We start from the raw sequence: 70,206 nt of genomic DNA on the forward strand, positions 1-70,206 counted from the left end.
AGTGAACATGAACTCTGTGTCAAATACTGAGCCTCAGTACAGATTCAAGTTGCAGTTATTTATGTCTTATCACCTTAAATCTTCACTCAAAGACAAGTATCTTTGACAGTGCATATATAGGTGTATCATATATAAGAGAGAAATGTTGTTCCTTCAGTATGTTGGCATTACTAAATTTGGCTCATTGCTTACATACGCGTGTAAAAAGAAATTATATGAGCTGTGATAACTGTTTCTGATAAAATGAAGAGTAGACTGATATATTGAATATTCCTTTATTGGGTGAGAAAATCAGACCATGTCATAACTGCTTTAAGTCATACAGAATAGATATCAGAGCCTTAAACAGGCTGACTTCTGCTAAATGGGTCAAACTGGGCAGAAAGTATACAAACACATAACATCATTATAGAATATGATGTAACACTATAGATCAACTTACCTCAGAATATATAAAGCATATAAACAATTACAGCAATATGATGCAACAAACACAGCAGTGCTACTAATCCAAAATACTCAAAGCTTCATAGAACTGAAACAAACATTTATTTTTAGGTCCATTCAGCTGCTGATACATACTTTAGGTTTCTGAATATTAAACTTGTTTCTTCCTTTCATAGTGTGTAACTTGAAGGCCCTGAGTACTTTCTCCCACACTGCAAACACTGGAATGATAAAATTATTTGAACATTACCTAATAAGACTGATTCAGGACAGACAATTAGTTATGTTAAACTTTCCTAGCAGTCCTTCACAAACAGGGAACAGTCTGTCTATTCTCTCCATCTGTCAGCTGCTGCTGGCTCTTCCTCCTCCTCTTCCTCACACACTGCTGAGTCCTGGTGGATCATCAGGGGTGCAAAGCCTCACAGATGATGTGCAGCAGTGAGTCCCTCAGTCTGTCCTCACTCTGGACACTTGCAGTTGTCACACATGGAAATCAAATGCGTGATAAGCTGCAGGATTCAAACACAAATGTAACTTATAAATACATGTTCATACTTTTATTACACAATCAGAGAGAAAGAAAAAGAGAGAGAGTGCAGGACAGACAGACAGGTGACAGTCTCAGGTGTATACACTGCTACAAAACAGCACAAAAGAAGGAGGACTGTGTTATTACAAAACAAGATGAGTTCCCAGATGGTACAGTGGACACATGTGTGACTCCTGTGATTAAAGCATCTTTCTTTCAGCTTAACGAGTGAACCGTCAGCTCGTTCAAACACACGTTAAAGTCCGTTTGGCTCTACACCACCGAACAGAGGCAGCAATATAACATAGCTAACATTAACAGTGCAGTGAATCCTGCTTGATATTCAGGACTGCAAACCGAGCAGCATCACTGACTTTCAGCCTGTTGTGTTTGTGGATATATGACTGACTTTAATTATCCATAAAATCATCACATTCTCTTTAAGATTAAAGTCAACTATTGAACGGCGTATATTTTGGAGTAAAGGCTTTAAAACCAAGTTAGTACAAACATCGCTAATGTCACATAACTTTCCCGACATGTGGCCAACAGTAATGTTTTAATGTTCTTCATTATAAAAAACATTTGCGCATAAATAAGTGACATAATATTCAGTACTTACTTCTGAAAGTTTACTCTTCGGCGGCTCCGCTTCAGCCGTTTTTTTCGGCAAAATTATCCACACCACAGGCGAGCTATGAAATCTGGGATATGTTGGGCCATGAAGGCTACAGCGACCCATTCTTAAAATTCAGGGAAATTAAGGACGCATTTGAGGGCCGCATTTTGAGCAGCCTTTGAATTGGGACAGCCTTCGTCATGTCGCTGTGACGTAATCGGCCTTAAAATGCGGTCTTTAAGGCTGCAGACCCCAAGTTCATTGGTACATCCTGGCTTGTGTAGTTACTAGGTAACAAAAGCTCAACACTGCCCCTAGCGTCCTGGAGCACTTCCGTTGTGTTTTGGAATTTGCATGTGCTTTGAGGTTTGCAAGTGTTTTGGAGTTTGCAAGTGTTTTGGAGTTTGCATGTGTTTTGGAGTTTGCAAGTGTTTTGGAGTTTGTACGTGCTTTGTCTCTAGGGGCCACCGTACACATCAACACAGCAACGTATACCTGGCAAAAACTGCCTAAATAATCAAATATAAGATAATAAAAATATATGTATACGTTTTAAGTATAAGACGTCATCTTGTTTGTGTGTCTTGATGACGTGTAAACGCCCATCTTCACAGAACTACACTACCCATGATTCCAATCTGCGGCGTTTCCGGGTAGGTAGTGAGACAGCCATATTTGATTCGATTATGCTGTTCTGGCTGCGACGGGCAGTTTAGCCACTCCATCAGAAAAAACTGTGTTTTTTCTTCACTACGAGGCCAGTTACAGATTAATCCACGACGACCTGCAGCTGAATCCACCGCAGTGACGGTTCTGAGCCTGTAGTCAACGATGAATCCCGAATAGTAAGTGTCAGTTTGATGTCGGCTGTGACCGTTCCGGCGGAGTTGGAAGATTAGCCGAGGAGCTATGCTAAGCTAAGCTAATGAAAGCGCAAGCTAGCCGGGCGGACTGAAGATGACCGTCCGCTGCTTTGTCTCTCAGTTCCGTTAACGGGCTGTGAACGCAGCGTAGACCGAGTGACAGCGCTCAGATATAACACCAAAGGGCCGCCTAACGGCACGGTTGTCCGGGCTCCGTGCGCCTGAACCGGTGAATTTTTCGATTTCGCTAACAGTTTGTCAGAGACGCTAGCCATTAGCATGCTAACGGCAGCTACGTAGCTTAACGGTCAGGGTGTGTTATTGACACACAGGCTCGGCTCACTCGGTTCGATTCCAGTGTCAGGCCCGGGGTTCGGGTTTCAGCTCCGTCAGTGAACCCGAACCGGGCTGGGTGTGACGTATGCGCCGCAAACAGGAAGTCTGCCCGTTATTGGGTAATATGTTGTTACTTCATTGCAGTTGACACCAACGAACAGCTGATCCCTCAGATAAACGATCAACCTATCGGGTGTTTAGCCCAGTCGACCCCACGGTGTACTTTAACCAGAATCCACAGTACTCTGATCGTTTAGTCAAAGGGCTGCTGAACATTATCACACATTAAGATACACAAAGCCTGTTTACTTCAGCGTTCCTGCTGTGTTCATGTGTGTGTGTGGTACAGGACACACACACACAGGCTTCGTTCATCCTGTGTTACTGCAGCTGAAACATCGTCATCATTGTCGCTTCTGTGTACGAGCTAATAACTTAATAACAGACTTCTGCTGTCAGCAAATCAAATGTTTGAGTAACAAATAAAGTCAAAACAGAACAATTAAATATTCTGTGTTATAGCAGGTAATGTAGTAATAATGGGAGATTATTAACAGAATAATATGAGTATTAGTGTTGATGACTGATTATGATTATGATGTCATTCCTTGTTTTTAACTCAACATCTGACTCGTTATCGTTAATTGAACAAAGTCTGTTCAGACACGTTCTTCCAAACTGTGTCACTAAAGCGTCTGCAGGTAAAAACACCTGTTAGTCCTGAGGAACACCTTATCCTGCCTCACCTGCGCTCCTGTGTGTGTGTGTGAAGCCCCGCCCACAGTAAAAGTCCAGCACGGAAGCAGCTGTGTGTTGTTGGACTTGTTTTCTTTAAAGGAGCACGCACACCAAACACACACTCATAAAGACGGGCAGCAGTGTGACGCGTGTGTGTGTGATGATGTTTTCTGTCTTCACAGTGACTATTTATTCAAACTGCTCCTGATCGGGGACTCTGGGGTCGGGAAGTCGTGTCTCCTGCTCCGGTTTGCAGTGAGTGTTTCTTACACAATGTTGTCATGGTAACTGCATCTTGTAGCACAGACTCACCTGTGTGTGTGTGTGTGTGTGTGTGTGTGTGTCCAGGATGACACGTACACAGAGAGCTACATCAGCACCATTGGCGTGGATTTCAAGATCAGGACTATCGAGCTGGACGGGAAGACCATAAAGCTGCAGATTGTAAGCACACGATTGGTCACACGCGGTGATGATGTCACTCTGCTCTGACTGGACTGACGCTCTGCTTTTCCTCCTCAGTGGGACACGGCGGGTCAGGAGCGCTTTCGCACCATCACGTCCAGTTACTACAGAGGAGCTCACGGCATCATTGTGGTTTACGATGTGACGGACCAGGTGAGTGCCGACGGCGCTCAAAGCGTGACGTGTGTGGTTCAGGGCGCAACGTGGCTGATGACCCGGGACGGCTGCTCACGGTGTCGGTACCTGACAGCAGCCCTAAAACTCAGCATTCACTCACTTTAAAGCTTGTTATGTTTCCTGATACACGGTTATAAGATCGACATATTAATCTGTGGCAGTCAGCACCGCCGCCGCACAACAGGAAGGCTCCAGCTGGAGCTTCCTGCGTGGATTCTGTGTTTGTTCTGCGGCTCCCTCCCGCAGTCCAAACACATGATAAAACAGTCTGAAGGCTCGGTGGTGATAACAGAAGCTCAACTCGCGGCGCTGATGAAGGAAATACAAACGGCAAACAGATTCTGACCCGTAACATCTGCTCAGATCCAGGAAGTGCTCATCAGCAGCATGTTTTCCATGAGCCGCTGATGGTTTCAGAGACGTCTGTGAGCACAAAGTTCTCCAACAGGTCCAGTCAGTCATTGATGAGCAGGGTGGGGGGGTGGGGGTGGGGGCACCCTGAAGGAGGGATGAGCTGCTTCTCACATGTCCAGCTTACCAAAATAAAAGCCTTGTTCAGAAGCTAACTGTGAGGGCCAGGATCTAGATGTTTTGTCGTTTGCTCACTTGTCTTAATATTGATTATTTTTGTTAATTTCATCTGTTCCATAGTGGAAAATGGCCAGTGCTCTTATTTTGAAAGTTCAGTCTTTAGACCCTTCCCGTCTCGTGTTCATTGGCCAGTAGATGTTCAGCTTCGCTCGCAGCTCAAACACAGCGACTGAAGAGCAGCGAGAAAACCGGCCCGACGAGTTCAGACACACAATACAGACACACAGGAACACGCCCTCCTCGCCGAGCGAGCAGCCGGCCTGACGTGTTTCTGTTCTGTTGGACGCTCCCATCATGCGGGACTGACCCAATGTTAAACTTGCTGTTTAATGTCAGACACACAGACTCACAAAGGTGTGCAGGGAGGAGCGGGATTGGTTTCTGCCTGCACCGTACATACAGGAGCACGCACGCACTCTGAACACACGCAGGAAGTGAGGTGGTGTCAGGGAGGGGCTGTCTGTTGGGTATTTGTCATAATTGTGTGTGAAACTGAAATGAGTGGATTAACACCGCCCCCTGCAGGCGGCTGTCGGCAGTGTGAAAAGCTCTGTGTTCACGTCTCTCTGTCCTCAGGAGTCCTTCAACAACGTCAAACAGTGGCTACAGGAGATCGACCGCTACGCCAGCGAGAACGTCAACAAGCTGCTAGTAGGCAACAAGTGTGACCTCACAACGAAGAAGGTCGTGGACTACACCACAGCTAAGGTGAGAGGTCACAGTCTTCCATCAGTGGGCGACAGAAGCACTCGGCATCCGTGGGTCAGTTAGGATAGAAGGGACTGTTCTGGGGTCGGCCATCAGCGCGCTGCCGCCACGTGTCAGGAAGTAGAAGGCATGAGTAAGTGGATGCAGACGCAGAGTCAGCACAAGAGGAGGAAGCTGCTGCGCTGACACTCGCTGTGCCATCAGGCCTGTGCTGAGTTCCTCCACCTTTGACCTCTGATGATGAAGCGCGCGTGACGGAGAAAAAACACGGGTCCTCCTCGCAGTTACACTCCACACACGTGACAAATGTCAGTCCCCCGGGTAAACTCGGCCGTTTGTCACTACTTTGACCTCTGTGACCTCCACATTTCACCTTTAAAAACGGTTTGTTGTCACTGTTTTCAGCACAAACTCATGTTTACTGTTTCCTTTGGACACACGGAGTCAGCTCGACTGATCTAAGGTCAGACTGAAAACATAAAAAGTTCTATTTTACTGTAACAACCACAAACATTAATGAATCATTTTCATAACTTGAAATACAAATAGAAACATTTTAAAACCCAAACACAAGTTTTGTAAACAACAGTTTGTTGCTGTTTACTTAAAACTGCAGCCGAGGCGTTTTTTCTATTTACAGAACAATCAGCTGTTCTGCATCAAAGTCACACAAATGATTTTAAATTTTTACTTTCTGTCCGTTATAAGATAAACGTGAACGTCACAGCCTGATACCTGCAGGCCTGAGGGTGACATTCAGCATTGTTCTGACACAACACAACTACACACGAACTATACACTAACTATACACTAACTACGCCAAATCTCTCACATCTTAAAACTCTTTCGCTCGCTCCTTCTCGCCGCTGTCACTCTAAAAACTTCCCGGTGTTCCTAAACAACCAAACGCCGTGTTGCCATATTATTGTTTTAAATTGGTTTTTATTCTTCCACCAATAGGAAAACGTGGAGTTGTTTGGTTTTTGCTTGAAAGCAGCGAGCGCTCTCGACCGCCGTCCTTAGAAGACGCTGTTTTTACCGTTTCTTCCCTCCGTAAACACGACGACGGCGTTGGAGATGCTGAGCTGGCAGCAGATCAGGAACCAGACGATTCATGTTGTTTGATTGGCAAAGAAACGTATCGAGTATAGCTTTGGTCCAAACACAAACAACAGCACGTCGCGCTTCAGACGGCGCCCGTAAACGGCTCTGCAGCAGGAGCGTGACCCACTTCAGCTCTCGTGTTCGTGGCTGCTGAGTTCTGCGACTCGTGAATCTGTCTGATGAATTGAACTGTTTGCGGGTTTTGCGACTTCCTTAGAAGGAGCGGTGAGAACGCGTCGGTTTAAAATGAACCCGCGTTCCAGCTGTGCGAAGGACAAATGGGGTCTGAGTCACAGCTGGAGCCTCTGCTGGTCGTCAGAGGAACTGCAGCTGTGAGGCTGAGCGTTGTTTCTGAGGTTTGATGTGTTTGACAGCGAATCCACTCACAGTGTGCCCCCCCCCCTCCCTCTGCAGGAGTTTGCAGATAACCTGGGGATCCCCTTCTTGGAGACGAGCGCCAAGAGCGCCACCAACGTGGAACAGGCCTTCATGACCATGGCGGCCGAGATCAAGAAGCGGATGGGCCCGGGCGCCACGGCCGGCGCCGCCGAGAAGTCCAACGTCAAGATCCAGAGCAAGCCAGTCAACACCTCGTCCGGGGGCTGCTGCTGAGGCCCGAAACCGCCACACGCCGAACCCGCCCCTCCCCCGAGTCTCAATGTAACCATGGCAACCACAGAGTGAGAGAGAGAGAGAGAATGAGACAGCACGAGTGAGAGAGAGACTGAGTGGTTTGTAATTGTGTGTGCAGGCCCCACCCCTTTGTCAAAGACCCCGCCCCCACTCACACCGGGCTTTCTTCTAATTTCCTAAAAGTAAAGCGACGTGTCCCATTTTTAACAGTGAAGCCCCGCCCCCATCTCCTCTCACAGCTCGAGTTATTCGGCCCGTCCAGTGAAGCACACGCTTAAACCAGCATCATGCATGCCCCGCCCCCGCCCCGCCCCCACTGATCCAACTTCACAGGGCCGCCCTGAAAACGCCGTGCCTTCAGGCCGCAGACCCTCGTCACATTCTTGCCTTCGGCGCTCTCGTGTTGTTGGCGGAGAACTCCACCCCCCCTAACATTCCTGTACGCGCCCATGAGCATGTGCTGCACCTGGACGGTTCCTTCGCCCATGTTTCTCCACCTACAGCACAACCACGCCCGGAGAAGAGCCCTGCTGAAGAAGCTCCAAACTGTACATATTTATACATACATGTATGATCTGCAGAGTAGAGCAGCGGCGGCGACGCGCTGCACGTAGAAATCTCAGCACGTGATTTGTGGCTGCGGACGTGACGTTTTTGTGGCACAAATTCAAATATTAAACCATGAAGGAGATCTTTGATAACTGCTCGTGCTCCTGCTGTCGTTCTTTACTTCCTGTCAGAGCTCACACCTGCACGGCTTCAGGCCGCTCAAACCAGAAACACATGAAGGTCAAACCACCTTAATGTCATTCAACATCGCCATGGTAACTGGTGCTGCACACGTGACCTGGAGCAGGTTGGAGGGCGCCGCCTGCTTCCTCTGCGAGCAGACGGAGGGTCTGAAGTTAGCTCAAGTGTCAGAAACCACACGTACGTATCGTACAGTGTTACACTACACAACATAAATGTCGCACAAACTGTTTTTATTAAAGGGTCATAAACAGGAAGTTCCTGTCAAAATAAAGTGTCACGTTATGCTTTAACAATGCTTCCTGTTCATGTCTGGCAAGACGAACCTCAGGCCCTGCACGAGGGCAGAGACGGGAGCAGGCGCCACAGGCTGAACCTGGTCCTGCTGGTACAGCCGTGCGGTGCAAACATCCTGCAAACCTCAGCGTGCCATCACTGAGCGAGGCGACAGCGCCACCAACAGGACGGGCGTGTACGAACGCTGGGGGACGAGAGGAGCACATCAAGGTGCTGCTGCAGGTTCCCTCCAATCCGTGCGTCCCCACAGCCAAACGGCTGCAAGACGGTGAAAACATTCAAGTTGCAGCAAAGTAAAAACTTTCTGCTTTTTAAGTTTTTCTTAAAGACGGAATAGAAAGAAATCTTCCTCCAGACCTTTAAACTCTGAGCTCTGAAGGCTTCTGTGGCTCTCACACCTCCGTACCTCAGCTCTGTCCTGGTCTTTTACACTCTTGTTGAAAGTTTTGTGTCACTTCCTGTCTCTGATTATTTCAAACACAAAAAATGCAAAATCCATAAAAAGATGAAGACAGGACGACCAGGTGATCCAGGTGATCCAGGTGATCCAGGTGAGCGCTCAGCCTCCAGTGATGATCCTGAGCTGATAACCAATCACTGATCAGTCCTCGTGTATCGTCCACTGGATGATTAGAAACGATCAGCTGTGATTTCAGAGATTTTAAAAAGTTCTGCCCACTCTGAGGGTCAGTCAGCTGGTGCAGGAGGGGAGGAGTCAGAGAGCAGGAGGGGAGGAGTCAGAGAGCAGGTGGGGTTACCATGGTAACTGAGTTCCCTCAGCTGAGGAACAAACTTTTACATAAACCTGGTTTCTGTAAAGAACAAAAGGATTTTTGGATAAACTACAAATATTCTTGAAGGATCTTCTGCAGCGTTACAGCACAGACATCCTGCACAGCAGCCTTTAAATCACCGTTTCTCTGCCTCCGTTTGTTTATCTGCAGCTTTATGAACAAACATCATGTGACACGTACAGATTTCACAACATGTGAGCTTTAAATGAGCGTCCTTCCTCTTCCTCTCTTATGTTTGTCCGTCTCTGAGTGAACTCTGGTCTCTCCCTGTGAAATAAGCAGCTGGACCTTTAGCTGCAACAAACACACAAACAGTTTGTGTGTTTGTTGAGCTCGTAGAAACGCCACATTTCAAATTACCTGCCAGGTGTTCCCTTCATGCTCGCTCCTCTTCTGCAGGGCTAGCTAGATGCTAAAGTACCCAACTTACCTGCAGAGTCAGCTGAATATTATGGAATCACTTCACAAAGTTGAGCCTTTCCAATGAAGCTCACATGGATTTGGTCCGTCCGAATATTTCAGGAACTTCAACCGCGTGTGTTCAGCTGAGCTCCTGAGGAACAGCTGTAGGAGCCCATTGATGTTTTTGTGTAAAACCGATGAGCGAGGGGAGCTGAAGCCTTTCAATATTCCTGCTAAAAGGAATTTTTACTGCACATCTCACATAAAGGAAAGACGTTTGCACACACGTGAACTGTTCCCAGAGAAACCGTACGAAAGGTTTTCGGGGACTTCTTGACTGTAAGCGCTCGTCTGCTCACAGCGTGCTCACGCACAGGCTCATGCTTTAGGCCACTCCCACAACCTGACCGACACAGACACACAGACCATCCGAGTGGTTTCTTTCATTTCCAGATGACGTTTGTGTTTATTCATCTCCTCACTCACAGAATAGAAACAATAAAAAAATAGAACTGAAAATGTACATCATACACCTGATACACAGATTTATATCTTTTTGTGTTTTTGTTTTTTACATCGGTACAAATGTGAATTATATATAAAAAGACGAACTCATGAATTCACCGTATATTCTTTACACATGACCGAGGGAAACGTACACCAGGACAGGATGAAGAGGAGGCTTCAGGCACTTTCCTTTAACAAACAAAGACACTGCTTTCAGGTCACCTTCCTCGCCACAGACAGGAAAACACACGAGGGACACGTCAGCAGAGACGCCGGTCGGACCGACAGGCGATCCTGCTGAGCGGCGGCGGCGGCGTGGGATCTTACAGGCTGATCGTATGTTTCACGTCACGGACGACAGCTACACGTCTTCTATAAAAATGAAGCTCAGAATGAAATCGTTTATATTACAGGTCATTTCAGTTTATAAAATAGACTTTTACTGTTTCACACCTGCTGTTCATGTTACTGGATCACGAGACTGTAATACTGCTCTCAGCCTACAGGTGGCACTGTGACGTCAGCCGTAAACATCACCGGGTCGTGATGTCAGCAGACAATAAGAGAGCGTGTGGGAGGGGCCAACGTGACCACAGAGCCAACAAAGCGTTTTGGGGGGCGGGAATTTAAAAACGTTTAAACAGGTCAAAATTTCGTCGTCTTTGTACCGACACGTGACGCCAGGATCATCTCCTCGCTGCGTTACAACATTATTCTGAGTTTTAATCGTCGAGAGCTTTTGGAGAAACCACATCGCTGCAGATGTTCTGCAGATGTTCTGCAGAGCGCCAGCGGATGATCTCCATCGTTATTTGTTCAGATTGAAATCTTTTCTTCTGGCATCGAGCGACACGTCCGCGTCACTAAACTTCAGACCAGCTGTTGTGTTCGGCGCAGTGTTCTCGTCTGCTGCTCGACACAGAGCTTCCTGTGACCTGTGACCTTCAAGGGTTCAACAGTTTTACTTCGATGCATCTGGAAGCTTTTCTAAGCGAGCATCACCTGCAGCATGAACACGCCCACTGACCGTGCCTGGGGTGTCCGTGGGGGCGTTCCCGCACCACAGACCGCACCCGAGCGCATCGGATCCTAAATTTGCGATTAAAGGAAACTTCAGGTGTGATCAGGACTCAGGAAGTGCGTCATCGTCACACTGGTCAGACCTGCTGGGTTACCTGCTCCAGTTAAACTGAAACCAGTTAAATACCCACTGTAAGGATCAGAAACCAGAGCTCCCAGCACAGAGAAACATGTTTCACCATCAGACTGATCAAAGTCAAACTCTGCTCTACTCTGTTGAAGCAGCTTCAGCAACAACCAATGAGAGTGAAGAACGGTGCTGATTGGCTGTGGACGAGGAGATACACTAGAGCAGGGTTGGGCAACCTCGGCGTCCGGGTCGTTTACGGCCGGCGAGACCAAAGAAATGTTTGTCTTTTACAAACGCACGAATCAATCAAACATACACGGCTGCGTATGTCCGAGTCAGAATCAGCTGACGTACGCCATCACAGGATCGCCACAGATGACGAAGAGTCGTGGCAGCCGTCAAGAAGACGAAGGTGGACGCTGCGTAGTCCAGGAAATGGACTAATGACGTTTTCTTCTTCAAATGCGCTCACGACTTCGTTGGAGTTTGAGAGCTCAACGAGCGGCTTTCACGCGACCACAGACGGACGGCGAGAATATGACGCGTGTGTCGTCACGAAGCTGAAGCCTCATCCTTAGTAACGCGGCAGCTGTAGACTTTTGTTGGTCTCTCTTTGGTTTGTGTTAACCGTACGACCCTCAGGGGCTCGACCTCTGACCCCTCAGCTTTGAGTTAGGGTTTGGTCAGCTCAGCATCAGGACGCCGTGTTCGCTGATTCGCTGATTCACGTGATTTTTCTGGTGGCGAACAGAAAAAGCTTTTTTGGGCTCACGGCAGCGAGTGAAGCCGCTGACTTTGTGACGGTGGTGCAGCGTGTGTGTGTACGCGCTAAAGCAACATTCAGACAGACACGCCCACACGTCGGCCGTTACGACACGTGAGCGTAAAAGTATAACGTTGGCGTGCTGATCATGTGAGACTCAGAAGCTTCTGGAGTTATGAAGACCGACAACGACGACAAAACGACAACAACGTAGAAATCACCTCCGACTCCCCGCTTCCTGCGAGTCCTAGCTGTCACTGTGGAAGGGGCGGGGCCTGCAACGCCTTAGCCCACCGCTTTGTGTTTCCCACCGCAGCAGCGGCAGGCCACGCCGCAGCGGTAGCACGCCCTGAGGGGGGCGTAGCAGCACATGCAGGGAGCCAGCAGCGACAGCCCCACCAGCGCCGTCCAGCGCAGGCAGAAACGCTCGTCGGCGGTGTCGCAGGAGCACGGGTCTGAGTAATCGCCCTCCGGGTCGGACATGCAGTGGTACAGAAGGCTGTCCGCGCACCACATGAAGGTCACGCGCCGGATGCACGTCTGAATGGGGTCGGGCGCCTCGTGGCAGCGGCCCCGCCCGTTGTCCTCTTGATTGAACATGTCCTGACAGTAGACGCAGCGCGAGCGCTCCGCGTCCTCCTTCCGCAGTTTGCCTTTGAGCTCCGGGGCTCGCGGCTGCACCGTCAGCACCGCCCTGTGGCCGCCGCCCATCTCCAGGCAGCTGGGTTTTCTGTCGCAGCTCAGAGGATACGGGTAGGCGTAGTCGCGTTTGGCCGGCTCGCTCTTGGTAAAGTGCACGCAAGTGTCCGGGTTGTGGAGCTGGGCGAGTTTGTCGCGTGAGGAGTTGGCGTGGCGGTAGTCCTCGTAGCCGGTGAGCCAGGTCCGCTCGCGGGGGTTGATGCGTACGACCTCCTCGTCCTCCAGCTGGAAGCTGACGTGGCGAGGAAACATGTGCACCGCCTGCAGGAGGAGGTGGAGCGTGTTTAACGGCGGCGTGTTTGTCTGTCACTTTATCACTCTGACCAATTAGAAACGAGACTCTCGCTCTGACCGTACTCACCTGGTCCAGGAAGTAGTGCTCAGTGGGCCGATGCTGCTCATACAAATGTCCCAGGATGCAGTGGTGCCGGCGGCGTTCACAGAAGGTGGGCGGGGTGAGCGCGTGCATCGCTGGCTCTCTCTTCTGGGACGAATTGGACGAGCTGTCGGTGGCAGTCTGCAGGAGAGAAGGAGAAAAGGTGTTTCCTGAATCACCATAGTAACTGTAGCATAGTAACAATCACCTGGACAGGAGCAGGTTCAAAGGAGCACAGCGTTTTCATTCTTATCATGTTTATATCTTCAGTTCACTTCAGGTTTATTTATATATCACAGCACGAGTTAATGACTCAGTGCAGAGAGGTCTGAAGAAGAAACACCCAGTGCATCATGGGAATCCCCGGCAGCCTACACCTGTTGCAGCATAACTAAGGGGGGATTCAGGGTCACCTGGTCCAGCCCTAACTATATGCTTTAGCAAAAAGGAAAGTTTGAAGCCTAATCTTGAAAGTAGAGATAGTGTCTGTCTCCTGAATCCAAACTGGAAGCTGGTTCCACAGAAGAGGGGCCTGAAAACTGAAGGCTCTGCCTCCCATTCTACTTTTAAATACTCTAGGAACAACAAGTAGGCCTGCAGAGCGGGAGCGAAGTGCTCTAATAGGGTGATATGGTACTACAAGGTCATTAAGATAAGATGGGGCCTGATTATTTAAGACCTTGTATGTGAGGAGCAGGATTTTGAATTCTGGATTTAACAGGAAGCCAAAACAGGAGAAATCTGCTCTCTTTCTAGTCCCTGTCAGGACTCTTGCTGCAGCATTTTGGATTAACTGAAGGCTTTTCAGGGAGTTTTTAGGACTTCCTGATAATAATGAATTACAGTCGTCCAGCCTGGAAGTAATAAATGCATGAACTAGTTTTTCACTGCAGCATATGAAAAACTACGTTCCATCCATCTGTAGGACAGGAAGCACTGACAGCTGGTGTTGGTCTACACGTCCGTTGTCCTGCGAGCTCTTTCCAAGAACTATTTTCCTTAAACACCCATCCTCCTGTTCTGAAACGATCTGCAGCCACGTTGTAAACCGGCTGCTCACTGACGGATTACTGAATCGTCTCCGGCGCTGGCATCCTGCAGAAACAATACGCCGCTTTCTTTAAAGACGGACAGACGGGACAGAAAGGTCAGGACCTGCAGAGAGTAACTGAAACCTCCGGGAATCAAAGCGTGCACACACCTGTGTGTTACTGACAGAGCTCCGAGACTGGAAGCCCTCTTCTGTTTTGTTTATGCATGAACTCGAGAGCTCGAGTCCACGGCGTCCACGCAGGTTTGCAGGCAGGAGGGGTTTATGGGTGTTTGGCTGCTCTGAGCCTGGTTCTGCCGGGAGTAAACGGGAGTTCTTCCTTCCCACCATCACCAGATTGCTTGTGCTGTATCTGTGACTAATCCAAACAGGATGGGGACGTGTTCCTGGCCATAAACAGGAAACCCACCCCCTCCCGTCCATCACACTTCCTGTCTGATGTAGCAAAACATTTTATATTTTCATCTTTGCGAGGACGTGCGTGTCCTCCCAGTCAGACAAAAACAAACCAGCTCCAGTGACTCCTCCACAAATCCTGCCACCATCACAGTGAAGGACTGGAGGGTCACGTGACTCACCGTGAAGACGTCGTCGTCGCCGAGCTCGGCCTCATTCTGCAGCGTGGACGAGGACGTGGTCGACCCTGAAGCGAGACAGCAGAGAAGCTGATGAGCTACAACGTGAACGCAGATGGAGGCAGAGCTCAAGCTGTCGCCACCTACCTTCGGTTAGGTCCTCCAAGGCCTTCCTCACGCCGCGATCAAAGGCGCGGGCATCGGCCGGGCTCTGGAAAGTCAGGCCGCACTTCTTGTTGTCCACCTTCCAGTGGTGGAAAGTGGGCGTGGCCTTCGTGTAGACTAGATCCTTCTTTAAGAAGCACTCAAGAATCACCTGATTGTTTCAAAGACATCAGACAAACAAGACGACAGCGTTATCGAGAAAGATGTCATGGCAACAACGAGAAACACCGACAGCGTGAAAAGAGTCCTCTGACCTCTGACCTCAACGACTGAATCTAATAATGGAACAAACTACTTTGGGTTCAAACGAAACAACCTCCACGTTCACAAATGTTTTCTTTCGCTCCCTTAAACTGAAGCCAAACTTATCATCAAACCTTTGAGATTTCTCCCATATTCCATAGTTCATCTCCCGAAAACCTTTCTGAAGATATGGTGCAGCTGAGACGTTGTCTGTTAGTCTGCTTGCATGTCAATCCCGCTTATTGGTTCTTGCACTTGTGCTACAATCAGCTGATGTCAGAGGAACATAGGGGCGGTCTGCGGCGTGGACATGGACACTACTTTGATTTTTATTGGACTAAAGGACGAGATAATGATGAAACAACCGCATTATGCTGCTAACACAAGCACCTGCACAGATAGCATGCTACGCTAAGCTAGCCAAGAGCCCAGAGTGATGTTAGCTGAACTTGAACAGGTCAGACTGATGAGCAGTCTACCTGTTCATGTTTCTACAGTAGAATCACCATGACGACCGTGCTGGTTTCCATCTTTGCTTTGTGTTCATACCTAAACACTAAGAGAACGATCACGCTGTCATTAGCAACTACCAACCTCTGTATATTTTATATATTTTATTTATTGTTTACTCTATTTAATATGTAAAATATGTATACACACACACACACACTAGGGCTGCCACAAACGATTATTTTGATAGTCGACTAGTCACCGATTATTTTTGCGATTAGTCGACTAATCAGATCATCATCCATTGGACGTAAAACTACAGCTTATTGCACCAGCAGCATCTGCTCTTATATAACTATCATTAGCTTACAGCTGTAAGTGTTTAAGGTATGTGCTAACTAAAAAGCCAAACCGATTTACTCAGGAACAAATAAAACACTAAAAAAGCCAAACAATAACATTTTAAGTTATCTAAGTGACTTATATATCATGTTTAACCTGAGTAGAGAAAGACGGAGGTGGGTTTGAAAACGATTTGCTGGGAGTCCGGTGTTCTCACGGCTCTAGTTAGCCTAGCCCCCGGCTAGCTATCGAGCTAGTGGCTAACAGACATCTCCGAAAACGTCGGCGCGCTTTTGAAAATATGTGGTGTCTTGATAAACTGAGCAGATATTTGAGGTTTACACAGCTACATTCTCGCCTGAAAATATGTTAAACGTTTATTTTGTGACCCAGAAAGAATAATAAGAGTAATATTAAAACTAACTAGCTGCCGCCATTGTTGGAAACTGAGCTGGGCTGCGCTATGAATTCTGGGACACAGCTTCTTCTTCTTCGGGGTTTAACGGCAGCTGGCATCCTTGTACATGCAGTGCTGCCATCTTCTGTTTCAGTCCGTTATTACACTCTTAAATCCTACTACTTATTCCTGCGTCTTTTGGGATCTTACAAAGCTTCAAACGACGCGTCGACTATTAAATCAGTCGTCGACGATTTTGATAGTCGACGTAATCGTGGCAGCCCTAACACACACACACACACACACACACACACACACACACACACACACACACACACACACACGTAGAAAAACATTTAGTATACATATCCAGTAATGCATACACTCTTATATTGTACAGATATTTATTACCATTCTTATATTTTGCTGGTTTTATGTTATTGTATTTTTTGCACACCTCTGTCGCTTGTGAAGCTCACACACAAGAATTTCACTCACATGTGCTGCAGCTGTGTAGCTGCACATGTGCTGTGACAATAACAGTGATTCAGCACAGAGCAGCGTGTTGGTGTGTGGGGCTGTGACCTCATGTTGTTACACTGTGATTATGACACAACGAGTTTCAGGACATTTTATGGAGAAATGCAGAAGTAATGAAGTAAAATGAAGTAAAATACTGAATTACTTTGAAGTACTCTGAGTAATTAATGACATTTCTTTGAGTAATGAGCAACACTGAGGGAAATCCCTCCAACATGCACAAACATGTGACCCACAGCAGAACGTCTCAAACAGGAGCCTGAGACATCTGCAGTCTTATATATCAGAGCGAAGCTGTGAATGCTCACGTTATGTTATTAATAATAACAACAGAGTGAACGGTATTTGTCTCCAGAGGGTCATGTGACGCTGTCCTCTGAGTCCTGGTTCAGACGTCCTGCTGAGGGTGCGTGTCGAGGCGCGGGGCTCACCTGCTTGTCTTTAAGACGTTCTCCGTGGATCAGGAACGTGTTGCGTCCCAGCAGCTCGGTCGGCAGCAGTCTGCACACGCCCACTCTGCTCAGGCAGCCGTCCTGCGCCAACCAGCCGCCGCTCGACTCGTCTCTGGTCATCACCACCGCTTTGACGCGCACTATGTAGCTATCGCTGCAACAGAGAAACAGGAAGTCTGAGCTCTCCTCCTGTGAGGAGAGCCGCAGGTGGGAGATCATGTGACTAGACCGAGCGCACTCATCAGGACCGCTGTCCAATCAGAATGCATAACACAGATGACACGGTGAATGTGGGCGGAGTTGGACAGCCTCTTCTCTTCTGCAGCGACACACGGATCAGACTCAGTCAGAGCAAATTCACGGAGGCGGGGCATGAGACCTGCCAGCGGCTAACCCGCCCCCAAAAAATAAATAAATAAATAAATAAAAGTAAACACGGGGGCGGGATTAAGACGAAGAAAATCAAGACTCTCTCCTGCTTGGCTTTCTCCTACATCCTGTTTCCACGGTCACCGTGTCCCATCCGTCTCCATTGACAACAGGCTGTTGAGATCTGCTGCTGCCGACACCACATCCTCTCACACACACACAGATGGTGTGTGTGTGTGTGTGTTACTGCTGGCAGAGCAGTGATGACTCATGCTCTCACACTGGATTTCGGTCCCTCACCGACTGATTCTCCATTTTCAGACTTTCCCCGCTTAAAGGGACGGCGCCGTCTGCACAACCACATTCTGCACAGGACGTCAACCTGCAGCTGCTGTCACTGCAAACATCAACCACCGTGCAAGATGGGGTGAGGATGATGATGAGCAAGGTGGTGGGAGGAGCTTGTTAATGAAGACAGCGGGGACCACCGTCACCGATCTGTTGTGTCGGTGAAACAGAAACACAACTATGACCCAAAGAACAAATCAATCGATGATGTGATTTTCTGGATGTTTGTTTGATGCTCGTCTTTCTCTCTCCATTAAAATCAAAGTGCCATAAAAATGAGTGTTTCTTACTTTGTAAGTGAGCAAACTTCAAACGCTGAGCAGCGACGAGGCGCCGAAGTCTGATCAGACTGTCAGGTCACAGCTGACTGACGGCTTCAGCTCTGTGTTGGCTGCTTTGGAGCATCAGTTGATAAAAAATAGTCTCAGTTTGGTGACACGGGGAAGACTTTCAGAGCTGAACAGCAGGACTGAAGGTTTGAGCAGGACACCATCACAGACAGGAAGACTCGGAGGATCAATACATCGAGCTTCCCTGACAGCGACCCACGTCTGCACATCAAGCATCTGGACCACCCAGAACCTTCTTCTCTTTGCCGTCAAACACATTTCCACTGACTGAGCCGACGCAGCCCCGATGAGACCCGAACGAGCCGACTGTCGTCCCCGAGAACGCCGCTGATCATCGAACATCAGAGCGCTAATCAGGAAACGTCCTGTCAGAAGAAGGCTGTGTGGTCATGACCTCAGAGTAGGTCTCTAAGGAGACACGAGCACGTGCCAACATTTCAGAGCAACGGCTGGAGAAAGGTCAAAGGTCATCATTAGTAACACACGAGCATTTTTTTTATTTCACACCACTTTGCTGCCTGTCTGCACTCTTCACCTGTCTCAGGTAAATGACCCCGCCCACCAGCCACACCCACTACCAGCCTCGTCCTCTGGGCCACTCGGACTGTTAACAGAGCCGCAGGCCGACATCTTCACTGAAGTAACCATAACACACCTGACTGAGTGTGACGTGGTTACCTGTCAACAGGGCTTTTAATCTGAAAGTGCTCTGCCTGCACCTGCTCAACTTCCTGTTTTATGGACATGGTCAGAGCTGCCGTCCTCGCTCCATCATCATCATCATCACCACAGCTTTTCTTTCTAACGTTACCAAGTTATTAACAACTGTTTCAAACTCGTCTACGTCACATGATGTCCGAGGCGGTTAGCGAGAGGAGACCCTCGCCGCGCGAGGCTCAATCACTGACGCTTGACTACTTGCTGTGCTTCCTTACCAAGCTCGGCTACGACCTGATCAGGTGAAATAAGAGCAGCTTTCAGCAACAGCAGCAGACTGCAGTAACAGTAATAATCACACGTGTTACATGACAGGCGAGGAGCTTTGTGACGGCGCTGTCTGCGGCGAAAGACGCTTTACTTTTATATGTTTTTGTTTATGTCCATCTGACTCCAGCAGGTTCAGGTCCACCCCAGTGTCGGCTCCCAGCTGGCTTCCCTGATAAACCTCCCGAACATCCTCAGCACGATTGAACCCAAAGAGCCGAGCTCGTCTCAGTCGGGTTCAAACAGCAGTCTTTGGTTTGTTTGTGCTATGAAACGCTGCAGATGTTTCTGGAGGGATTACAGGAAGTTACAACGAGCTCTAAACACCCAAAGAGACAGCGCCTGTTTGTTCCAGCACAAACTCGTTCACTGACTCTTCACCTTCCAGTCAGCTCCATCAGCTAGCATCAAACTGAAGCTGCTATGTGGTTGGACGACTACTTGTGAACGATCGAGGAGGCGTAATGAGCCGAAAGCACAGACACGGTCAGAGTACGAGCGCCGGACATCCTTCAGCCTTCGTATTCAGGGTCTGACCGTTCTCCATCAGGTGGGTGGATGTGGCACCTGATTGGTCAAAGCTGTGAGCGTTATGCTGTTCTTTTGTCTCAGAGGAAAATGAGTGGCTCTCTTATTTTGAAAATCTGATTGTTACCCAGCTTGCTCCAGCTCTTTCCTCTCCGGCTGGACGGACAGCAGGACACTGCTGTAGCAGAGCTCAGTACCGGCTAGCTTCTCGCTCCTGCTGGACTGCAGTCCAGCTCTGGAGGGTCACTCTGCAGCTGCAGGAGACGCCGATGCCCGACAGCGGGGCCACAGGCTGGTTACAGGGTGAGTTTACTGCATCACAGCGAAGCAGCGCTCATCTTGCTGCCACGCTGTGATGCTTGCTTCATGGCACTGCGGTGGTGTCGGCCAACAGACAGTTTACAAACCCCCCACAGCGTGTAGCTGGGCTGTGCGCAATGCGAATGCTGATTGGCTACAAGTGGCGGGAAAAGGAGGTAGAGAAGCACGAAAACCATGAAAAACAGCACGCCAAGCTCAGACCTGCAGACTCTGCAGCTCATTGGATGACACCGTGCTGGACACCGCCCCCACCTGGCAGCACAGCCTCTGGCCTGTAGGATCAGCACAAAACTTGCGTTAAGGCAGTAAATGAATCACAGGGCTGTAAAAGGGACCAATCACATTTGGCTCCGCCCTCCAAAAGGTCAAAAGTCAGACCAATTGGAGCAGCAGAGTTGTGCTGCACCTGTGAGCACAAACTATTAGCTCGTGACCCCCCCCCCCACACACACACACACCGCCCTGATGTTGGGCACACTGTGGGTGGCTCACAGTGACTTTCCCACAGGCTCCTGTGTGTGTGTGAAATCAGCGGGCCTCGGAGTCACACTGAGCCACCCTGCGCCTGCCCAGATGAGGCTGAGCACGTGCAGCCTCTGAGGATGACTCATGTGATGATGGAGGAGCTGCTGAGCTCCTGCAGGAGGTTCACGTTCAGCTCCCTCTGAGGAGGAGGATGAAGATGAGCCCGTTTGTTCTCGTGGGTACTCACTCGTCCGGGCGCGTGTCCTCGCTCATGTTTCCCATTTCACCTCCGGTCATAAGGAGCTCCCACCGCGGCGGCGCGCGCGGTGCTCATGTTTCCTCAGCAGGAGCAGCGGCCCGGTCCTCCCCCGCTCCCTCCGCGCCTGCTCGGCGTTAATCCCGGTGAGTGTCCCCCCCAACACCTCCTCCTCCTCCCAGTCCTCAATCAGTGGAGCTCATCCAGTCTCCTTCACCTCCTCCACCTCCGCCTTTTTTGCCTCCTCCGTCACCTCCTCCCCCACCGGAGCGGGCTGGAATGCGGTGACCGAAAATGGAGCGCTGGTGTCGGTGCGGATGGCCCCGGACGAGCCCCATCTCCTCATTTCTCCATGTTGGATTCAGAGTCAGACGGAGAGGAGCGGGAGGGGGCGGGGGAGGGGTGACGTCAGACCCGAAGGACTGCAGAGTCACGTGGCGTCACCGTATAATAATAATAATAATAATAATAATAATCGTTTACATGTTTCATGTGTTTAACGGTCTGTTTGAGTCTTAAGTGCAGATATTTCATTTTAAAAGCTGAGTTACTCTTCAAAATAAGAGCCCCAGTCTGCTTCCAGCCTGTGGCCACATTAATACAAGTCTGTGCTCCAGTGCCACCAGGTGGCCGAACTGTGCAACTGCAGCGTTGAGTGTGTTAATGAGGTTTAATCTGGAGCCGATTAATGAAGCAAGCGCTGAAGCGCCAAACCTGCAGTTCCTCTGATGTCCAGCAGAGGCAGCAGTGAGTCGGTCCTCATAGACTCCATGTTAAAACAAACATGTTTACATCCTGATACTCAAACTGTTTCGTCTCTGTAAAACATTTCTACCTTCATAACACCTGAGGATGTTTTTACAACTCACCCGTTTCTATTATTAGGGGCGTGGCTTCTTTGACTCACAGGTGAATGGTGACACAGGTGGCTGTCTGCTGGCTTCACCTGAGCTGGACCTCTGGACCGTGTTTGTGGTGTTGGAGCATTTTTAATGACACCATGTGACCAATAACATGGCTGCTGTGAGGTTACTGTGCTAACAGAGCGTCCGGGGGGCGGAGCTCCAGTTTGGGTACTCAGAGATTTGGGTGGATGAATCCACAGTTTTCACAGTTCCAGGAACATATTTCTGGGCTAACAGGCAGCTGTGTGATCTTTGCAGCACATTTCTGTTTTTAATAGCTCTAAAAATATAAATTCATGTAATAAAAGCAGCTCGATCATTGTAAAATGTTCACAGATGAATTTATTATTTTTATTCTGAATAAACATCCGTTTATTCAGAATAATAAACGGATTATAAACTTATAAACTGAGGAGAACGTGAGTGTTTGGTAGGGTGGTCGGAAATAAACGAAGCTGTGAGGACGGACGGCGAACAGCAGAGGGCGCAGTGGACCAGCAGGTGAAGCTTAGGGTTGCTTTGTTTTGACGCATGCTCAATCATCCAGGTAAATAAATCCCAAAAGTTTGAATGCGTTCACCTGGACGTTTCGTCATCATCACGTCACTCTTCAGAGTCAGCTGACTGCAGGTTAAACATAAACAGGACACAATGAAACTGGGATTTCTTTAGTTTTAAAACCGTTTTAATGACGTCAGAACGTCACACAGGCAGCAGGCCCCGCGCGCGCAAAGTCTGACGTCAGTAGAGTCGCGCACGTGTAAAGGGAAGGAAGGTGAACGATGTGTTTGGGGAAAACTTTCACTTCAGAACTGCTCCGGTGACGCGCGTCCCCGTGTCTGTTTGACAGCCGCGGGCACGCGCAGGAAATCTGCTCCTTTAAGTGGGGGGGAGCGGCCCTCCCTCCTCCCCCTGCTCGGCCTCCTCGCGGAGCTGCGATGGGGATTTGAAGGCTCGGAGCTCCGCGGGCGGCTCGGCGTCACCTCAGCGTCGCTTTGGAGTCACCGGATCGGACCGGCCGCTCACCGACCCGCCGCTCGGTCTGCTGGAGCCGGAGGCGCGGAGCAGGACTGCGTGTGTCCGCGGAGGGACCCCGCTCCTGCTCGGGCTTGCGCTGTTAGGCTCGCGGACGGGATTCGGGATCCGGTACCGGGACTTGGATGCGAGTTTGGCCCCGCGCGAGGCAGCGGGAGCCCGCGAGGAGAGCCGGGGCCGATGGCGCAACGGGTGGGTATAAACGAAGCGCGGAGGCACGCGCTGCTTTCAAGAAAACCCCGCGCGACGCTTTTCGTCAAAGTCGCCGAAAAACAAAGAAAAAGTTTTAGAAACTAAAAAAGTTTCACCGCGAGAAACGTGACCGTGGAAAAGGTCACGAGGAAATAAAAATACCGTTTTTGCTTCCTTTTATTTTTGCACATTAAAAGTTTTGTTTTATTTTGTTTTTTTAAAGATTTAAAGTCTCATTTTAATTTCATTTAGTTTTTAAAGCGCAGAATGAGAAGTGCGGATGTTTTCATTGAGCTGCTGCTTCACGGAGATAAATCTGATATCCGAGATTATTCTAAATAAAAACAAATTCTTTCCTTTTATTATTATTATTTTGAACGAACGAGAATTTCGTTTCGTTTTGTCTTTTTCTCAAACTCCGAAAATTAAAAAGAACGAAAACGGAAATTATTTAATAAAAAACGTTTTTTTTATTAGTTTATTTTAATATTCTTCTATTTTTAACAACGACATTAAAAATACCAACAATAATATTAATATTAATAATAATAATAATATTAATAATAATAATGGTCTTTAATTCGAGAAAACTAACTTTTGTGTCTTTTATTAAATTATTTTAACGCTGAATCATAAACAGATTCTTGCTGACAAACTTTGGTGAAACTTTATAAATTGAATCTTTCGCTCAGGATTATTTTTATTTTTATGATTTGTAATTTTTTCGTGATCCGAAGTTTTTTGTGATTTTTCAAACCTTTTTTCAGCTGAGTGTTTGTGTTCATAATATTTTGGCCACAGCCTGTGTGAGTTGCTGCAGTTTTGATGCACGTAAACGTGGGTGGACAGAATAATAGGAACACCTGTTGAGTGAAATCTGACGTGACTCAAACTTTGAGTTTTGGGGCTGAAGCGTCTCCAACATCTGGGAAAACGTCTGGATCGGAGCAGGGGGTGGACAAAAAAACAGGAACACCTGCAGTTGCTGTTTTTCAGCTTTTCTGATTTTTCTGTCTGACTGGAGCAGGACGAGGTCAAAGGTCACACCTCTCTTATCTGTGTTTTAGTATGAAGAGCTCGCCCACTACGGGCTGGAGGTGGTGGGGGGGGTGTATGGAGACCCTCCCCACCACCACCCTCACGCCGCTGCAGCTGCACGTTCCCTGCAAGCCGTTCACCTGGCCGCCGCCACCTACCCTCCACACCAGTACGCCCAGTCCACCCACAGCGGCGGCGGCAACATGGCCGCCACAGCCGGGAACGCCATCAAGAGGGACAAAGACGCCATTTACGGGTAAGGACGTGTTCACGGTTTAACCACACAGGAGCTCATTCAGCAAGTTCACACTCACACACACACACACACACACAGACACACACACACACTGACGCTGACCCACTAACGATCCATCGTCTCTGCTGCAGAGTTTCTGTTTGTGTTTAAATAAACTCGTGCCTGAAGCAGCGAGTGTGTGTGTGTGTGAGAGTGTGTGTGTGTGAGAGAGAGAGAGAGTGTGTCTGTGTGTGTGTGGCAAGGTGTTTCTGCACAGTGTACCAGGGGCATGGAGAAAAGTTGTCGTACCATAGGCACGAGGAGTGTGTGTGTGTGTGTGTGTCTGTCCCAGCATTTTCCTGATATTTTGAGTATTTCCATAATAAAAATTAATTGCTATCAAACGTCACAGCTTTGCTGTTAGTGAAAAACTTTGTTTTCAGAGTAAAAACGACATGTTTGAGTTCATGAGCTCCTCTGTTTCATGTTTCTCGGCTGCATTTGTATTAATGACCCTGCAGCTGACTCTTTGATTTCTTTAGATTTATTACATCAGTTTGTCTTAACAATGGAAATAAATAAATATATTTATTTATTTTTTTTACATATATGTGTAAAAAAAGTAAAATCAGAAGATAATTATTTACATTTTACACGTGTGTGTGTAAAATGTAAATAATTATCTTCTGATTTGTAGAAGTAAGTCTTTAAAATGTTAAATATTCTCTTGTTTAATTAAAAGTTTTAAAAACAATAATTAAGCAATTGTAAAACATTTTAATAGATGAAATAATAAATTATGAGAATCACTGTTTACATTTTTATATTACATTCAAAGCATCTGAGTTTGATCCTGTCACAAACGTCTTCGCTGTATTTAAATATGATCAGCTGTTATGTTTTACCTAAAATGCCACAAAACTAAAACGTACAAATCTAATTTTAAAAATCTGTTATAAATGACAAATTAATACTTCAAGATTATTAATTAATTTTGCTGTTAAAAAACAACAAAATTAAGTTTTGTACTAAAATATAACATCATGATCTGTGTTTGACTGTTTTAATGTTGTGTGTTATGACCTGTATGATTACTAAGTGCTGCTGTTTTCTTCCTCGTGTATGTCGGTGTTGAGCTGTAGGGATGATGAAGGTGTGGCAATAATGAGACGGCTCCTGCACTAGTCTGGGCGTCCGCAACACTTTTGTTTAACTGTGTTGTTTCTTTGTTGTGTGTTGTAGATTTGTGGGATCATTAAAATATCTGTTTGTCTAAAACAGCTAACAGATCATCTGCAGAGAAATGGTTTATTTGAAGAGTTTCAGTCAGGTTTCAGAGTTCATCACAGCACAGAAACAGCTTTAGTGAAGGTTACAAATGATCTTCTTATGGCCTCTGACAGTGGACTCATCTCTGTGCTTGTCCTGCTAGACCTCAGTGCAGCGTTCGATACTGTCGACCATAATATCCTATTAGAGCGATTAGAACATGCTGTAGGTATTACAGGTATTGCACTGCAGTGGTTTGTATCATATCTATCTAATAGACTCCAGTTTGTGCATGTAAATGGAGAGTCCTCTTCACACACTGAGGTTAATTATGGAGTTCCACAGGGTTCAGTGCTAGGACCAATTCTGTTTACATTATACATGCTTCCCCTAGGCAGCATCATTAGAAACATAGCATACATTTACACTGCTATGCAGATGACACCCAGCTCTATCTGTCCATGAAGCCAGATAACACACACCAATGAGTTAAACTGCAGGAATGTCTTAAAGACATAAAGACTTGGATGGCCACTAACTTTCTGCTTCTTAATTCAGATCAAACTGAGGTCATTGTACTCGGCGCTGAAAAGCTTAGAAATATGGTATCTAAGCAGATTCTTACTCTGGATGGCATTACCTTGGCCTCCAGTAACACTGTGAGGAACCTTGGAGTCATTTTTGACCAGGACATGTCCTTCAACGCACATATTAAACAAATATGTAAGACTGCGTTCTTCCATTTGTGCAACATCTAGAGCAGGGCGATATGGCCAAAAATATTTATCACGATATACATTTTAAAATTTGCGATAACGATATAACTGACGCTAAAATTTCTGCGAGACAAAATACAACTCCACAACTTTACTAGCGCAAAAACCCCCCCATCCATTTATTTTTCTTAAACAAGCAGCTGTTTTTTTATGTGCATTAAAGGTATATAAACATTTAACAGTGCAAATGCAAATTCCTTGCTGAAAGTTTAACCAAAAGGCATTTCCAGTAGAAATGTGCTGACATATCCTGAGCATAACCACGTATAATATCCACTGAAGTTAAAAAGAGCTGCTTTGCAACATTAAACTGCAGTGTGCCAAATAAAAAAGTCAAATCATGTTTAGGTAACTAGCGAAACTAGCAAGCTAACGTCCGCTAGCTTCTAGCTCCGTTAAATGCAATGAATTCTGTTTTCATGGATGCCTGGATGTTAAACACCATAGTTACACCTGGTAAAGCAGCAATGCTGATCGTTTTATTAAAGATGAAAGAATTTAGACAGTTTTTAACTCTCAGTGATGATCGTTTGACTTCGGGACCTTAAAGGACGGAGTTTAGGACCCAGATTACTCCCAGATTTATGAGCGCGTTAGTCCAACAAATACGGCAATAACGACGGCCGCTTGCATGTTCTACAAAAAAAATGTGCTTTGTTGTGTATCTGACGGACAAACACCAAACCAGTTAAGTTGCACCATTTTTACAAACCAATTCTGGTTCATCCGTTTCTCTCAACTATCTGCTTTCCCCATTCTCATTCTCCATTGCCGCCGTGCTTTTTCGTCACTGCGCATGCGCGTTCTACCCATATTCTATCGCGATATTTCATTTTCTTATCGTTGCCTAGCATTGTACCGGTACTACCGTGAACGGTATAATATGGCCCAGCCCTAGCAACATTTCTAAAATTAGAAATATCCTGTCTCAGAGTGACGCTGAAAAACTAGTTCATGCATTTATTACTTCCAGGCTGGACGACTGTAATTCATTATTATCAGGAAGTCCTAAAAACTCCCTGAAAAGCCTTCAGTTAATCCAAAATGCTGCAGCAAGAGTCCTGACAGGGACTAGAAAGAGAGAGCAGATTTCTCCAGACTTTTTGAATCTGTTGATGACATCAGAGGTCAGTTAACTTCAGTTAGGTTGGTAAGAAGAAGTTTCATGAAAGTATATTTAAGCAGTTCATCACGTACCGACCATCCCTGATTGTGAAACTCTGAAATGAATCTTTTTTGGTCTTGTCTGTCTTACATTTTTCGCACAGTCACGTGTTTCCTTGTGTGAATTTTCCTGCCACCTAAAAGCCGTTACTCCGTTTGTGCTAGCTAGCTACATGCTAGCACTGCGAGAGCAGAGAACTTTAAAGTTATCATTAAAATCTTCGAACGTGCCCTCTGCTGATGGATGAGCGGTTTCACTCCTCCTCTGCTGTTTGAGCTCCTGGTTTTACTCCTGTGGGAGATTCAGTCACACAGATTCATGCCTCCTCCAAACAGCGAGGCTGCACTGCTGTAAAGTCTTCAGTGTGCTAAAGAGGCCATGGTATTCCTGAGTGCAGCGTAAGCAAACACAAAGACATAGAAGGTCTGAAGGAGGCCGAGCAGCTCCTACAGGCAGCCTCCTCGGTCTGCTTCCTGCAGCCGAAGCGAGCTCACAGGGATCCTGGAAAAAGCAGAAGAACGAGATGAAAGAGTCGCGTTGAGCTTGAAGACTGGAAGGAAAAAAATGGACTAACTTCCTGTGAAGAAGACACGTTTAAAGTGAAACCGTGCACAGCAGTGTGTGACAGATTTGTCGGATAGAGTTTCAGCAGCAGGAAACGTGTTGGCGCTCCGTCTGACCTCCTCCTCTGTTCCTCCTGCAGACATCCTTTATTCCCGCTGCTCGCACTCATCTTTGAGAAATGTGAACTGGCAACCTGCACGCCGAGGGAGAGCGCCGTGGCCGGGGGAGACGTCTGCTCCTCCGACTCCTTCAGCGAGGACATCGCCGTCTTCTCCAAACAGGTGAACAGGAAGCGGTGGTTCATGTCTGAGGCGGGCCCTGCACATCAGGGTGGAGGGTTGGTGGAGAAGAAGCTAAAGCTCCAGCAGCAGTGAGGCTGGAGCTTTAGCTTCTGCCACCTGAGAACGCCTCGTTCATCCCACCTGCTGTGAGACAAAACAGGACTTTTAAACACTTCAGAGCGTTTTAAGCCAAACGCGATGAGCGTACATCGCCGGGATGCGCTCTGCAGCTTTCCCATAATCATCCTCGTTTGTCTGTGTGTGCAGATCCGCTCGGAGAAGCCGCTGTTTTCATCCAACCCAGAGCTCGATAACTTGGTGAGTCATTTAAAGTAGCTGCAGGTAGCACACTTTCAGCCTAACCGGCCTCTGAGCTTCTATGAAGCCCAGTCATGTAGTCCCGGGGGAATACCAGCACTTCAGAGGTAATGGGATCATGCTGGAACATCTGGGATTTCATGTCTGTATCTGACAGCACAGGAGAGCAGCGGTGCAGTGTGTATGTTTGTGTGCATTTATGATTTGTGTTTCTCACAGATGATTCAAGCGATCCAGGTGCTGCGTTTCCACCTCCTGGAGCTGGAGAAGGTCGGTCTAACTAACCAACATCTGCTGCGATTACAGCGTGCCGCTAATCCCGGCTTAATCCTGAGCGCGGCGCCGTCGTCGCTGTGTTTGAGTTCAACTTTACCGATTTTGTTTGCTTATTGTGGTTCTTTGGTGGTGAAAGCATCTCCACGTCAGGCCTCTGCGTCTTATTTCCAGGTTCACGAGCTCTGCGATAACTTCTGCCATCGATACATCAGCTGTCTGAAAGGCAAAATGCTGATCGACCTGGTCATAGACGACGGAGACGGAAACAAGTCAGACGGCGAGGACTTTGTCAGGTTGTCGGGGAACCTCGTGGATCGGGTGAGCTCGCTCAACTCGTGAGGCACAAAATACATCGTCTCTAATTTTGTTGTAGCTCATGTAGAGTTCAGGGTCAGAAACGCTCCTGTACGTCCTTCCTGTTCCCCAGAGTTCATGTTCATGTTTGAGTGCTTCCACGTTTCAGCCTGTTTAAGGTTTTAAGGTTTCACTTGAATAGTTTTTGCTGGTTTTTCTTCTGTGTGTATAAATAGTCCAGGCTTCCCGTTACTCTGAGTCTTAAACCCTCGCACGAACCTGACGGCGTGAAATATCTTAACCACGATGAGTGCGCGTTAAAGCAGCAGCTACTAATGGAAGCTGCTCGTCTTTCCAGACCGGACGCTAGCGTTGCTGGCAGAGGTGAAGGCGTTCACGGGAGCGTCGGATCCAGTTGGAAACGACCTGATGAATGTTTGTCGTTAGGGGCGACCGTGGCTCGAGTTGTTCGTCTTGTAATCGGAAGGTCGCCGGTTCGAGCGCCGGCTCCGACAGCCTCTTCACCCGTTGCCTACTGTCAGAGGGCCGGTGGCGCCAGTGTCCGGCAGCCTCGCCTCTGTCAGTGCGCCCCAGCGTGGCTGTGGCTACAATGTAGCTGCCATCACCAGTGTGAATGTGTGGATGTGTGAAGCGCTGTACAACTACAGACCATTTACCATTTTTGTTTCAGCAGGTTTCGTGGAGCGCAGATCACAACGACTCGGCATCGATCAGGTCGGCTGGGACGCCGGGACCGGCCAGCGGAGGACGCGCGTCTCACAGCGGCGACAACAGCAGCGAGCCAGGTACACGTGGAGACCAAAGACAAACCCTGCTGTCAGACTCTGAGCGTAGCGTTCAAACACGTCTCTGCGAGCTCTTTTACAACCCACTGGCACTCCAGCTCCTCCCCCTCATGATGTCACCGAGGCTGCTCCGCCTCAGGAGTGACTGTAGATTGAAGAAAAGCGCTCTCCTGGGACGTTTAAGCGTAAACTTGACAGTAAAGTACAAACCGCGGTTCTTTGCAGTTGGAGTAGAAATCAATGATCCTGGAGTCACAGGCTGACGAATCAGCTGCTGCTTCATTCATGATAAAGTATTTTGTGGGCTCCAGCAGCTCTGGCGTCGAGCCGCTGGGCTCGGTCCAGCTGGAGCGAGCCCCGCAGTCTCTCTGTCCACGCCTACGTTTACACGTTAGCACCGCCACAGTCCACCCGCAGCGCTGACCTCCCGTCCTCCCGCTTCTCTCTCTCGTCTCATTCTAAAGTCATCTGTGAGGTCAACGTGACGTCGTGCTGGGCTGTGCAGAGATTTATTGATTTTCTGGACTTTGTTGGACACAGACGCTGTAGATGGAGTGGAGAGGGAGACACGAGGGCCGCCGGTCGACGGGCCGCCGGTCGACGGGCCGCCGGTCGACGGGCCGCCGGTCGGGCCCCAGCCGGCTGCTGTCCCGCCGTATGCCATGTGGTTGCCTGCTCATGATGGTGGTTTTTATGGATTTATGCTGAACAGGCGTCACTTTCATGTCTCATCACGCGCCTGAGCAGAAGACGACAAACACTCTTTTCTTTGTTTCAAACCAAACGTTCGCCGTTCTGTTGGCTTGATGTTCGTTTTTACCCCTCTTGTCAGATCTGGTTGCTGATTGGTTGTAGCCATATTTGCGCGAGCTTTCTGGATGTCTGTTTGTGCGACACGTTAAACCTCCCTGACTCTGGGAGCAGCAGCCTTCTGAGACACACCTGTGAAGCAGGTGGTGGCGGCTGACAGACGGAGCTGAAAATCAGCTCGTTTGCAAATCAAACATTTGCATGTTTCCTGCCTCACCTGAGCAGGAACTCAGCTTTGGACGTTACTGGATGGGAGGAGTCACTGGAGTCACAGGGAAACGTTTGTGTGCTGGATCTCCGACCTTCTTTGACATGGAAGCCATAGCCTGTATAAAAAGATGGCTGTACCCACCGTGACTTCGCTCACTGGTTTCCACGTTATCTTGTTGTTGGCGTTTTAGCAGCCGCCATGTTGGGTTTGGGTCAGGTGACTGCATCTAAATGAGTTATCAGCTAATGCTAGCTAGCTAGCACAGTCAGCATGCTCAGACTTCCTGGACGTGTTACAGTAACTCCATAGGAGCCGTGTCATTGGTCAGATAATGTCATTGAAATGAAAGGCTGCAGCAGCACAGACACACTGAGCGTGCCCAGCTGTGAACATCAGCCAGCTGTGGAGTTTCCTCCTGTGGCCCTGAAGGCTGATGGAGACGTGCACGTTAGCGCCTTTAATAAGCTGCTTCTGTGCTGACCGAAGCAAAGACGAGTGAACTCTTCGATGCATCGATGCAGGAACCTCCAGTTACTGATCATGTGACCAACAGATGTGACAGGCGCGCTAACAGGAAGACTGTGGCCGTGTCCAAATTCATGGGCTGCTTCCTCCTGAGGACGCATTTGTAGGCCGATTACGTCACAGCGACGCGCCGAAGGCTGTCCAAATTCGTAGACTCCTCCGAATGCAGCCGACAAATGCGTCCTCCTTTTCCCCGAATTTGAAGGATGGGTCGGGTGTGTCCTTCGTGGCCCACCATATCCCAGAATTCATAGCGCGGCCCAGCCAAACTCCAGTTTCCAACAATGGCGGCCGTTACTAAGTTTTAAAATTACTCATACTAATCTTTCTGGGTCACAAAATAAACTTTTAACATATTTTCAGGAGAGAAAGTAGCTGTGTAAACATCAAATATCTGCTCGTTTATCAAGATATCGCATATTTGCAAAAGTGCTTCGATGTTTTCGGAGACGTCTGTTACCCACCAGCTCGATAGCTCGCCGGGAGGTCAAGGGTTACTGGAGCCAGCGAGAACGGCACAACTCCCGGCACATCATTTTCAGATCACCGCGGAGTTTCGCTACTCGGGTTAAACGTGATATATAAGTCACTTAGACAACCTAAAAATGTTATTGTTTGGCTTTTTTCAGTGTTTTGTTTGTTCATGAGTAAATCGGTTTGACTGACATTAAAGTTATTAGATTATATAAAATAAAACTTTATTAATCCCCGGTTGGGTTCCTCCTTGGTTTTCACACAGCTGAATAAACGTCAAACAGAAAACTGATTAAACAGAAGTGTGAGACGGTCGAGAATTTACTCCAGTGTCCTGTTATATTTTAGACAGCAAGGAGCAGACGGCGAGTTTATTAAACTCCACCCACACAGCGGTGACGCTAATCTGAAGGCTCGACCGTCCAATTCCACATCCGTTTACTTCGGCCTACCCGACCTTCTGAGGACCCGGCCCACGTAGACGCGAAGGCCGGGTCCTCAGGAGGATGAGCCCATGAATGTGGACACGACTAGTGAGTGAGTGAAATGACCCGTCTTTGCCACCAACGGTTTCCTGTCTGAGGTGGAAGAGCTCGCGTCCACAGCCTGTCGTGGTTTTAGTGTCTCAGCGGGACACGTCCGCTTCAGTCTTAGTTTTTTCTGCTCCTGCGATGATCTCAGCAGTGAGGTCACTTTTATTAGAGCCTCAGATTGGCTGTTAGTGACAAGGCCCCGCCCACCACTGCCAGCTAAGAGGAAATGGTCTGTGTGGTGGAGAATAAAGAGTTTGCTGGGCTGTGAGCAGCAGACCGGCTAATAAAGTGCTGGACAAACAGCTGTTACAGCTGGGGGGGGGGGGGGGGGGTGCTTGTTTTAAACTGAAGTGATTGTGATAGGATGTGTGTCTGTTTTCATCTGCTGCCCTGAATGAAGCTCAGTGCAGGTTTGATTCCCAGCTTGAGCGACGAGCGGTCGAGGTTTGGGTGGAGTGGGTGGAGTGGGTGTTTCCCCGTGGCTCCCCCTCCCCCGCCTCGCCCTGCAGGTTGTTGTGGAGTCGTGTTGTCACGGCCATTAGCAGGTCAGGCTGGGCCTGTTCCTCCTCGGGGAGCTGAGGAGGAGGAGGAGGTGTAAATCAGCTCGGGGCGCTGCTGTTCGGCCTAATGAGGCTGAAGCTTGTTTATGGAGCTACGCATCGTTTTTATGATCATTTCCACCTTTGCAGGCTCAGCGCTGCTTTGCCCCGCCCCCCGGCTGCGGCGGGGACCGTCGGCCGACCTCGGCGCGGCGCTGTTAAAGACGCTCGTTAAAGAGCAGAGAGAGCGCAGTAAAAACACGCCCTGCACACACGTGTGTGTGTGTCTGTGTGTGTGTGTGTGTGTGTGTGTGTGTGTGTGTGTGTCTGTGTGTGTGTGTGTCTGTGTGTCTGTGTGTGTGTGTGTGTGTGTGTGTGTGTGTGTGTGTGTCTGTGTGTGTGTGTGTCTGTGTGTGTGTGTCTGTGTGTGTGTCTGTGTGTGTGTGTGTGTCTGTGTGTGTGTCTGTGTGTGTGTCTGTGTGTGTGTCTGTGTGTGTGTGTGTCTGTGTGTCTGTGTGTGTGTGTGTCTGTGTGTCTGTGTGTGTGTGTGTCTGTGTGTGTGTGTGTCTGTGTGTCTGTGTGTGTGTGTGTCTGTGTGTGTCTTTCATGCACTGCTCGTGTCCTCATCACCTTCCTGCGTTCTTTCGTTTCTCTCGCCGTGTCCTGGTCAGGTGACTGCCTGGATAACGGCGTGGCGTCTCCGAGCACGGGCGATGAAGACGAGCCCGACAGGTCGAGCAACAAGAAGCGAGGAATCTTCCCCAAAGTGGCGACGAACACGCTGAGAGCCTGGCTGTTCCAGCACCTGACGGTGAGTCGCCTCAGGCCGCGCTGGCGTCTGTGTTCGTGGTCACTTCCTGTTCCACCTCCTCTCTCACCTGTCACGTTTTGCTCAGACGTCACATCGACCTTCCCACCCTTCGTATCCCTGCTCCCTACCTGCGGCGGTGACCTCTGACCTCTGCTGGAGTCCAGGTGTTTCCCCTGGCTTCCTGAAGTGTGCTGACGTGACCGTTGCAGAGTTGTGGCGTTGGCTAACAGGTTAAACGCAGCTGCGACGCCTCACCTGCACTTCCAGGTGTGCCTGGATTTTTCAAGATGATCCGTCTGTTGGTCCGTAACGTGCTCTCATGGAGCTCACAGAAGTGGGAGGAGCTTAGAGCTCAAAATCCTGACTGACTGACTGACTCATCGCTTTTGGCTGCAGCCTGCAGAAAAACACACACATAAACACACACACACACACACACACACATAAACACACACACACACACACACACACATAAACACACACACACACACACATAAACACACACACACACACACATAAACACACACACACACACACACACACAGACACACACACACACATAAACACAGACACACACGCACACACACACGTAAACACACACACACACACACACACACAGACACACACACACACCTCCAAACATGGCTCAATCGGCTCAGCGAGGGTCGGGGCTGCTGCCAGGACTCTGAGGCGACCTGCGGGACGGCAAGGCCCGTGACAGATGGGAGGGGGGAGAAAAACAGCGGGGTGGCACCTGAGAGAGGGAGGGGGGAGAAAAGAGGCGTCGGCTGTGAAGGTCACGGTCGTGTGAAGAGCGAGGCAAACAAACCTGCAGAGCACGCGACTCTTCTGACACGGAGAGGCGCGGGACTCATCGTCCTGAAGAATCAAACAGCAGACTGCCGCCGCCTCTGCCCTGCCGCCGCCGCTGCCTCCACCCTGCCGCCGCCTCCACCCTGCCGCCGCCTCCGCCCTGCCGCCGCCGCTGCCTCCGCCCTGCCGCCGCCTCCGCCCTGCCGCCGCCGCCGCCCTGCCGCCGCCGCCGCCCTGCCGCCGCCCTGCCGCCGCCGCCGCCCTGCCACCACCTCAGCCCTGACTGCCCCTCCTGTGAGGTGATGTCACCGAGTGCCCCTCGTCAGCAGGCTCGCAGCCGTCGATCCTCGATGGCTGCTGTTAGGCAGTCGAGGCTTAAAGGCGAAGGTGTCCGTGGTCCGGCCATCAGGACCCGTGACCTTTGACCCACCTAACGCTCACAGAATCACTTCCTTTAACTCACTTCTAAAGAGTTTGAGTTTGCGGCGTGACGGGTTCACGGTCTGCCAGGACTGATTGACGGCGAAGAGACGCGTGGGGTCTGTGTGGACGTGTGCGAGCTGATGTCAGACTGAGTGTTGTTTACGGCCACCATCTTTAATTTTAGCGCTTTGTCAGAGGCGTGCGTGTGTCGGAGGCTCGTCTTCCCCTGAAGTCAAACATGGACTCCAGTGAGCCAAAGCTCATAAACGCCACACCGCAGGCGAGCTGTGTTTACAGCGCACAGCGACCCGTTTACACGTGCGAGGGTAACACTCGGCTGTTAACGAGTGTAATTCGCCTCCTCCTGCTTTTACAAACTCGAAGCTTCGTGCGCCGTCGCTCGTTTACGGTCAGCGGCTCGTTAAAGCGCCGCCCACAGACTGCGGCGAGGCTCCGACGGCAGCTGGAACGACTTTCCGGGTCCGAGAGGAACGACTCAGAGACTTCAAAGCAGCGAGGGCCTCCGCGGTTCAGCAGGAAGCCCTGACGCTGACCCCACCCCCCCGGCTTCCGACTGTCAGGGGTCAGAGGGCGGCGGGACACCTCCACCCATCCATCAGCAGCTGTTTACAGCCTCAGAGCTGCAGATGTGGAAGAACGCCAACACGTGTGCTCCCCCCCCCCACACACACACACACACACACACACTAAATCCGAGCCGCACCAAACAGGAAGTCTCTCTAATAACGCCATCAGACATCAAACGCCCCTAATGGGAAATCTACCTTCACCTCCATCTGGTCCCGGCGGCTCCTCCCAGACTCCGTCCATCATCGTGTCGCCCCTCCCCCCCGCCCTGAGCGTACAGTCTGATGTTCGGCGCCACAGAGTGAACAAATGGCGAGCATTAATGTGAGCGTGATTGTGTTTACGGCCTCGGACCGCACAGAGGAACGCTCCGTGTGAACGCGGCCTCATCATCATCATCGTCATCATCATCATCATCGTCATCATCATCATCATCTGTATTAATCGTGTCGTCAGCGTCAGCAGATGAAATCCTGACTCCTTCATCCCGCCACAGCGTCAACTCTGGTGACATCATCAGCTAACTGACCTGTGGCTAACTTAGGGTAGCAGGCTGGTCGTCATCCTCGCTATATGAACCTATGACACGGCGGAAACGCAGGCCTGGTTTTATGCGAGGGTGGTGAACACGCCATGTCCTGCGTCCAATCACAGGAGAGCTTAGAAGGACCCCCAGATAAACTTATTGTACTTCCTGTCCTTGAGCACAGGAAGCAGCAGCTCCTTCAAACACATTTTATCCACGTGAAGCCGCTTCGGCTCCAAAGGCTCCGCCCCCAGTGCTCAGAGCAACAATCAGGGAGCGCTTGCTTCTGCCTGCCTCCGGCTGCAGACTCACTTCTTCCTGAGCTGACACTTTGAGCCCTTTCAGAGCAAAGAAGGCGGGGCCAGCTCGTGAGGGTGGAGGCGTGTGCAGACGCAGATCTGGGGTCAGCGTTCGTCAGGAAACCTTTTGTGATCAGAGGCGCTCCATCAGCGGCGGCTCTGGGGCTTTGCTCACAAACAAAGGCCTCTGTGAGGGAAGGCAGCCTCACCCTGCAGTGAAAACATCATCCATTACCTCCGTGACAGCCCCTCCGGGGGCCCCGGGGCCCCGCCCTGTGCGGGGGTCGCCTTTATTGACCTCTCACCCCCTGCCAGCCTCCAGCATTCAGAAACGGTGCCGCATGTGGCCTCATACATCACACGGCGTCCTTTCTTCCCTCACAGCAAATAGAAGAACGGGGTCAGGTTGGGGCCAAAAACATGGCCGCAGTCACACGCTCGCAGACCGCCGTGTAAGACCCAGAGCGGAGGCCTGTCCGTCTGTTAGTGACATCACAGCAGCCGCGTTATTGGTCACATGATGTCATCGAGAAACAGCACAAACACAAAATGTGTTTCCTGAGAACGACGCGAGAAAATGACACACGGATGATGATGATGGTGATGATGGTGATGAGGATGGTGATGGTGATGATGATGATGGTGGTGATGATGGTGATGATGATGGCGTTGGACGGCGTCCTGCAGACGTGCTGGGATGTAAATAAACTCCAGTCACAGATCAACACTTTGTTTTTGTCCCAGAAGCAGCAAAACATCAATAATTGATTTTATTTACAGAATGAAGATTTGATCTATCAGGATCACACAGACACACACAGACAGACACACAGACAGACACAGACACACACAAACACACACAGACACAAACACACACACAGACACACACACAGACACACACACACAGACACACACACACACACACACACACAGACAGACACACAGACAGACACAAACACACACAGACACAAACACACACACAGACACACACACAGACACACAGACACACACACAGACACAAACACACACACACACACACAGACAGACACACAGACAGACACAAACACACACAGACACAAACACACACACAGACACACACACAGACAGACACAAACACACACAGACACAAACACACACACAGACACACACACAGACACACAGACACACACACACACACACAGACACACACACACACACACACACACAGACAGACACACAGACAGACACAAACACACACAGACACACACACACACACAGACACACACACAGACACACAGACAGACACAAACACACACAGACACAAACACACACACAGACACACACACAGACACAGACACACACAGACACAAACACACACACAGACACACACACAGACACACACACAGACACAAACACACACACAGACACACACACAGACACACACACAGACACAAACACACACACAGACACACACAGACACACACACAGACACACACACAGACACACACACACACACACACACAGACACACACAGACACACACACACAGACAGACACACACAGACACACACACACACACAGACACACACAGACACACAGACACACACACACACACACACACACACACACACACACAGACACACAGACACACACACACACACACAGACACACACAGACAGACACACACAGACACACACACACACAGACAGAGACACACACACACACACTGTCATATCTCTGTGAGCTGTCTGTCTGAACACTCACAGTGTCCGTCACAGTGCTGCCCCTCAGCTGGCTTCCTCAGGTTGTCCAATCAGAATCCAGCCCTGCAGTCTCAGCAGCAGTGCAGTTCAGAGGAAGAAGCTTGGTGATGAAGATGAGGATTAGAGATGGGTGGATGTTAGTTACATTTCTTTTGCACAGTTACAGAGTCGTGTTGGTGTGGGGGCTGACTCCGCCCTCTGACTCCGCCCTCTGACGGGGGCAACTGTGGTTTCCGAGCTGCGATGAGCTCCGTCTGTAAACAGCCCGGGGTCTCTGTTTTCCTTTAACTCATCCAGTTTGTGATGAAAACCTTCCCCAGAGAACGCCGCTCAAATGTGACGAAACGGCGTGCTGATTGTGGCCAATTAGATGCTGTTTAGGACAATTACCTGCTATCAGGTCACAGAGCTTTGGCAGGAGGACGGGACGTTTCCCTGCTCGCCACATGAAGGAGGAGGTGCTGAAAGAAACCTGCCAGCTCCTCCTGCCGCCACAGGACGAAGCCTCTCAGCCTCTCGCTGCTCCTCTCTCTATTTACGCCGCCGCCCTCAGAGGCGTCTTTAATACCACCGTAAATTTATCACCTTTAAACAAACCCTCGATTAGGGCCCCGAGAGACGGCCCGGCTCAGAGGGAAGCCCTGTAATCCCGCAGTCCCACAGAGTCCCACAGAGTCCCACAGTGTCCCACAGAGTCCCACAGTGTCCCACAGAGTCCCACAGTGTCCCACAGTGCCCTACAGAGCCCTACAGAGTCCCACAGAGTCCCACAGTGTCCCACAGTGTCCCACAGAGCCCTACAGAGCCCTACAGAGTCCCACAGAGTCCCACAGTGTCCCACAGAGTCCCACAGTGTCCCACAGAGTCCCACAGCGCCCTACAGAGCCCTACAGTGTCCCACAGAGCCCTACAGAGCCCTACAGAGCCCCACAGAGTCCTACAGTGTCCCACAGTGTCCCACAGAGTCCCACAGTGTCCCACAGTGTCCCACAGTGTCCCACAGAGCCCTACAGAGCCCTACAGAGCCCCACAGAGTCCCACAGTGTCCCACAGTGTCCCACAGAGTCCCACAGTGTCCCACAGAGTCCCACAGCGCCCTACAGAGCCCTACAGAGCCCTACAGAGTCCCACAGCGCCCTACAGAGTCCCACAGAGTCCCACAGAGCCCTACAGAGCCATACAGAGCCCTACAGTGTCCCACAGAGCCCTACAGAGTCCCACAGAGTCCCACAGAGTCCCACAGTGTCCCACAGAGCCCTACAGAGTCCCACAGCGCCCTACAGAGCCCTACAGAGTCCCACAGAGTCCCACAGAGCCCTACAGAGCCCTACAGAGTCCCACAGCGCCCTACAGAGCCCTACAGAGTCCCACAGAGTCCCACAGTGTCCCACAGAGTCCCACAGTGTCCCACAGAGTCCCACAGTGTCCCACAGAGTCCCACAGTGTCCCACAGAGTCCCACAGCGCCCTACAGAGCCCTACAGAGTCCCACAGAGTCCCACAGAGTCCCACAGAGTCCCACAGAGCCCTACAGAGCCCTACAGTGTCCCACAGAGCCCTACAGAGCCCTACAGAGCCCTACAGAGTCCCACAGAGTCCCACAGAGTCCTACAGTGTCCCACAGTGTCCCACAGAGTCCCACAGTGTCCCACAGTGTCCCACAGAGCCCTACAGAGCCCTACAGAGTCCCACAGAGTCCCACAGAGTCCCACAGTGTCCCACAGAGTCCCACAGTGTCCCACAGAGTCCCACAGCGCCCTACAGAGCCCTACAGAGCCCTACAGAGTCCCACAGCGCCCTACAGAGCCCTACAGAGTCCCACAGAGTCCCACAGAGTCCTACAGAGCCCTACAGTGTCCCACAGAGCCCTACAGAGCCCCACAGAGTCCCACAGAGTCCCACAGAGTCCTACAGTGCCCCACAGAGCCCCACAGAGTCCTACAGAGTCCCACAGAGTCCTACAGTGCCCCACAGAGTCCCGCAGAGCTCTGACTCTGCTACAAACCTGCCTGTCAGTCAGTCGGCCTCCTCTCTGGATGAAAGTCCTGCTTTGTCGACTGTCTAAAGTCAGTGACAGTGTGGGGCTCCATCACTACGAGTCCCTGTTGGTCTGCACATCTGGGTGTCTGCAGACTGGAGGGTGGTGTTAGTGGAGCTGCTGCTCTGTGGGGCCGGGCGCAGCAGCTGGTTTCAGTCAGCGCAGCAACAAACTCAAGACATTATTTACTGTTCATGGCGCTGCTGAACCTCGTTAACATGAACTTTACATGAACACCCACCCCTGACCCCCACCCGAGCCCCCGGCGTGTTATTTAAAGTGCTGTTTTCCACAAACGTTGCTTTGACACATTTGGCACAAGCTGAGCTGCAGCCGGGACGCCGAAACGTCTCAGAGATACAGTTTCACTCACAGCATAGAAAACAAAAGAAATGTTAAAACTGAAAAACACTTCATATGTCACCGTCCACACCTGCAGCTGCAGAAACTCAAACTTTACAGAACAGTCACTGAACTTCAGAGGATCAAACACCGTCTCAGGGATTATTTTAGTTAGTTTATCTGCAGACGTCGTGTGTTTAAATCCAGCTGATCAGCTGTGATCAGAGTGTGTTTCAGTAAAACTCACACACACACACACACACACACACACACACACACACACACACACACATAGTCCCAGGATGCTTCCTTCACTGCTTCCTTTGTTAATTGCACTGATGTTGGTGTGTTTTGTCCCCCTGCAGCACCCGTACCCGTCGGAGGAGCAGAAGAAGCAGCTGGCTCAGGACACCGGCCTCACCATCCTGCAGGTCAACAACTGGTGAGTCACCAAGCAGTCGCAGGTATTTATGGGAGGGCTGACCTTTGGCCCCACCCTGAGCCTAATGAGTGGGGTGGGGGTGAATTCCTGCTGGGTTTCCTCCTCTCTGCTCTCAGGAGGATGGAGATGCTTAGTTTGAGAGCTAATTGGAGCTCTGAGGCGGAGACCTGAGGGATGCTCTGCTGGGAGTATGCGTCACCTGCACCTGTGCTGATGTTGTCAGTAGAGTGAATAAATGTCTGTTTCTCCAGCACAGCTGCTCTGTGCCCAAATAAACTCGTCACTAACGGCAAAAGTCTGGGTGTCGAGGAGGAGGCTAGGAGAAGGAAGCAAGGAGAGGAGAAGGAAGTGAATTCAATTCAGCTTTATTTACACAGCGCCGAATCACAACAACAGTCGCCTCGAGGAGCTTTATACTGTAAGGTCGACCCTACGATAATACATCCAGAGAAAAACCCAACAATCATATGACCCCCTATGAGCAGCACTTTGGCGACAGTGGGAAGGAAAAACTCCCTTTTAACAGGAAGAAACCTCCAGCAGAACCAGGCTCAGGGAGGGGCGGGGCCATCTGCTGTGATTGGTTGGGGTGAGAGAAGGAAGACAGGATAAAGACATGCTGTGGAAGAGAGACAGAGGTTAATAACAGATATGATTCAGTGCAGAGAGGTCTGTTAATACATAGTGAGTGAAGAAGAAACACCCAATGCATCATGGGAATCCCCGGCAGCCTACATCTATTGCAGCATCACTAAGGGAGGATTCAGGGTCACCTGGTCCAGCCCTAACTATATGCTTTAGCAAAAAGGAAAGTTTGAATCTTGAAAGTAGAGATAGTGTCTGTCTCTGACGCTGGTCCCGAGTGAAACGCACGGCCGTGAGGTCACACTGCCTCCGGTCCCGTTACCGTGGCAACAGTTAAATGTTTGTCAGGAGAACGGCTCGTTGACGACTTCAGAGTCTGACGCAGCGAGCGTGAAAGCTTAAGTTTAATAAAAGGTCTTCTCGCCAGGCTCCAGTGATCCTCACGTCAAAAACAGGAAGTCGAAAATATCCGATTACTGTAGAGAAACAAAACCAGCCCCCACCACCTCCACCTGTGTCGCCATCCCTCCAGTCAGAGAGGCCACGCCCCGCACAGGGTGTGAGTCTGTGGGGCTGGCTCACTGCTGCCTCTGCTGGTCGTCGGGTTGGCGTGTGTATTCGTGTTTTATGAAGATAGAAACAGGGGCTTCTCTCTGATTTGCTGCCTCTGACTGTGACATCTCGCCAGTTGCCGCCTCACCGATCCAGGAACACACCATGGCGAGGCTGGGCACGCTCAGACCGGTCACGTCTGTTTTGTTTGGCAGCTCGTTGCCTAGCTTCACGTGTTGCTCGTTTGTCTGCTGACGTGGCGACTAACTCGTGAACTCATGACACGGACGCTGCGGCCAACGTGAACGCTCCGACCAGACGAACTTCCCGCCTGTTTTGCTTGTGTTTGTTATGGAAAGCCTGTGAGTGATGGCGGGGATTAAGGTCGCCACTTCCTGGACCGCTGTGATTGGACGGTTTGGACGGACATCGAGGTGAATTCATTCGCTCGATGATTCGTGTGAACGAGAGAAGTTTATTATTCAGACATGACACGTTAAACTGTGTGTGTGCGTGCGCACGTGCGTGTGTGTGTGTGTGTGTCTGTGTGTGTGTGTGTGTGTGTGTGTGTGTGTGGTGATTAATAGATCTGCTTTGTTTAAACACTGACTGTACAGAGCGGCCCGAGCCCGCCCCTCCCTGCCCCTCCCCGCCGGGCGGTGGGGGTCAGGAGGTCGATCGTCCTTTGAAGCTCCGCCTGAAGTTTTCAGAGAAATCCGGTTCTGGTCTCGTTGTTTTCCTCTGGCTTTAAATGTGTTGGAGTGGTGGTTGGAAGGATTGTGACCACGGCCTCGCACGCGGTCCCAGCTGTAAGACTTTCAGTCGTCCCGGCAGGTCGGTTCTGGAGGTCTGAGGAGCAGGATGGTGTTTCCTGTCTGAGACTTGGAAACGGCTCCTCGCAGGTTCTTGAGCGTGCCGGTTCCAGCAGTGACACCTGTGTGGTGATGGGCTCGCGTCCTGTGGGAGCGTACGTCTTCTCTGCAGTTGACCTCTGCAGAGTGACCATGTGACCTCTGTAAGAGGCCGACCGCACCGTTGGACCATTAAACGCTGGGACTCACTCTGTGCTCTGTCTCCCGTCTCGCTCCTGATGGAGGATTTTCATCAGTTTTCATCACTAATCCATCATGAGTTCATGAGAAGGTTAAGCATACTCTTCCTCACCTACACGTTCTTTGTTCTCAGCCTGGCAGGAAGGTGGGGAAGAGGGCGGAGTTATGTAGTCCAACAGGTCGACAGGATGTGATGTTTGCTACTGAAGGTGGAAAAGGTTTTAAATTTGTGATTGTAACAGTTACATCGATGCTGCGATTATTTCATGTGCTGACTCGATGAAAAGTGGAGGACTGGCCCCGCCCACAGTGTTACCTGCATTTCCACCATGTTTCAAATGGCTCCTCGTGTCTGAATTGTGCTGCACAAATACGCCCTGGTCATTATGTCACTTCCTGTTAAAGTCACGCACTCGTCATGTGGCTGAAAGCTTCCTGTGCAGCTCTGCAGAGCGCGTGCATCGAGCAGAGTTATGACGTCACGTTTGTTATTTTGAACATTTCTGAGATGATTCGTCTTTTCTTTGGATGTTGACCAAAACCAGATTCACCAAAACGTCCAAATGAAACGGCGACGTCGGCGAGATCTGAGGCTGTCGGCGAGCTGCACTGTGCAGTGCGAGCGACGTTTATTTCCTGTTTCGTGTTTCCTGATGAGCTCGTGCAGCCTCGTGCTAACGGGCTGACTGACCTGGAAATATTCTCCTCTCATCCCCCCCCCCCCCCCCCCCCCACTGCATACCTTTATTGGTCCCCCAGAGACAGCTGTGGCCTTTGTTTTTCTGAAAAGACCCCCCCTCCCCCCGTTGAAATGGCCCCCCCGCCACCCGGGGCTCAGGAGGACATAAATCAAGTAGGAAACCACGGAGCTTTTACTTGAGGCTGGGGGGGCTACATCGGTCTTTAAGTCGAGGAAGACCAGAATGGGGGGGGGATGACTAATGGGAGTAGCTGGGGAGGTCACAGGAGGTGCCGGGTCGGAGGTCACGCATACCAGGATGATGGCTTTAAGAGTGTATTTAGGAGACGTGGCCAGTGCTCGCCGACGGCTTCCCATTGGTTAATCTCCAGGAAGTGATCGATTGATTTGTGCTGATCATGTTAAACATCTAACACAGTTTCTGTTCTGCATTAAAAATGTCCAAACTGGATTTTAGACATTTGTTTTGCACAGTAACAGGTCACGCCTGCGTCGGGGCTCTCGCCTGCACCGAGGCCGCCATGTTTGCGTCAATGATGGTAAAATTGAAACCAGAGTTTCCAGTGAAGCCAGTTTGAGCTGCTGGGTGTTTAAACTTAACCTGAAGCAGTTTATCAGTAACGAGTTTGTTGTTGTTGCTAAAAACAAACTCTGACTTCTCTTCTTGGACTTCCAGGTTCATCAACGCGCGGCGGCGGATCGTCCAGCCCATGATCGATCAGTCAAACCGAGCAGGTGAGCTCTCGCAGGTGTGTTAGCGGCTGTTTCCATTAAATCAGAATCTCCTCCAGTATCCGTGCTCTTCCACCGTGTCTGCATGAGTTTCCCAAACACCCGGCTGGGGCTGGAACGCCAGTGTTCATGGGAACTCGCTCCGCGTGTAAGGCGAGCTGAAAAAGCGGCGTCTCGCTCGGTTCCTCGGAGCGTTGGAGCGAGCGGAGAGGCTTAAACTGTGAATGGCTTCTAAACCGCGGCGGGATTATCTCCAGACAAAGACGCTAATCGCTTTGACTGACCGCTCCATTCAGCGTTTGGAGCCCGGCTGAAGTGGCGCTAAAGTCCTGCGAGCCTTTTGGCCCTCGAGCTTTCTTAGCATTAACCCCGCGGCTGACTTCCTCACAAAGGTTTGGAGACGCAGCTGAAAGACGGCGGTGAGAAGCGGCTTCAGCGAACGAGGCCGATTCCACCACGAGGACCAAAACCTCTCCGTTCGTGTCCGACCGATGGCCGCCACCACCGCGAGGACGCCACAGCTGCTTTATCAGATGTGGCGTTATTCCAAAGGTATTTCCTTTACGTTTCGCCTCTTTTCCTGACGCAGCACGAGTGAAAACATCGTATGATATTTGGAAGCTGTGGTTTTCTGTCGAGTCGTGTTTTTACTCACAGCAGAGTGAAGGAGGCTTCGTGAAGCGTTTATTAGAAGCAGCGCTGACCTCCGATTAGCTGCGCACAGGATCTGCTTCTGCTCGAGCCCGCTGACGCAAACCCGACGCTTCCTGTAACCAGGGGCGCCGCTCGTAAAGGGGGAGGAGCTAACGCAGCTGGCCTCAGATGGATGAACTGAGGGGCGGCAGTCAATCACATAAAGGAGGATTATTTTGGACTGTGGATCATGCAGAGCTACTCTGCACAGACTGTAAGTGTAAAAACAAAGTGAACACTTTGAGTCTAAAGAAGACGGGCGGGAAAAAGATCACGGAGGGACCTGATTGGTGCTCAGGTTCTCATGTCGACAACCGTAATAGGCTGGATTTTTCCTGGTGTTTGCGTGTGGACCTGAACACGCCTTTGTGTGGCGGTGTCAGCGCAGGCCGGCCGACGGCCTCGGGTCCCGACTCCGTGCGCCCTCCGCCATTAAAACGAGCTGTCGTCTCTGTCCGCAGGGAGCCAAGCGCCGCCGTACGGCCCAGATGGCCAGCCAATGGGAAGCTTCATGGTGGACGGTCAGACGCCCGTGGGAATCAGACCGCCTGGTAAACACACACACAGCTTGTGCTGCTGTGGGTTTGATTGTTACATTATTGCAGAATCTGCACGTTGAAATCAACACAGAGAGGGCGGCTTATTGTGAACTGAGCTTCATGCAAAGCTACAGTCCAGGACGCGCTGCAGAGATCCCAGTCGTGGCTGATTTCATAGTTTCAAAAGCTTTTATTTACACAGGTGTGTGTGTGTGTGTGTGTGTGTGTGTGACAGGTCCGATGGGTGGTGTAGGGATGGGCGTGGAGGGACAGTGGCACTACATGTAGCACCTCCGCCTGCACCCAGCAGCCTGAGGAGGCGCCCGGCGTCGCAGGAAACCACCGTGAGTGACCCCACGCAGAGCCAGCACTTCCTGCATTCTCTTCAAATTAAAGGCGTTCTAGTGTTTTCAGTGGACCCTTTGCTGCTTCAAAGGGCTTTTACTTTGAAAGAAATCTTTAGACTTTCTTGTATCTGGATGTTTGAAGTGAATCTGCTGCTATGAAGACGTGACAGAAACACCCACAGCCTCGGCGCTGGCGGCGCTCAGCCGACGTCAGCATGTCGCTCGCTTTGGATCCTGAACGGCTCCAACAGCCTTCATCTCCTCCTCTCAGCACCTCCTCACTAATTAAAGCCAGTTCCCTCTGATTAAAGGTCAATGAATCCTCTGAGAGCCGCTGCACGTTCAGTCTAATGAACTGATCGTTAGCGAGAGGCGCGCTCATCTCTTTATTTGATTACACAGAGTCCAATTACTCTGTAAGCAGTTTTTATTATTAAGCAGGAGGGAGGAGGAGGAGGGAGGTGAAGTCATGGAGACACAAGTCAACCAGATTTTCTTCTCTCAGCTTTTACTGACGATGCAGCTGTGAGACACACACACGTGTGTATTTATATCCTTGTGGGGTCATCTCACTGACATCATGCTTTTCACCATCAAACGTGAATCCTGACCATAAACAACCTAATCGTAACTAAAACCACATTTTGAGTGGCGAAGCTGTTTGTCCCCACAAGTATAGTAAACTACCAATTTTTGGACCCCATGAAGATTTAAATACCTGTATACATACACACACACACACACACACACTGGTTTCTGAGGCTACGTAGGGCCCTCCTCCTGATCTTGACCCCCTTTGTTTCCTCTGCAGGACTCTGATCAGGTCTGCTGACCCCATAGCGTGGAGCGGGACCCCACGCCTCTTCACCCCCTGCCCTGTGGGCGTGGCCTGATGAGGAAACACCTGAGCTTGCCTCTGTTCTCGGCCTTCTCAGAGTGCTCCACGGACTAAAAAGAGAAACGTGAGGACAGACGGTGATCGTGACGGCAAAGACGAACACTGTCCACCGCGCGTTTCTGGATTTGATCACTTCCTGAGATGTAATCTCCCAGAACGGACAGATCTGCAGCTCGGCTTCCTGTCTGCGCTCGCCGATGGACTCCTGAAGCCGTTTGCTCTGCAGACAGACAGTTGTGGACCGTAGAGCCCTGAGACCTCCCACTCCGTAAATAAAACTGATTCTGTGGATTTCTGAGTCTGATCTTTGACTCCTGCTGCGTTCGGCGCCTCGCTGAAATAAAACGTCAGCGCTGCAGTTTATTGTCCAGCTCAGCTGGGACACGTTTATCCAACAGTAAAAAATAACAAAAAAAACTGAAGTAAAAAAATAAATAAATGGAGAATGAAACTTATTTTGAACTGCAGGCGACATTCAGCTCCCGTGGATCCGGTGCAAAGATGTTTAACTGCACATGTAATCCTGAAATATGATCACGTGATTCTTGCAGCCTCATCATGCAGCTGTTTGTCTGCGTGATGAAGGAACACATGATGTGTTGCTGAGTCGCTCGGGTGTCGCGACGAGTTTTTATCGGCAGGAAAACAGATTAAAGTCCAAAGTTTCTGCCGTCCTCCGACGCCTCAGCGAGCCTCATGTTTCACACCCCGACCATAACACACAGCGTGCTCTGCGACCCCCTGGTGGGCTGTGATGGTACTGCAGGTGATCCCATCACTTATTTACAAAAAATGAATTTAAATTGAACAAGTTAAAATTCTTAATTTTCCTAAATTTAAGTGGAAAGAAATTTCAAATTTCTGCTTTTGTGACGTTCATGTCGTAGCATAAACACATCAGCTGCTCCACGCCTGAATCACGCTGACTCACTGGGATTGGCTCCAGAAACTCAAATATTTTTGTCTTTATTGATATTTTAACAGGAAGTAGTGACACAAAGGCACCGGGTTTAAACCCGACTGACTTCCTGCTGCTCTTCATCTCTGCCCTGTTTGGTTTTTAATGCTGAACTCTGAATGCGTCACAGCGAGACGTCCACAACAAGCTCCAATCAGCCCGATTTATGACTTCAGGTTTCATTCACTGTAAAGTTATAAGTTGTTTCGGGCGTCACACAGTTTGTCTTTAAACTGGTCTCAGATCAGCGTTCAGCGACTCCACTGCGTCGTTTTGGCTCCACGTTTCTTTTTAATCTCGATTTTTTTTTAAGTGAAAACGAAATGAAAATTCATCGTGTTTCCAGCTCATCCTGACATTTGATAATTAGCTGTGCCGGTTGGGATAGGCTCCGCCCCTCTGTGACCTTGTAGAGCTGCTTCTGACCTCGATTAAACGTGAAGTTTGTGCTGTTTCTGTGCACACAGCTCGGGTTGATCTGTCGGTGTCCCGGAGGCGGAGCCTTTCCTCGGCTGCAGTCGCAGCGTGAAGCTCCGAGTCTTCCTTCGTGTCTTGTTTGCGAGCGTCGCTCAGCTCGAGTCGCACGAATCGACGCTCCGGGAGGTTCAGTGGCGACGCTTCAGCAGGCCTGATGGGAACGATCGGCCCGTCTGCCGTGGAGAGATTTGTCCGCCTCGTGGATCTGCTGCCCCACTCCGGGAGTTTTCTCCTCGTTTCAAAGGCGGCTGACACAAAAACAAAATCCTTAATCTGCTCTGGAGCCTCTGCGGAGCTTCGACTTCAGATGAGCTGTGACTGACAGGCTCCGCCCATGTTTGACTGCCAGCTTAGGGGATTGTGGAAACTGCCTTCATCTCTGCTTTTAAAGAGAGATGAGTGATGAGTTGGCAGCTGTCGAGCCGTCTGAGGATCCAGACTCGCTGTCAGATGCACAAAGAGGAGCCGGGACGCGGCGAGCTGACGGCTGCTGGGAACAACGGCGATGTTTATCGTGACATTTCCCACAGACGAAGCAGACAGTGAATGCATCATGTCAGACGCGTGACAGTTCAGAAAGTTCAGAGGTCACGTTCGTGGTGACGGCCAAAGTCAGCAGGGAGGTGACGGCGCTAGCTCCGCCCGTGTTTAATGACATCATGTGACCAATCATGTAGCTGCCATGAGGTCACTGCACTAACAGACCGTCCAAGAAGGCAGCGCGGGATTGGTGGAGACTTAGATTGTAGGATTCTGATTGGATGTTGCTGATTGGTCGGTGTCTGTGGATGATAAGAGCTTCCTGGCATTAACTGCGCCAACCTTTGGTCCAAATATGGTCGCCAAAGACTGATGTCACAGCTGCCACCATCATTTACATACAGTCTGTAGGTGTGAGCACACAAACATAAACACGTCCGGCGCTCAGACGGGAACGAACCGGAGCTCTAACAAGGTTCCTGCAAACACAGTCGCCTCTGATTCAGGCTTCAGTCCGAGGAGACGTGAAGCTTCCTCCCTCAGCAGCCTCCCCCCCCTAAAACCCTCCCCCCTCCTCCAGCCTCCTCTGAGCCGACCTCACAGTTGGATAATTTATTGCCTGTAATTAAGCGGCTGCTTCAGCAGGGATGAAATGCGTCCCTGTGTTTGGGGCTAAAGGGGGAAAGTATTCAGTGTCTCGCAGAGGAACCAGAAACTCCTGGATCCTGGTTACTGTGGGGAGGAAGTGGGAGGGAGGGGTCAGTTTACCCCGACTGGACAGGAAGTCGCTTATTAGAGACAACCGACCGTTCACCTGAGAGCGCGCTCAGAGCACACATCCTGCAGTCTGTGAGGTCAAAGGTCATTGACGCAGCTGGAAATACTCATTATAAAAAGTAACTAAAAATTCTGCTGATTAACTCATAAAAGTATCCATTTTAAACAAAGGTCGTGTCCAAGCTCATGGGCTGCTTCCTCCTGAGGCTGCATTTGTAGACCGATTACGTCACAGCGACGCGCTGAAGGCTGTCCAAATTCGTAGACTCCTCCGAATGCAGCCGACAAATGCGTCCTCCTTTTCCCCGAATTTGAAGGATGGGTCGGGTGTGTCCTTCATGGTTCACCATATCCCAGAATTCATAGCGCGGCCCAGCCAAACTCCAGTTTCCAACAATGGCGCCCGCTATTAAGTTTTAAAATTACTCATACTAATCTTTCTGGGTCACAAAATAAACTTTTAACATATTTTCAGGAGAGAAAGTAGCTGTGTAAACATCAAATATCTGCTCGTTTATCAAGATATCGCATATTTGCAAAAGTGCTTCGACGTTTTCGGAGCTCGATAGCTCGCCGGGAGCTCGAGGGTCACTGATGCGGCCGAGAACAGCACAACTCCCGGCACATCATTTTCAGATCACCGCGGAGTTTCGCTGCTCGGGTTAAACGTAATATATAAGTCACTTAGACAACCTAAAAATGTTATTGTTGGGCTTTTTTCAGTGTTTTGTTTGTTCGTGAGTAAATCGGTTTGGCTGACATTAAAGTTATTAGATAAAATAAAACTTTATTAATCCCTCGGGTGGTTTTCACACAGCTGAATAAACGTCAAACAGAAAACTGATTAAACTGAAGTGTGAGACGGTCGAGAGTTTACTCCAGTGTCCTGTTATATTTTAGACAGCAAGGAGCAGACGGCCGAGTTTATTAAACTCCACCCACACAGCGCTGACGCTGATCTGAAGGCGAGACCGTCCAATTTCACGGCCGTTTACTTCCGGCCTACCCGACCTTCTGAGGACCCGGCCCACGTAGACGCGAAGGCCGGGTCCTCAGGAGGATGCAGCCCATGAATTTGGACACGACGAAAGTCTGCTGTCAGGCCCACCTGATGGGTGAGGAGGCGGAGCCACTAAACCGTACGCACTGTACCTTTAAATCAGTGTTTACACCTGCGATCAAAGCTGTTTGCTCAAAGGTGGAAGCACCGACTTCCTTTTATTTACAAGTGAAGGACCGTGTTCTTCCACCGTAGAAAGTAGTCCCTGAGGTTCTGCTCTGTGGGCCGTTACAGTCAGAGACGAGCAGGAAGCAGGTGAGGATTTAGGGGCGGGGCTACGCGGTGATAAGTCATTATGTATGGGTGTGGCAGATCCACCTGCTCTTCAAGTCAGCCGGAGGTCGCTCGGACTCGGGTGATGTCATCTTTTCAGACCCGCCCCGACGCAGCTGGATGACATCAGCGACCACAGCCGAGTTTTCACCTTTAATACCGAGATGTTCGCGCTGAGGGAAAGCTGCCATCTTTGATGAACCTTTGGGTTTACTTCCAGGTTTTATTCCCCCTCATGTCTCCTTCAGCCTGCTGGAGCTTTACAACTTTAAACTTTTTAGCTTAACTGGAGCGAAACAGGACGTTTCCCAAAGCGCTTCATTAAACAGTCGTTGTTTCTCACAGCGGCTGGAGGGAAGCAGACGGAGAGGCCTCCACGCTCTTCACCGTCAGACCCACAATCCTCTGCTTCTCACGGTTTGGGCAGAACAGGAAGACGTTTGGACCGACAGCGATGGCGCCTTCGCCAGCTTCTTGTATTTCAGTCTTCGATGGAGGTAATGAACGATTTCCATTCATGTTTCCAGGTCCCTGCGACCTGACGGAGCTCCGGTCTGAGGGCGCAGCAGCTGGAGGATGCGGTGGCGTCAGGTTTTCATGTCCTGACTCAGGTCAGCCAGTTACAGCCGAGGCAGAACGAGCTCAGGGCTTCCCACAGGTCCGTCCAACATTCCTCGTTTCTGGAGCAGCGCCGGATGTTCGGCATGAAGACTTTGGCTCAGAGGAGGCCTCGAGAGAGGCTCAGCCGGCGAGGAAAGAAGCTCGTTGCTTGGTTTCGTGTTCTGTTGGCGCTCGCAGAGCTGGAAGCACACGCTCAGACTCCCCGAGAGCAGAGCCCGGCCAGCTCTCACTACCTCGAGTCCAGGATGCTTCATGGTCTCGTGGCTCAGAGCAGCCTTTTACTCCACGGAGGCTCATCGCTCAGGTGGTCCCTGCTATCAGCCACCAGGAGCACCTGTCCTCTGACCACCAGGTGTGATGGATGTTCACTGTGGAACAATGCATCAGACCACGAGCAGCACACACAAATGTCAAAATGAAACAGGAAACAAAGACACAGAAACGGGAGACGTAGCTAAGGAACAGAGGACACGACGGCCTGGAACGAAACAGGAAGGGGACACGAGACAACACGGAGACAGAAACATGATGAAAACCCCACAAACATCATCTCTGTCACAACATCTCACAAACACTGGGAACGATTTACCTGCCGAGGGCTCAGGTGACTGGTATGAACATCTGTCTCAGCATCTGCAGAAAAGAGGAACCAGAGCGTCTCCTACAGAGAAGCTTCAGCACACCGAAACCCACAGAACCCGACCTCTGACCTCTGTCGGGCCAGCTGCGTGGACACACCAGACAGGAAATGCCAGATCCATGTTCATAAATCCACACCCCGAACTCTGAGGGTGCAGCGACGGCCGGCCCTGCAGCAGGTCTGCAGCTGAGAGCTGCTGGACGTGGAAGCACCAGGTTCTCTGAGCGCCGGCCTTCAGCTCGCAGACCTGTGAGGATCCGTCTGTGCAAAGATTATCACTGAATCATCAGGTATTAATAACCTCTGACTCTCTTCTGGAGACGTCCTGCACGCTGATCGAGCAGAGACGTTTATTCTGGTCTCTGAGCCGTGAGAATGAGCAGCTCGGCTCTTTGCATCAAAGCCTCGAACGCATTTGATCCAAAACGAGCACGAAGCTCGCCGAGTCCGTTTCTTTAACATGAGAGTTTTATGCAGATCTCTCACAAAGTTTAGAGCAAACTCCTTTTTCTCTGAGGTCTCATCAGGATCGAGCTCACCGTGACCACACAGCTGCACGCCGCCTCAGGTCGGAGCTGACCCTGCAGGCCGGGGGGCGTCGGTCCAAGCAGACAGTGATCGATGGCTGAGATTAAAGAGCGGCATATCTGGCAGCGCCCTCTGAAAGCCCCGCCAGCGGCCCGGCTCACGTTTCAAAGCGCCGGCTCAGGCCAGAGAGCCTTTGAGGCGGCGCTGATGGTAAAAGCAGGTAGAGCGCTGCTTCCTGCCGGCCTCGTTGAAACGCAGCGTTTTCTTCGCAGCAGCAGGGTTTTCTAATCACACACATGAAATATGGCGCGTATGTGAGTGTGGCTGCGGGCCAGGCGGCGGGCAAGCCAGCGCTCAGGTTTCACCTCCGTCCACAGCTGCTGGAAACAGCCTCAGACTCAGCGTGCTCTTTTTACACGCTTCACCCAAAATAATCCCTGACGGAGACATTTCAGCTTTGAAGGTGACCTCTTGGACAGCAGCTTTGCACGAGTCGCCGTTCAGAAGTAATCCTCGTTAGTGTGATTAACTTCATGCTGAGCATGTGTCCCAGTAGCTCAGTGTGAGGCCTCGTGGTCACCTTGAGCTCCAGCGCTGCGCCGGCTCGTCTCGGTCCGGTTGGGCTTCCAGTTTTCTGGATATTGTAACAGTTGCTGTTGTAATGCCGTGTATCACCACATGGTGGCGCCTCCTGTCTCATGACTGGTGTGTCACCCCCTTTTTGCACTCCTCCTGTAATGGATGCTCCCGTGTGTACGCGGACTAGTGTGCTCTTTAGTAATGTGTGGTAGAGGTAGCACTTTTATTTTTGATATTGTAAATAAATGAAACTTTTTGGAAAGTCAGAAGCTGTTGCTCATTCGCTATCCACCTGCACACCTCCGCGGCTGGCTCCATCTCCACCGCACGTTACAACATGCGAGGTGTTTCCTGTGCTTCATGTCTCCTGCTGTGATCACGAACCTGACACTCATAACAGTTATTACTAAAGTCGTGCGATTCACAGTCTCTAAGCTACGTTTGGCCACCACACGAGCTGAGCTTTTCTCCACCAGAGGGCGCCGTTTTACACGCTGCTGAGTTGAAATTCTTTTCATGTTTCTGTCGTCCCCTCGTTTCCTCAGCAGCACTTTCCTCTTCTCATCCTAAATCACAGCGTCTCCTAAACTTTGAGCTGTCTGCTTGAGGCTCGCAGAGACTGGTTGCACCCTCTTGTGGTAAAAACTGGTACTGCATGAAAGTACAGCCCAGCCCTGTTCACCTTGTGATTGGCTGATATCGCTCCAACATGTTTGTTCACCGTCTGCTGAGGCTTTAATTCTGGACTCTTTGAAACTGTGATTAAGTTCAGGATTTAAAATGTTTATTTTTATATTGACCTTAATTCATTTAATTACTTTTTAAAATGAAATCCCATTTACAGCGACATCGTGGCGGCAAAAAGAAGTTGCTCGTACTCATGCTGCCCCGACATCAGCCAGCGCATATTGGGAAAGTCACAGGCACTGATCGGTTTTCTGTCGCCCATTTGCTGGGAGTAAGGGCGCCTCCGTTTGCGAGGTGGCCTGCTGCTTGCTGCACAGGGAGGAGAGGGCGGGGCGGCGGGGGATTCTCTGGTGGCTGGAGCAGCGTCTAATAACCAACTAACAAAATAAAACAAAATAAAAACATAACAACAAACACGAAAACACCAGACATCACGATACAGAGCCCTCGGTGCGCCTGCTCGCTGCTGCAGTCAAAGTAAACTTTATTGTCATCTCCGCTACAGACAGTCCAGTAGAGAGACGAGACGACGAGGCTCCAGTTACAGCAGTGCAAGTAAACAAACAATAAATATAAGAAGAGTAAGAAAATAAATATACACTTTAGGACTCGGGGTAAAGGATCAATAACAATTTAAAATTTACAGTTTGATGATTTAAAGTCTCACACACAACCTGTGGAAAGGGGAGGGGGGGGGGCTGCTTCCAGATAGAGCACATTTCATTCATAATGTTGTAAATCCAAGCCCATCATGGATTCATGATTTTAATCCTGGGTTGTGTGAAATCTCAGAAATAAACCTTAAACAAAGTGAATCTGTGAACTAAGGTGTAGGTCTGTTAGATCATGTCTGTGAAGGTTCTCAGTCCTCCAGGTCATTGTAGTCAAAGGAGCTTGGAAAGAAAAGCGTCTGGACTTCTTTAAGTTACTTGAAGACGTTTCACCTTCATCCGAGAAGCTTCTTCAGTTCTAAGGTCAAATGGTGGAGAGTCCCAGATATAAGCCTAGTGGGAGTTTCCCCCCACAGAGGGACAAAAGGACCCCCTGATGATCCTCTAATCGCCTGAGCCAAGGTGTGGAACTGGGTGTGGGTCCCAATCAGCCAGAGTTTCAGGTGAGCTCATTGTGAAACCTGGCCCCACCTTATCATGTGATTTCCTGAGGTCAGATGGCCCCGGATGTGAGTGGGCGTTAAGGCGTCTGGGGAGGAACTCAAAACTGGATTATAGATGGCAGAGAGTTGGTGTCGTAAACCACCGCCTCTGTTCAAAGATGGTCGCTCACAGTGGACATAGATGCTTCTTTCACTCCTCTTTCAAACCATCTGTCCTCTCTGTCCAAAATGTGAACATTGGCATCCTCAAAGAGTGACCTTTGACCTTTAGATGCAGATGGACAGCTGAGTCTTGTCCTGTGGAGGTGGCTCTTCTGTGTTGTGCCATGCGCTTGTGAAGTGGCTGTTTGGTCTCTCCGATGTAGAGGTCTGAGCATTCCTCGCTGCTGTACAGCAAACACCACATTGTTAAGTCTGTGTTTTGGCGTTTTGTCTTTCGGGTGAACCAGTTTGTGTCTGAGTGTGTTGCTGGGTCTGAAGTACACCGGGATGTCATGCTTGGAGAAAACCCTCCTGAGTTTCTCTGATATACCGGCTGCATAGGGGATGACAATGTTGTTGCGTCTGTCCTTCTTATCCTCCCTCGCCGGTGTCTGATCTTCTTTTCTGTTAGGTTATGTTGTGGTGATCCTCGAGTTGGGGGATTTGTGTTCATACTGGAGTGCAAAATTAAAACCAAGATGGACAAGAAAGGTTCAAAGCCATCAGGTGCTCAGTTTAGAAAAAAGAGAAAAGAAGAGGAGGAGAAACAACAGATGCAGGTAAGCAGATGTGTGATTGGATAATTGACAAGAATATTCCAGAGTAATAAAGAGTGTTAGAGGCTGTAACTACTGCAGGGATTACAGTGTTAGATGGAGGAGTTGGACATTATTGTTGGGAAGAACACAAAGCTCCACGCTGCCCCGGGAATGTCTAAAATCTCGTCTTCTGAACGTGTCGGTCAGTGGTGCATCATGGGTAATCTCTCATTGCGCGTGCTCCTGTGACTGACCAGTACATCATGGAGTGGGTGGGAGGTGTTATCCATGATTGTCCTTATCTTGGACAACATCTGCCTCTCAGACACCACCCTAACAGAGCTCCACCCCCACAACATCACCGGCCTTGTGATCAGTTTATTTAGTCTGTTGACGTCTGTGACCCTCGACCTGCTGCCCCAGCATGCAACAGCACAGAGGATCGCACTGACCACAACAGAGATACAAGATAACATCAATTAGTAGTGATAGTGAAAACTTCTGTTTACGTTTGTTAGTCACTTGATGATTTATGATGGCTGTTTGCTGCACACCGACAGGAGCAGACCCCGAGGGTGGAGGATCCATCAGTGCTGCTGGAACAAACCTCCATCCTCCTCTGCGGTGACTCACAGCTGCTCCGTGTGTTGGTAGGTTTTATGCAGAGTCTGGATTCAGATTCATCACAGAGAGCAGCACAGCAGGGGGTGGTGCACTCATTCTTCCTCTGGGGGATCCGAGGAGGAGGAGCAGCGCTGCAGCTGCAGACAAAAACACACACGAGTCTGACTCTGATGTAATGAAGATGTGCGGCTGCTGTGCCTGTCTGAGAAGAGCCCTCTGCACCTAAAGGGCTGGTGGTGTCGGAGTAATAAAGGCTGTGAAACGTGCAGTGACGTGGTGGTTCTTCTCCCCTCTGCTGCTTCAGAGCTGCTTCAGAAACACGAGTGTCACTTTATCTCTCATTTCCACACTTCTGGTTCCAGAGCTGTTCGAGGCAGGAATGAAGAAAAAACTAACTGCAGGGTCAAATTTCAACGTGTTCTTATATCATAAACCCCAACATAAAAGATAAATCTACAGGAGTCTAAAGTCACTTGTTCATGTTTTAACTTTAATAAGGAATAAAATGTAGCATTTATTCAAATATACGTATAACTCTGCCACTCAAATTAAAATCTGAATACTTAAAAAAGTTTTAAAATACTACTTAAGCCTATCTATGTAAAAATGTAATAAATAAATAAATAAAAAAAACAAAAAAACATAAAAGTAAACACCGCAATGTTCAGTTTCCGCATAGAACTGTTGCTCTTGAACGCACCACCGCAGGGAACTCTGGGAAGGAGAAAAGATGGCGGGACGTTCAAAAGCTCGGCGTAGCGTCCGAATTTACAGCCTGAGAACGTGAAGCTCAAAGAGGCATCCGGCGACACGAACCGTGGCTGCCCTGGCTCTCACCCGGAGCTCGGGCGCTGACCATGAGTGGAGGACGGCTTAAACTCGGCCCTTTGGCCGCTGTGATGGGCACCCCGCTGGAGGAGCAACAGGCGGCTAAACCGAGAGCAAACCGCCTGAGCAGGAGCTCCAGACAGAGGCTGGGACCTGAGCAGGACTCCCCGAGGAGCCAGCGGGCAGGTGAGCAGCACCTTTCTGTGCCTTTAGTGTCGGTTTACCTCCTCGAAGCCGTTTGCTGTGACCGAACAACCGCTCTCCTGTTTGGACAGCGCGACACGCCAAACTACATGCAAATATCTGCAGATTTAAGGTTTTCTGAAACATTTCACTAAAAATCGTTTTCTGATTCGTGACAAAACGTGTGTACAGCCCGGAAAGCTCACACTCTGCAGTTCGGCTAGAAACAAGCTCCTCAGCCTGCAGCTGTGTGGCTAAAAACCAAACTAATATAGTTGTTAGTGAACCAACCTCTGCCTAAACTTTTGCGTTATTGTATCTAAAAACACATTAAAAGCTTTGTCACAGTGAAACTCCAGCATCACACTAACAGAGAGCTAACGGTCCCCTCACAGCGTCAGTATCCATCACTGCCCCTTGGACCAGATTAACAGACTTTAAACTGTGAGACGTTTACAGAGCTGACAAATGATTTTCATCCTTTGGTCCAGAGTTTAAGACCCCCACCAGAATCCCCAGGTTCAGACATACAGGAAGTGTCTGCGGCGAGTCTCCGCACAACGAGTCCGACTTTCAGCAGGACATCATCTGGGACGCCACCTCCCCTTCGCCAAACAGACGCGGTAACGCAGAGTCAAATTTGCTGCTCTTGTCTGTGTTTAATGCACTTTGTTCCACGCTGGAGGCGTGTGCTCACCTGCCTGTGATTCTCTCGTTGTCTGCAGGTAAAAGAGGAAAAACACGCCCAGCCGGAGCCGTGAGCATCTCGGAGATCGTCAACAGGATTGCTCCAAAGGTCAGAAACGCCCAAAACAAACACGCCAGCCTCGCAGCAAACAGCATCTTGCTGTTAAAGCTAACGATCGACTGTATTGACTTTGCAGCACGGCAGACCTGAGGACACCGACCCGACGCTACAGCAGTGGATCGGAGACAGCGCCGCCATCCCCTGCACGCCAGACGTTCAGCCGCCCAAACCCAAGAAGTCCCCAAGGTGGGTTCAGCTCAGGAACCTCAGACGGCACGCTCCACGCCGCCGATGCAGACTCGGTGTTTCAAAAGAGGAATTACGTCTGTAAGAGTAATTCCTTACAGAGACACGAGACAAGATGAAAGAGAAACTTAATGAGAAAAAATAAGTTAATTTAAGGTTTGTAATAATACAAAAAAGACAGCACAGCCCCTCTGCAGGCTTCCTTAAGTTGGCCAATCAAAAGAAGGGTTTGGGCCTTAAAGAGACAGGAGCCGGTTTCAGACACAGGAGGATTAGTTTGAACGGTGGTTCATGCAAAGCTTCTCCAGATTGGGATAAAAACACAAAGCAGGAAGTGTTAAAAAGATTTGGCTGCAGGTGAGAAGGTGTGACTGTGAACGGGATCATCACACAGAACCAATCAGGAAACGGCGCTTTGCTCACAGACCAGTGCGCACGGCCGCTACAGACGCAGTCATGCTCACATCAGATTATTGATCATTAAGCTCACAAATACTACGACAGGCTTAGTGTTTACAGAGGTCGCTAACGTTTCGTTCTGTTGCAGACCGAACGCCGTCGACGACCTGCTGAAGCTCGCCAAGCAGTTTGACTTCAACATGTTTCGTCGGGATGAGGAGGAGGACCTGCACCAGCAGAGCCTGGAGCTCCTGTCCGAGGACGTCCTGGATTTCGAGAACGGCGTTGAGATTGAAGTTTCTCCCTCACTTCCTGGAAGCCGTCTGCATGCGGCGAGCGTTGTGGCGGGGACGGGCGTGCGGCTTCTTCCAGATCAACACACGGACGACGATCTGGACTTCCTCTTCGATGGGCCGACTCAGTGCGTGAGCGGGAACCTGAGCCAGGCCTGCTCAGCTCAGTCGCAGGTCAAACCTCCCAGAGAGGCTTCTGGGAAACCGTGCGTCTCGTCACGCGGCCTCACTTCAGCCGTTTCCACGCCGCGCGGCAACGCCACGTCAGCCCGCGACGACTTCGAGGACGACTGGGGAGACGACGACCTGCTAAATGACTCTTTGGTGTTAGAGATGACGCAAAACCCTCTGAAGTTCGCTTCTCCGAAGCTCTGCTCCACCCAGAAACCTGCCGGCCCGGCGAGACGTCAGAGGGAAGCGGAGCCCGCCGTCGGCCTCGGCCAATCTGCCGCAACCAGAGCGGAAAAGGAAAACGTCAGGCCGAGAGCGACGTTCCTCCTGGAGCCTAATCCTGCTTTCTCTGCAGACAGGATCCAGAACGCACGCCGGCAGGCGGGCTGCAACTCGAGTCCCGCCAGTAGAGCCGCCGTGCAGAGCGCGTCTTCACCTCGGCGTGCCGGGCAGACCTGTCGGCTCAACTCGGTGAAGCTGCAGAAACCAGCGTCTGACCAAATAAGGACGTCTGCCGGGATCTTCCGGGCTGCAGCATCACAGACCACAAACGCTACAAACTTCCCACAGGAAGCTGCAGTTTCCTTCCACAGCACGCCGCCCGCCGATGGCGACTTCCTGTTCCTGGATGACGACCTGGACGCTTTCTTCCTGTCAGAGCCGGTCTGGGACGACCTGGCGGACGATGAGCTGCTGTGTGAAATGTGTGAGGACCTGGAGAGCCAGATCCAGGGCGTGGCTGAGAAACGGGCTCCTCTGATTGGTCAGATTCCCAACCAGAGCACAGCTCTGCGGCCGACTGGCAGAACCGGACGGGACGACAGGATCCGGCAGCCGGAAGCTCCTCCCCCCGCAGGTACGGGCGAAGCAGCCGGCAGCTCATTGGCCGTCGGTTCTGCCTCCAGCGTCACCGTGACGGTGAACGAGACTCTGAGGTTCACGGGAAGAAAAATGGCGTCGGGATCCACGGTCGAGTCGAGTCTGCAGGAGAGCAGGCGGGCGCATTGGACCGCCGCGCTGCAGAGAGCGCCGCAGCAACACGCCATCAAAGACCAATTCACCTTCAAGAGGCTGACCGACCCGGTGTCCATGGCGACCGACGACGGTAAGAGCACGATCAGTCGTGGCGAGCTGCGTGTTTGCACGTGTGAAGCGTTTCCGTGCTGTTTGCGTGACCGATTTCTTGCTTCCTGCAGGTCGGGGGAAATGTTCGCCCGCCGAGATCGAGCGGAAGAAGCAGCAGGCGATGGCGAGGAGACGGCAGCGGCTGCAGGCCGCTCAGAACCTCCGAGATGTGACGTGACGACCCGCGGGGATGAGCGCCGGGTCGCCTGCCCGAGGATGAAAGCTGGCGGACACGTGGGCAGCAGCTGCTGCGCTCTGATTGGTCCGTCGAGGGTGACTGATGACGTCACTGCCGCGTGTTTTTAACTGTTTCTGTGTTTTTGGTTCACAGTAAAATATCTGATGAACTTTGGCGTCCGATGTAAAACTAAAGGTTTCAAAAGGATGTAGCTGCACGCCAGTGCGCGAGGCTCGCGCCGCATCACAGCAGCCGGGCTTCTCTCGCTCGCCGTGCTTTTACCTGCGCAGGAAAACATCGTGTGGACAATCGTTGTCACGGAGAGAAGATTCCACCTGCAGTGAAAACTGAAACCATCCGGCTCATTTCTACCTGCTGAACTCCTCCTCCACCTCTCTGAATGCTAACAGACGCATGAACAGCAGCAGCAGATGTGTGAAACAGCAGGAAGTGACACGCGAGGGGAAGTAACCCCCACAGACTGTCTGGGGTCGGGAAGCTGAGCGGCTCAGAGAGTCGGGACTTTAGTTTCCTCGACTTCAGCTTTTAACATTTGTTCACTTTTTATTGAAACATTTTTCTTCGCAGACGGACTGACGTGTGCGCGCTGCAGGTTTGACGTGTGCGCGCTGCAGGTTTGACGTGCGCGCGCTGCAGGTTTGACGTGTGCGCGCTGCAGGTTTGACGTGTGCGCGCTGCAGGTTTGACGTGTGCGCGCTGCAGGTTTGACGTGTGCGCGCTGCAGGTTTGACGTGTGCGCGCTGCAGGTTTGACGTGCGCGCGCTGCAGGTTTGACGTGCGCGCGCTGCAGGTTTGACCTGCAGATTAAACTGGCGTCCATTTCTAATGTTCCTGTGGGAGCTCTGTCTGTTCTTCATATCGAACGATATTCAGATCTGAATCTGTTCAAGTGCAAAATAATAAAAATAACAAAATTGAAATGAGTGAAGTTGCTGTTTCTTTAAAGGTGAATCACTGATAAATGTTTCACAATAAGATCAATGAACTGAATCACTGATCGATTAATCGATGATAATCATGAAGTAATCATACTGTTGGTGTTTTTATAGACTTAAAAAAGGAGTTTGATACGATTGATCATTCTATATTAATGAATAAACTAGAGAGATATGGCATAAGAGGGTTAGCATACAAGTGGATGAAAAGTTACCTGGATGACAGATATCAATATGTCGAATTCAATAATGTAAAATCTAAGCAGTTGAAGGTAACTTGTGGTGTTCCTCAGGGCTCTGTGCTGGGCCCTAAATTATTTATATTATACATAAATGACATATGTAGCATTTCCAAACTGTTAAAATGTGTATTGTTTGCTGATGATACCACTCTGTATTGCTCAGGTGAAAACCTAGAACAGCTTCTGACTACAGCGGAAAAGGAGTTAAATATATTAAAAAACTGGTTTGATGTAAATAAGTTATCATTAAATATAAAGAAAACAAAATTGATTATTTTTGGCACTAGACAAATGAAAAATGTATCTAAAATCAGGGTTAATGGAATTGAAATTGAAAGAGTGTACGAAAATAAATTTCTTGGAGTGATAATTGATGATAAGCTGAGTTGGAAGTCTCATATAAACCATGTGAAAACAAAAATGTCAAAAACCATTGCTATTCTCTATAAAACAAAGCATGTCCTGAACAAAAAATCATTATACACACTCTATTGTACTCTGTTGCTTCCATATATGACTTACTGTCTGGAGATATGGGGTAATGCATATAAAACGAACACTCTTCCTATTTTCAAGTTGCAAAAAAGAGCTATAAGAATTATAAACCAATCAAACTATATAGAACCAACTAACATTTTGTTTATTAATCTGAATACCCTGAAATTTTATGATTTAGTTGAATATAAAATGGCACAGATAATGTATAAAGCACAAAATAACTTGCTTTGCCCCAGTACTCAGAAGCTGTTCAAAGTCAGAGAGAGTCAATATGACTTAAGGGGAACAGATTTCTTTAAAAAAAAACAAGATAAGGACAAATATAAAGCAGAGATGTGTTTCTGTTAGAGGAGTTAACCTGTGGAATAGTTATGACAGTGATTTAAAAAGGTGTAGTTCATTTTCCTTGTTTAAAAATATGTTTAAAAATAGAGTATTAGAAAAATATATATATCAAGAATGAAAAGAGCAAAAAAAAAAAACAAAAAAAAACAAAAACAAAAAACAGAAAACCACTTGATTCTTTTGCTTTGATGTAGTTACTTACTAAGGTGGTGGTGTTTTTTCTTGTTTGTTTGTTTGTTTTGTTTTTGCTTTGTTTTCCTTCTCTCACCCCAACCAATCACAGCAGATGGCCCCGCCCCTCCCTGAGCCGGGTTCTGCCGGAGGTTTCTTCCTGTTAAAAGGGAGTTTTTCCTTCCCACTGTCGCCAAAGTGCTTGCTCATAGGGGGTCATATGATTGTTGGGCTTTTCTCTCTGTATCTATGAAGCGCCTTGAGGCGACATTTGTTGTGATTTGGCGCTATATAAATGAAATTGAATTGAATTGAATTTTATTATTTGCTTCGAGCCCTGTGTACAGGAGCTGCATGCTAAAAGATCTTTTGTTAAAAGGGTTGGCGTAATAAGCAAATGCTTCAGCCAATACCTTTTGATTAGCCTTGTCTCATGCTTTCTTGCTTTGTGGTAAATCTTTGTTCTGTCTTCACTGAGATATTTGAATGCTAATCAATAAACATATCAATCCAATCCAAACGCTTCATGGGTAGTTTGTAGAACTTTTATGGACCCTGGTGGATTTTAAAATAATTAAAAGTTATTAATGCATTCAGTGAAATTAAAAGCTTTTATTTTGGCGAGCGCTGCAGTCACCAGAATAAACTTCCTCCCGCTGAGCCCGGCTGATTGGCTCAGGCCGACCTGGTCCACGCAGCGCTTCAGCTCGTGTCTGATGAACAAGCGTGGCGTGCAGCGTGACGAAGCTCCTCCAGGCTTCCTGTTTGAGCATTAAATTTCCTTTTCCTGGGAGCGCAGCCCGCCTCCACCTCGCCTCCACCTCTCCCAGCATCCACCTCTGTCCCTGCAGGCCTTCCCTACATCCATGACCCTCCCCTGAGCTCTTCCTCCTCTTCAGTCTGCAGCTCCATCACCTCCATCTTTAAACCGTCCCCTTTACTCTTGCTGTTCCCCTGTCACACTTGTCTCCACCTGCTCCACCCTCTCTGTGGATGGACTCACAGGTATTTAAACTCCACCACCTTCACCACCTCTGCTCTCCCACCTGTCTCTCTCTCATTAATGTATTGTGGGCTCTTCACAGGAAGGCGCACCGTCAGGTGGCTGCTGATGGTCATTTCAGGGCCAGGTGATGTTTGGTGATGTTGGAGGTGGTGGTGAGCCGCTGATGTCGGGTCGGCACCTGCACAGGTAGTCCAGCTCCACCAGAGCGGAGCGTGGAAGGTCTGCGAGGGTGGAGGAAGCCAGCAGCGGGGCCGGCTGAGTGCTCCCGTGATGCTTCTGACGTCTGCAGACATCAGTAACACGTTTTGCAAGAAGCGAGATGAGGACGAGCAGAATGAAAAGACGTTTGTCTCACAACAAGACGCCGTCTCGTCTCGTCCTGATTTCCCCGTGAAGCGCTCGATCGGTTTCACGGGGAGTACCAGTAGGATTACAGGTGATGTCATCCGCAGGTCAGCTGTCCCAGGTGGTCGGCTCGGGCTCGTCGGGCCTCTTCATTACCGGCAGCTGTCTGATGGAGCTGATACCGTCCAGCAGGTAAGCTGAGCCTCGCTATCAGCAGACAGGTAACTGTAGTCGAGCAAACCGCAGGCTCGCAGACCTGTAATCTGCCTCGCTGCAGTCACATGACCTTTGCTCTCACTACTCTCTGTAAGAGGAGCTGAGCACAGGCTGTGCTGCACGAAGTTTAATTATAAAGTCTTTCATGTGAAAGGTGTCAGCGCTCGTTGGAGCTGGTTTTATCTGCTGATCTGCACTCAGGGATCAGCCTGATCATCCCGACCAGGAAGAGCTCTCGCTTAAAGACTTCGGGGCAGACGTAGAAACACTGGGCGCTGCAGAGATATCTGGTCTGGGATACCGCGCTCCCTCCAGGAGGAGCTGGAAAAGTTTAGTGTGGATGCAGAGCTGCCACGTGACGCTCCGCACTCCTGCACCGACACACCGCTGCAGCGACACACTCCTGCACCGACACACTCCTGCACCGACACACCGCTGCAGCGACACACTCCTGCACCGACACACTCCTACACCGACACACTCCTGCACCGACACACTCCTGCACCGACACACTCCTGCAGCGACACACTCCTACACCGACACACCGCTGCAGCTACACACCGCTGCACCGACACACTCCTGCACCGACACACTCCTACACCGACACACTCCTACACCGACACACTCCTGCACCGACACACCGCTGCACCGACACACTCCTACACCGACACACTCCTACACCGACACACTCCTACACCGACACACTCCTGCAGCGACACACTCCTGCACCGACACACCGCTGCACCGACACACTCCTACACCGACACACTCCTACACCGACACACTCCTGCACCGACACACTCCTACACCGACACACTCCTACACCGACACACTCCTGCACCGACACACTCCTACACCGACACACCGCTGCACCGACACACTCCTACACCGACACACTCCTACACCGACACACTCCTGCACCGACACACTCCTACACCGACACACTCCTACACCGACACACTCCTACACCGACACACTCCTGCACCGACACACTCCTACACCGACACACTCCTACACCGACACACTCCTGCACCGACACACTCCTACACCGACACACTCCTACACCGACACACTCCTGCACCGACACACTCCTACACCGACACACCGCTGCACCGACACACTCCTACACCGACACACTCCTGCACCGACACACTCCTACACCGACACACTCCTGCACCGACACACTCCTACACCGACACACTCCTACACCGACACACTCCTGCAGCGACACACTCCTACACCGACACACTCCTGCACCGACACACTCCTGCACCGACACACTCCTACACCGACACACTCCTGCACCGACACACTCCTGCACCGACACACTCCTACACCGACACACTCCTGCAGCGACACACTCCTGCACCGACACACCGCTGCACCGACACACCCCTGCACCGACACACTCCTGCACCGACACACTCCTACACCGACACACCGCTGCACCGACACACTCCTACACCGACACACTCCTGCACCGACACACCCCTGCACCGACACACCCCTGCACCGACACACTCCTGCACCGACACACTCCTACACCGACACACTCCTACACCGACACACCGCTGCAGCTACACACCGCTGCACCGACACACTCCTGCACCGACACACTCCTACACCGACACACTCCTGCAGCGACACACTCCTACACCGACACACTCCTGCACTGACACACTCCTACACCGACACACTCCTGCAGCGACACACTCCTGCACCGACACACCGCTGCACCGACACACTCCTACACCGACACACTCCTGCACCGACACACTCCTACACCGACACACTCCTACACCGACACACTCCTGCACCGACACACTCCTACACCGACACACCGCTGCACCGACACACTCCTACACCGACACACTCCTGCACCGACACACTCCTGCACCGACACACTCCTGCACCGACACACTCCTACACCGACACACTCCTACACCGACACACTCCTGCAGCGACACACTCCTACACCGACACACTCCTACACCGACACACTCCTGCACCGACACACTCCTGCACCGACACACTCCTACACCGACACACTCCTGCACCGACACACTCCTACACCGACACACTCCTGCAGCGACACACTCCTGCACCGACACACCGCTGCACCGACACACCCCTGCACCGACACACTCCTGCACCGACACACTCCTACACCGACACACTCCTACACCGACACACTCCTACACCGACACACTCCTGCACCGACACACTCCTACACCGACACACTCCTACACCGACACACTCCTACACCGACACACTCCTGCACCGACACACTCCTGCACCGACACACTCCTGCACCGACACACTCCTACACCGACACACTCCTGCACCGACACACTCCTGCAGCGACACACTCCTGCACCGACACACCGCTGCACCGACACACCCCTGCACCGACACACTCCTGCACCGACACACTCCTACACCGACACACCCCTGCACCGACACACCGCTGCAGCGACACACTCCTACACCGACACACTCCTGCACCGACACACTCCTGCACCGACACACTCCTGCACCGACACACTCCTGCACCGACACACTCCTGCACCGACACACTCCTACACCGACACACTCCTGCACCGACACACTCCTGCACCGACACACTCCTGCACCGACACACTCCTACACCGACACACTCCTGCACCGACACACCCCTGCACCGACACACCGCTGCAGCGACACACTCCTACACCGACACACTCCTGCACCGACACACTCCTGCACCGACACACTCCTACACCGACACACTCCTGCACCGACACACTCCTGCACCGACACACTCCTACACCGACACACTCCTGCACCGACACACTCCTGCACCGACACACTCCTGCACCGACACACTCCTGCACCGACACACCGCTGCAGCGACACACCCCTGCACCGACACACTCCTGCACCGACACACTCCTGCACCGACACACTCCTGCACCGACACACTCCTGCAGCGACACACTCCTGCAGCGACACACTCCTACACCGACACACTCCTGCACCGACACACTCCTGCACCGACACACTCCTGCACCGACACACTCCTGCACCGACACACCGCTGCACCGACACACTCCTGCACCGACACACTCCTACACCGACACACTCCTGCAGCGACACACTCCTGCACCGACACACCGCTGCACCGACACACTCCTGCACCGACACACTCCTACACCGACACACTCCTACACCGACACACTCCTGCACCGACACACTCCTGCACCGACACACTCCTACACCGACACACTCCTACACCGACACACTCCTGCACCGACACACTCCTACACCGACACACTCCTACACCGACACACTCCTACACCGACACACTGCTGCACCGACACACTCCTGCACCGACACACTCCTGCACCGACACACCCCTGCACCGACACACTCCTGCACCGACACACTCCTACACCGACACACTCCTACACCGACAGGCCTGCAGGTGAAACGAAGTTACCTGAGAAGGACTCTGAACTCTGCATGACCCCTCCTCCTCTCCATTAATTATTCCCATTGAGTCAGAGGATGGAGACAGGTGAGAGCAGCTGATAAAGAGCGGGGCAGGTTTCACTTTAAAGACGCATCCTTGTCTCAAACAAGTCGACCAGCGGCGAAGTCTCCGAGATCGAGTGACGTCAGCTGATTCTTGGCTCTTTGTGAAACAGCTGATTGAGATCTTTGAGCTCACTTTTATTTACACTTTACAATAACAACGAGAGAAAACACCTGAGCTCACGGTGACACTGCAGACTGTCCTCATCCAGGGAAACAGGTCAGACTGGAAGATTCGGGATTAGATTACGATGGTGGCACAGCTTGATTAATGGCTCAGACACGTCACTCTGTTTGGGAACGATGGACTCTGGTCCAGATCGAGCTGCGAGCAGACATGTGTCTCAGGTTTTTAACCTTTTATCCTTCAAGCTCTGAGCTGGAGGGTCAAACAGGATGTGCTGTCTACACTGGCGGTCTCTCACCTTTACCCCCCCCCCCCCCCCCCCCCCCGCTGCTTGTCATGTGTTTCTTTGGTGTTTTTGGTGTTTTACATTGCGTGCAATAGGCGGCAGCCTTATGAAATTTCCCCTTGTGGGACTAATAAAGGTAAATCAATCAAATCAAATAATAACCAAAAACCAGGAAAGAATTTTATCCTATTCTAGAGAAACTCAAACACAGATTCACTCAGTGGCTCTTAAGAGATTTATTGTTAAAAGGCAGAATATTAATAACTAAAGCAGCAGCATTGGATTGCACCTCGATAATAAACTCATAAAAGAGGTTAGAAAGTTACTTTTCTACTTTATCTGGAAAAATAGGACAAACTGCATTAAAAACAGTTCTAATGAACTCTGTCAACGGACTTAATGTGTTACACGTCAAAATAAATTGGTTAAAGATCTAATGACTCATCCTACTTCCATTTGGAATAATACCTGTGTTCATGTTTTCTCAGTTAGCTGATTTTTTCCTTACCTGTAACTTTGATATTGATAAAATCCCTGAAAGTCTCTGCTTTTCATCGTCAAGCGTTTTTAGCATGGACTCTTGTTTACAAGCATAACTTTAGTCCACACAGTTATTATATCTGGAATAACAACGATGTCCTATTTAAAAGAAGATCTCTCTTCTTAGATCGTTGGTTTGGGAATAACATTGTTTTAGTCGACCAATGATATGATTCAAATGGTACGCTTTGCTCCTATGAAGAATTTTGTTTACATTTCAGTTTAGCTATAAATCGTGATGATTATACAAAAGTGTTTGGATCAATACCATCAGGGGTTTGTATGCTGTTTAAGAATCAGCCTAATATCCCTTCATACCAAAGGCCGTTGGCATCTCCAATACAAACTTTCGTTGGTAAGATTTGCTTTTCTAAGCAATCTAAAAACAACAATAAATCGATCAGAGCTTTATTTCAGAGTAGCATAACCACGCTACCATATGTCATTTTTTTCTGGAACCGGCTGTCTGATGGTTTTATGTGGAACAAAGTTTGGAGACTCACTAATCAGTTTTTAATTACCAACAAAATTAAAGATGTTTCTTATAAATGAATACACAGAATTTACCATCTAAAGATGATCTTCAAAGCAAATTCAAATTAGACATTGATACAAGCTGTAGCTTTTGTAAAACCAAGGAATCTACTACAATAGAATAGAATAGAATAATCCTTTAATTGTCCCACAAGGGGAAATTTGGTTGTAACAGCAGCCAGAAAGACAAATATACAAACAAACAGGACACAGAACAGAAACATACAGTTTTTCTTACATATTTACATTAAGGACAATGGTTACTATAAACAGAGAGTACTGTACAGTTATTAAATTAAATAAAAATAATTACAGGTAAGAGGCAAACCAGGTTGTAGTGCGAATCGGTTGATTAACTTATTGCAGTTACAGCATTGATGTAAACATCTGTTTGTTGGGAGCAGTTCTGATTGTACAGTCTGACAGCTGCAGGGAGGAAGGAGCTGCAGCTCCTTCATGCATCGAGGATGCAGCAGTCTGTCACT

The 70,206-nt window shown here is 50.0% G+C and overlaps 4 protein-coding genes across 15 annotated transcripts; 3 read left to right on the top strand and 1 right to left on the bottom strand.

Moving 5' to 3' along the window:
* The first annotated feature begins 2,245 nt into the window (after positions 1-2,245).
* LOC146516045 (ras-related protein Rab-1A) lies at positions 2,246-7,914 on the top strand. The gene is made up of 6 exons (XM_085162543.1): positions 2,246-2,443; positions 3,718-3,790; positions 3,884-3,979; positions 4,058-4,153; positions 5,345-5,476; positions 6,995-7,914. The coding sequence occupies exons 1-6, from the start codon at positions 2,430-2,432 to the stop codon at positions 7,190-7,192; spliced, it is 609 nt and encodes a 202-aa protein (XP_085018669.1). The 5' UTR covers positions 2,246-2,429; the 3' UTR covers positions 7,193-7,914.
* Positions 7,915-11,885: 3,971 nt separating this feature from the next.
* spred2a (sprouty related EVH1 domain containing 2a) lies at positions 11,886-20,896 on the bottom strand. Of its 2 annotated transcripts, XM_085162542.1 has the most exons (6): positions 20,779-20,896; positions 17,146-17,320; positions 14,725-14,893; positions 14,581-14,645; positions 12,937-13,092; positions 11,886-12,836 (listed from the first exon to the last, which is right to left on the bottom strand). In XM_085162542.1, exons 1-6 carry the CDS (start codon positions 20,826-20,828, stop codon positions 12,162-12,164), a joined length of 1,290 nt encoding a protein of 429 aa, XP_085018668.1. In that variant the 5' UTR covers positions 20,829-20,896; the 3' UTR covers positions 11,886-12,161. The 2 variants fall into 2 exon arrangements, with proteins under 2 accessions (XP_085018668.1, XP_085018667.1); XM_085162541.1 differs by lacking the exon at positions 20,779-20,896 and having other exon boundaries at positions 17,146-17,571.
* meis1a (Meis homeobox 1 a) lies at positions 20,824-47,444 on the top strand. Of its 8 annotated transcripts, none has more exons than XM_085162534.1 (14): positions 20,824-20,933; positions 23,987-24,213; positions 28,106-28,247; positions 28,515-28,565; positions 28,785-28,835; positions 29,013-29,159; positions 29,827-29,941; positions 33,705-33,844; positions 33,930-34,074; positions 40,979-41,055; positions 44,621-44,679; positions 45,831-45,920; positions 46,144-46,252; positions 47,067-47,444. In XM_085162534.1, the coding sequence occupies exons 2-14, from the start codon at positions 24,161-24,163 to the stop codon at positions 47,085-47,087; spliced, it is 1,200 nt and encodes a 399-aa protein (XP_085018660.1). In that variant the 5' UTR covers positions 20,824-20,933; positions 23,987-24,160; the 3' UTR covers positions 47,088-47,444. The 8 variants fall into 8 exon arrangements, with proteins under 8 accessions (XP_085018660.1, XP_085018659.1, XP_085018657.1 ...); XM_085162531.1 differs by lacking the exon at positions 20,824-20,933 and adding an exon at positions 21,229-22,919; XM_085162532.1 differs by lacking the exon at positions 20,824-20,933 and adding an exon at positions 21,248-22,919 and having other exon boundaries at positions 29,830-29,941.
* Positions 47,445-57,315: 9,871 nt separating this feature from the next.
* On the top strand, positions 57,316-61,860 carry etaa1a (ETAA1 activator of ATR kinase a). 4 transcript variants are annotated; one of them, XR_014874523.1, is made up of 7 exons: positions 57,316-57,725; positions 58,214-58,345; positions 58,448-58,518; positions 58,607-58,726; positions 59,271-60,684; positions 60,776-61,517; positions 61,694-61,859. XR_014874523.1 is itself a non-coding variant. In XM_085162529.1 (6 exons), exons 1-6 carry the CDS (start codon positions 57,569-57,571, stop codon positions 60,880-60,882), a joined length of 2,001 nt encoding a protein of 666 aa, XP_085018655.1. In that variant the 5' UTR covers positions 57,316-57,568; the 3' UTR covers positions 60,883-61,860. The 4 variants fall into 4 exon arrangements, 2 of the variants coding, with proteins under 2 accessions (XP_085018655.1, XP_085018656.1); XR_014874524.1 differs by having other exon boundaries at positions 60,776-61,495; XM_085162529.1 differs by having other exon boundaries at positions 60,776-61,860.
* Positions 61,861-70,206: the final 8,346 nt, after the last annotated feature.

The sequence above is a fragment of the Neolamprologus multifasciatus genome, chromosome 6 (genome assembly GCF_963576455.1).
Source record: "Neolamprologus multifasciatus chromosome 6, fNeoMul1.2, whole genome shotgun sequence".
Lineage (NCBI taxonomy): Eukaryota > Metazoa > Chordata > Actinopteri > Cichliformes > Cichlidae > Neolamprologus > Neolamprologus multifasciatus.

What these genes read in the sequence shown, in the direction of transcription:
- spred2a (XM_085162541.1), bottom strand. Translation starts at nt 17,385, where the DNA reads ATGATCTCCCACCTGCGGCTCTCCTCACAGGAGGAGAGCTCAGACTTC. An exon ending in CTTGGAGGACCTAACCGAAG is followed by an intron (nt 14,646 to 14,724) that starts GTAGGTGGCGAC and finishes GTCTCGCTTCAG; the next exon opens with GGTCGACCACGTCCTCGTCC. An exon ending in AGCACTACTTCCTGGACCAG is followed by an intron (nt 12,837 to 12,936) that starts GTGAGTACGGTC and finishes CTCCTCCTGCAG; the next exon opens with GCGGTGCACATGTTTCCTCG.
- LOC146516045 (XM_085162543.1), top strand. An exon ending in AGACCATAAAGCTGCAGATT is followed by an intron (nt 3,980 to 4,057) that starts GTAAGCACACGA and finishes TTTCCTCCTCAG; the next exon opens with TGGGACACGGCGGGTCAGGA. An exon ending in TGGACTACACCACAGCTAAG is followed by an intron (nt 5,477 to 6,994) that starts GTGAGAGGTCAC and finishes CTCCCTCTGCAG; the next exon opens with GAGTTTGCAGATAACCTGGG.
- meis1a (XM_085162531.1), top strand. An exon ending in ACCCAGAGCTCGATAACTTG is followed by an intron (nt 28,566 to 28,784) that starts GTGAGTCATTTA and finishes TGTTTCTCACAG; the next exon opens with ATGATTCAAGCGATCCAGGT. An exon ending in CGATCAGTCAAACCGAGCAG is followed by an intron (nt 44,680 to 45,830) that starts GTGAGCTCTCGC and finishes CTCTGTCCGCAG; the next exon opens with GGAGCCAAGCGCCGCCGTAC.
- etaa1a (XM_085162529.1), top strand. Translation starts at nt 57,569, where the DNA reads ATGAGTGGAGGACGGCTTAAACTCGGCCCTTTGGCCGCTGTGATGGGC. An exon ending in TCAACAGGATTGCTCCAAAG is followed by an intron (nt 58,519 to 58,606) that starts GTCAGAAACGCC and finishes TTGACTTTGCAG; the next exon opens with CACGGCAGACCTGAGGACAC. An exon ending in AGTCCCCAAGGTGGGTTCAG is followed by an intron (nt 58,727 to 59,270) that starts CTCAGGAACCTC and finishes TGCAGACCGAAC; the next exon opens with GCCGTCGACGACCTGCTGAA.